Source organism: Canis lupus, chromosome 1 (genome assembly GCF_003254725.2).
Source record: "Canis lupus dingo isolate Sandy chromosome 1, ASM325472v2, whole genome shotgun sequence".
In the NCBI taxonomy this organism is placed as follows: Eukaryota; Metazoa; Chordata; class Mammalia; order Carnivora; family Canidae; genus Canis; species Canis lupus.
This window is the reverse complement of record NC_064243.1, coordinates 119771214-119843302: the sequence shown is the minus strand read 5'-3', so window position 1 is coordinate 119843302 and position 72089 is coordinate 119771214. Positions and strand designations below refer to the sequence as shown.

General features: G+C 49.7%; 1 long non-coding RNA gene across 1 annotated transcript; it reads right to left on the bottom strand.

Moving 5' to 3' along the window:
• Window positions 1-12673: 12673 nt before the first annotated feature.
• On the bottom strand, window positions 12674-70528 carry LOC112645595 (uncharacterized). Its single transcript, XR_003127139.3, has 4 exons — window positions 70441-70528; window positions 55439-55531; window positions 20787-20994; window positions 12674-12965 (listed from the first exon to the last, which is right to left on the bottom strand). It is a non-coding gene; the product is annotated as an uncharacterized LOC112645595 (long non-coding RNA).
• Window positions 70529-72089: the final 1561 nt, after the last annotated feature.

Below are 72089 nucleotides of genomic sequence, written 5' to 3'. Positions count from 1 at the left end.
TTCTCTCCCTTTGGGGTCAGGTTTTAAAGGCTGTCCTCACTATTACATCAACATTTGCCTTTTTCCTGTTCTGTGGTGGTTTCATTTTTGCAAATTGAATCTTTAATACTTCTGTGACTATCTAGTTTTATGGTAAGGTTCTATCTTTATTTTTTTCAAATGATTAAATGATGGTCCCAATACCATTTCTACTTTTCCCATTTATTTCCATTTAATGCCCCAAGAAATATTATAATACATCCTTACAGTAAAAAAAAAAAAAAATCAAACAATCCAGACAAAGCAAAAATTTTCCTTGACCAGACATTCAATCTCCAGCTGCATTCTTTCATCAGAAGTAACTGTTACTATCAGTTTGACATGTAGAAATCCAGATATTTTTTCCATAATAAAAGTAGCTAACACTTATGAGTGCTTACCACATGCCAGGCAGTGCTCTGTTCTTCCCATGTATTAATTTATATAATTTTCCCAACAGCCTACAACATATGCACCACTGCTATCTCCATCTTACATTTTACCAAAACAAAACAAAATAAAGCAGAAACAGAGAAAAACCTGACACCAGGCTGTCTCACAATGTGCCTATATGCACATCAGTAAAAATAAATAAATAAATAAATAAATAAATAAATAAATAAATAAATAAATAAAATTTTTTTAAAAATCACAGCATTATTTTCTTTTTAAAAAGGGTTTGGGGCTTTCCTATCATATGATACATATTAAGCTGCAACCTATTTTTTTTTCAAATGTCAATATATTCTGGTTGTTTTTCCACATAATCCATATAAATCAACCTCAAGTTTTTAAAAACTGTGATACAGTATGATTTCCCACAGTTTATTTAACTCTTCTATCAATGTATATTTTGGTGGTTTCCAGCCTTTCATCATTGACAAGACTGCAAAAAATATCTCTAATACAATTTCCTACACATTTTTGTGAGTTTCTCTTGGTTTTTCTCAGTCACGTGGTCTGTGCATTCTTAATTTCAACGGATATTACCAAATCGCCCTTCAAAATATCTGGACCAATTTACACTGAAGAAAGCATGAGAATATTTGGCTCTTCATATTATCACCACAGTTGATAATGCAATTCTTTTTTCAATATAATAGGTGAAAAGTAATATCTCCTTGGAATTATTTTGGATGTGCCTCATTACTAGTGAAACCGAGTAACTTTTTATAGTCTCCTTTTCAGTTCCCCTTCTATGAATTATCTATTGGTATTTTTTTTATATTTTTCCTTTTGGTTTAATGGTTTTTACTTATTGAATTGTAAATTTTTACATTTATTTTGGGTATTAATCCTTTGTCTATTATAAATGTTGCCAATATTTTCCACCAGCATATGCTTTTTTTCATTTATTTATGATGACTTTTATCATATAGGAGCCTTTAATTTTATCTGTACAGACTTGCAAAATTTTCCTTTGTATATTATGTGCTTTTTAAATCTCAGTACTTTTCTACATTTCGTTTTTATATAACCTTTAGCTCTTTAATATACCTGGCATTTATTTCAGTGAATAGGGTAATGTTAAAAATGTGACTTTATTTTTTCCAAGTAGTATCTCATTTTTTCCCCACAATTTATTAAATGTTGGGACACCTGGGTGGCTCAGGGGTTGAGTGTCTGCCTCCGGCTCAGGGTGTGATCCTGGGGTCCCGGGATCGAGTCCTGCACCAGGCTCCCCATAGGGAGCCTAATTCTCCCTCTCCCTGTGTCTCTGCCTCTCACTCTCTTTATATCTTATGAATAAATAAATAAAATCTTTTAACAAAACAATTTATCAAAAGTCTATCTTTCCCCTCACTATTATGAAATGCCAATTTTTCCACAAATGAATACCTGTATACCAGGGATCTGTTGCTGGACTCTTATTCCACTCTTCTAGCTAAATCTTTGGCACTGATCTCACTGCATTTTTTAAAAGATTTTATTTATCTGAGAAAAAAGAAAGTATGTGTGGAGGCGCAGAGGGAAAGGGAGAAGCAGACTCTCCACTGAGCAGGGAGCCTGACACAGGCTTGATCCCGGAGATTGTGACCTGAGCTGAAAGAAGAGGATGCCTAACCGACTGAGCCACCCAGGTGCCCCAGATCTCATTGCATTTTAATTAGTATGGCTTTACAGTATGTCTTGATATTTAACAAGGCAAGTACACCTGTTATATTTTTTCTACATTATCTTGGCTTTTCTCACACATTTAGTCTTTCAAATGAATTTTATAATCAGCTTGGCAAGTTCCATAAAAATGTTGGGCATTGAATCTATAGATTAATTTGGGGACAATAAATGCCTTTACAATATTAAGCATTCTCATCCAAAAAAATAATATACATGTTTCTATTTATTCACTTCCATTATTCACCTTAATAATCTGGTATATATTTCTATATTTTATAGTTTTCCCTGCTATGAGAATTGGGTAAATTTTTCTATTACTTTGTTATACTAGTGTATAAAAGCAATTGGTTTTTATCTTTTTACTTTGTATTAGACCATTCTGTAATACTTTATTAGTTCTAATGGTTTCCCAACTGCTTATCTTGTACTTCCTGGAGAACTTGGCTGCAAAAACCCAAAATGACACTATTATCTCTTCTTTTCTGATATTCACATGTTTTTTAAATTTTTTCTTATTATATAGCATTGGCTAGGACCTCCAACATAATATTGAATATGGAAGTGTTAGAAATCCTTCTTTTTCTCATGTTTTAAACAGAAGTATTTCTGACAATTTCACCATAGCTGTAGATTTGTGGAAAATGTCTTTACCTTGACGGTGGAAGTTTTCTTACACTTATCGCACACAGGAATATTGGGAGATGGCTGCTTGTTTATCATAAAGAATTTTTTAAATACACTGACCTCTGTTAGAATTTTAATATCAAAGATACATTAGACTTATAAAATTAGTTTAGTATCTTCCCAATTTGTAACATAGGAATTATCTACTTCTTGAACATATGGTAGAACTAAAGAGTAAAATCTTCTGTGTTTGATGTTCTCTGTAAATAGTATATCTTTAACTAGCTTTCAAATCTTTTCAATAGAAATTAGCATATTTAGATTTTCTATGACTTCTTGAGCTAATGTTGGTACTTTATTTTTTATAAATTTATGCATTTCATCTACTTATCCAAAGTTATTAATATAAAGTATCTTATAAAATTTAATTCCCTGTATCCATAATTAAATCTCCTTATCTCATTCATGATGCTGTTTATTTATACTCTTTTTCTTAATAAAATTTGAAGGAGATTTTATTGATCAATACTAATGGCTTTTTGTTCTTGTTTATTTTATTAATGTCAGTTTTTATCTTTATTATTTCCTTCTACTTTCTGGAGATTTTATTTTTTTTGTTCTTTTTCTAGGATTCTGAATATTATGCTTGGTCCATTTGGTTTCAATTTCCCTCATTTTCTAATTTATGCATTTAAGTCCATAAATTTTCCTCTGATGGCTGCTTTGGCCACATCTCACAGGTTTTAATACTTAATGCTCCATTGCTTATATCTAAATAGTTGGTAATTTCCACTTTTTATTTCCTTATTAACATCGGACTTTTTAGAAGTGTTCTTATATTTATGAGTACAGAGACTTATTTCATCTCTCCCTTAGTTGTTATTCTCTCATTTGGTCAGAGAATAAAGCCTGTAAGAGCTCTACATTTTCTCATTTCCTGAGATTTCCTTTGTCATCCAATATATTATTAATTTGAGTGGTTTCTGTAAGTTTCTTGGTGCTAGGTGTTCATTCTGTCACCTAAATTCTGTGTGTTATTTTTTACTTGAAAGAATCATCTCTTTTAAAAAGTATGAACTTTGGGCAGCCCAAGTGGCTCAGCGGTTTAGTGCCACCTTTGGCCCGGGGCGTGATCCTGGAGAACCGGGATCGAGTCCCATGTTGGGCTCCCTGCATGGAGCCTGCTTCTCCCTCTGCCTGTGTCTCTGCCTCTCTCTATGTGTGTGTCTCTCATGAATAAATAAATAAAAATATTTTTTAAAAAAGTGTGAACCTTGTCCTACTTTAATTGCAGATTGTCATTTTATCCTTGTATTTCTATTTGTTTTTGTTTTATATTTTCTAATGCTACATTTAAGGGCACAAGGTGAACAACTGTTACATCATCTTAGATTTTTTTTCAATAATGTGAATTCCTCTGTGGACTCTTTAATGTGTCCCCTCTGGCTTAAATGGACCCTGGATCACATCACAAACTTTTAATACATATAGGCTTATTTCTTGACTCACTATTTCTCCCCATTTATCTAACTTATTATTTCGGAGTCAGCATCACACTTTTGTCCATTGTGGCTTTATACATTAATTTGCGATTAGATAGATAAATATTGGTTGCTTTAGCATATTAATTCATCCATATTAACTTCAGATTTTCTTTGTAAAATTCCCAAGAAAATGGAATTTAAAACTTGTTCTAGAATAGAATTATTTATAAATCAATTTGGGGAGAGCTCTGTATTTAAGTGATTTTACATAAGCCTCAGAAATTTTTTCTTTCTTTCATATATGTCTAGTCTACTTAAGTTGTAGACTACTATCTCTTTTAGATAATTTCAATTTGTGTCATCTGTATAAATAGACTATTTTTCTTTCCCTTTTATCTCTGTTATTATTGGCTTACTATACAAGACATCTAGTGATTTCTGTGTATCAGTTTTATACTTGGACATCTTACTGAATCCCTTTATATGGTATAAGAGTACTTTTAAATAATGTTCTTTATGTTCATTATTGTTTAATAATGTACTTTATGTTCACCATAAAATAGCAATAATTTTGATTTGACCATTCCAATATTTACTTTCCAATTATTTTTATTACTTTGATTATAATGACCTAATTACTTGACTTTGTTTTGTTACTATCATGAGAATTTCTCCAAGTTTTCCATTTAAATATAGTATAGGCTATATTTTTCATGTAACTAGGATTTCTCAATATTGGCACTACTGATATTTTGAACCATATAATCCTTTGTTGAGGGGGAAGGGGCCATCCTGTGCATTGTGGGATGTTTAATAGCATCCCTCACCTGTACCCACTAGATACTAATGGCACTACCCCCAAATCGCGATAGTCAAAAATGTGTCAAGACATTGCTAAGCATTTCCTGAGTGGGAAATTGTCTCTACTTAAAAAACATTAATGCAATGAATTATCCCTCTATTTCTATTTTAATCAAAACTTTTGACAGGATTGGCAGGATTTAGCAGGACATTGAACTTGAGCAAATATCATCTTGGCATATTATTACATATTTTTTCCATTGACCTACAGATGTGATAAATTTTTAATTAGATATATCCTAATTTGGTACCATCAATACAACATTGGAATAAAGACTTATTAGTCAAGGTATATTACTTTTTAATATAAGTTTAGTATTCTTCTTTCTCAAGATTGCTTTTGGCTATATAGGGTCCTTGGTGGTTCCATATGAATTTTAGGATTGTTTTTCTAATTCTCAAAAAAATGTCATTGGAATTTTTAAAGCAATTGCATTGTATCTACAGATGGCTTTGAGTAGTGTGGACATTTTAACAAAATTAATTCTTCCAATCCATGAACATAAGATGTCTTTCCATTTATTTATGGAAAATAAATGTTTTATTTCCTATCTGTTTTAATTCCTTTCATCAATATTTTACAGTTTTCAATGTATATCTTTCACCTCCTTAAATTTATTTCTAAGTATTTTGTCCTTTTGATGTTGCTGAAAAAGGAAGTGTCTTCTTAACTTCCTTTTTAGGTAATTCGTTTTTAGCATATAGTATTACAGCTAATTTTATGTTGATTTTTAATATATTAAAAATGCATATTAAAATATATATTATGCAATTTGCTGTATTTGTTTATTAGTTCTAACAGGTTTTTGTGGAGTCTTTAGGGTTTTCTATATGTAAGATCATATCATCTACATACAGGAACAATTTTAGTTCTTCTTTTCTGATTTAGATCGCTTTTATTTTTATTTTTCTTGTCTAATTGCTCTGGCTAGGATTTCCAGTACTATATTGGATAGTGATGACAAGAGTAGAAATCTTTGTCTTGTTCCAGATCTTACAGGAAAAGCTTTCAGTTTTTCATTAAGTGTCATGTAAGCTGTAGGCTTATCATATATGGCCTTTATTACATTGAAGTACATTCCTCATCCCTAATTTTTTAGTATTTTTTATTATGACATGGTAATGAATTTTGTCAAATGCTTTTTATGCATCTAGTGAAATGATGATAAATTTTTACCCTTAATTTTGTTAATGTGGTCTATCACATTGATTGATTTGCATATGTTGAACCATCCCACTTTCCAGGGACAAATCCCACTTGATCATGGTATGTGATGCTTTTACTGTGTTATCGAATTTGGTTTGCTAGAATTTTGTTGAGAAATTTTGCATCTATTTCATTATGGATATTGACCTGTAAATGCTGGAGGCATTACACTGCCTGACTTCAAAATATACTGCAAAGCTACAGTAATTAAAACAGTATGATACAGATATTACAACAGATATATAGACCAATGGAACAAAACAGAGAGCCCAGAAATAAACTCACACATATAGAGTCAACTGATCTTTGAGAAAGGTGCCGAGAATACACAATGGGGAAAGGAAGGTCTCTTCAACAAATAGTGCTGAGAAAAATTGGATGTTCACATGCACAAGAATGAAATGTGACCCCTTTCCTACCTCACACACAAAAAACAACTCAAAATGGATTAAAGACAAACATAAGATTTGAAACCATAAAACTTCTCAATGAAAACATAGGGGAAACATTTCTTGACATTGGTCTTGACAATGATTTCTTGGATTTGAAACCAAAGGCACAGACCACAAAAGTGAAAACAGACAAGTGGGACTACACCAAACTAAAAAGATTCTGCACATCTAAGGAAACCATCAACAAAATTAAAAGGTGGCCTGTAGAAAAGGAGAAAAAACTGCAAGCCATCTATCAGGTAAGAGTTTAATATCCAAAATATAGAAGAATCTACTACAGTTCAATAGCAAAACAAAAACCAAAACAAATAAACTAAAAATGGGCAAAGAAGTTGAATAAACATTTCTTCAAAGAATAAATAAAAATGGCCAACAGGTATTAGAGACAACATCGCTAATCATCAGGGGAATGTGGATCAAAATAACAATAACAGGGATCCCTGGGTGGCGCAGCGGTTTGGCGCCTGCCTTTGGCCCAGGGCGCGATCCTGGAGACCCAGGATCGAATCCCACGTCGGGCTCCCGGTGCATGGAGCCTGCTTCTCCCTCTGCCTGTGTCTCTGTCTCTCTCTCTCTCTCTCTCTCTGTCTCTCTGTGTGACTATCATAAATAAATAAAAATTAAAAAAAATAACAATAACATATCACCCCACATTTGTTAAGATGACTATTAGAAAAAGAAGAAGGAAGAAGAACAGCAACAACAACAAGAGAAGGAGGAGGAGGAGGAAAGAGTAAGAAGGAGGGAAAGGAGAAGGAGAAGAACAAGAAAACCTGTTGGCAAGGATGTGGAGAAATTGGAAATCTTTTACACTATTGGTGAGAATGTGGAATGGTGCGGCCACTATGGAAAACAGTATGGAGGGTTCTCAAAAAATTAAAAACTGAACTACCATATGATCTCACATATGGGTCTATGACCAAAATAATTGAAATGCAGATCTTGAAGACATACCTGCACCCCCATGTTCATGGTAGCATCATTCACAACTATTCCAAGATATGGAAACAACCCAACCGTTCATCAACAAATGAATGGAGAAAGAAAATATACATAAAATGGGATATTATTCAGCCCTTTAAAAAGAGAAACCTTGCCATTTACGACAACATGGATGAATGTAGAGGACATTATAGTGAAGCATGCCGGTCACAGGAAGACAAATACGACAAGGTTCCATTTCTATGAGGAATCTAAAATCGTCAAATTCACAGAAGCGGAAAATATAATCATGTTTGCCAGAGGCTAGGGGGAGGAGGAAACAAGGAACTGTCATTCAGTGGGTGTGAAATTTCAGTCATACAAGATGAGCAAGTTCTAGAGATCTGCTGAACAATATGGTACTTGTGGTTAACAGTACTGTATTGTGTATTTAAAGTTCATTAAGAGGATAGATGTCGCCTTAAGTGTTTTTACCACTAAATACACATGCCCAAAAGAACACTAGCAAACGTTTGGAGCTGATAGATAGTACTGATAGTACTCTGGTTGTGGTGATAGTGTCATGGGTATATGCATATGCCTAATCTCATCAAGATGTATATATCACATGTGTGTGGGTTTTTTTGCATATCAATTACACCTCAATAAAGCTGAGATACAGTAAGACATAGACATACAGATACAGGGTTAATTTTTACGACTTTTACACTTATGTTTACAAGAGGTTGACCTGTAGGCTCTGTTTGTTCACCACTTTTGTTAGGTTCAGTGTAAGATTATGCTTGCTTTATAAAGTAAATTGGGAAGCTTTCCGTCTATAATTATTGCATGATCATCCTTTCCCCTTAAGAGATTTAAATGAATTTCCTATTCAAGCATCTGTTTTAACACTTTTTCACTTCCTTCCTTTGTTATTCAACTATTCTACTATTAAAATTCATCACATAAAATTTCCTAGAAAATCATCCCTTTCAACATTTCTATGTTAATATATACTATATACTATATTTCCTACCATCTTTTAACTTTTTGGAATACATGAATATTTCTCTTTTATTTCTAATGCTGTCACATGTGTTTTCTCGCTCTGTTTCACTTGAATAACTTCTCAAATGTCTTTCTCCTATTCTCATTCTTTGACAATCTTCTGCGTTTTGGCTCACCCACATGTTTTGTCTTTATCAATATCTTTCTAGGTTTATCTCATTGTTGTCTTTCTAACTTATTGTGAGCTTAATGCTTAATTCACATATTTTTACTCTATGTTAATGAGTATCAGTAGTTAAGGCTATGTATTTTCCTCTGAGTGTAGCTTTGACCAAACACCATGAGTTCTGATTGATGGTATTCTCATTGTCCTTATTTCCTATTGGCCCCTAGATAAATCTTTGATTTCCTCTTTGAACTAAAAGTTATCTCAGAGAGGTTTTAATAATTTTTAAAAATTGCTAATTAAGATTTTAAGTTATGCTTTTTTGTTCCTTTTGTCATTTACACCTACTTAGAATTATTAGATTCTCTTTCTAGCCAATACAATGTTTTGTGACTATTTCGTGGGCTCTGATGTAATGTCTTATTTTAAGAAACATCCCAATTTAAGAAACAACTTTATTATTTGAAACCATCTAAACCCAAAGAGTCTTTGCCTACAAAATCTGCCAAATACCAAAAAGGATATCTTAAAGACTCCTGCTACGACTGTGAATCTTTCCACTTCTTCTACTCTTAACGATTTACTTACCATATTTCACTCTGGTGCCGCTTGACATATTAGGATCCATGACCAGTTCAGTCTACTAGACTGTAAGCCCAGTGGAGACAGGAACCATACCTGCCTTGCTTAGCACTGAATCCAGCCCTGGCTCAGTATTTATTGAACAAATCTAAGAAAAGAATTTACAAGTGACGGAGCATCGTTCATCACTCATGATGAATTATATACATCATCCACCAATAAAAAATAGTCTCTCTGCTCTAACATTTTTAGCTTCAATTCTATTTTGTCCGATGCCAATATTCTGTCCCTATATTCTCTTACTTTGTTTTGCCCAATGTTGTATATCTTGTTTTAGCCTTTTTTTTTGCCTTTTTGTTTCCTTTCCTGTCGTATCCTTGATCTATGAAATCTATTATCTTTGCATTCAATAAGCAGTGATCCAGTTTAGAATTCAAGTACTACATGGTTTTAAGGGTCTCGAAAGTATTATTTAATCTCTATATTTAACCCCCACATTGTCCTAATTTTTAAAGTCAGAAGAGAAACTGAATCTTTCAGTTCTCCTTTTTAATACATGGTAGCTAACACGTTTTTTTCTTTTCCTCCAGACCCCATGCGATTGTTTCTTCCCCAAATCCTCCTTAGACCATGATTAAATAATCTGAGATTATGTATTTGGATTTGTATTAATTTTTGCATGACATATATACTTGAAGACATCCTTTGTCTTCAAAAGTCATTTTTCAACATTTGAATTAAGTTTTTCAAATAACGTCTCAATTATTTAGACCAGCATTTCCTAAATCATAAATAATAGCTTGAAGTTTGTGCTGCCTCTCCCAGACAAGGAACTGAGCCTTCCTCCTCCTGCACAGTCCTTGGCCACAGGCCACTCTGGATACCAGTAGAAAGATGGAATTCCCTCCCATGTGGTGTCAGTTTTCCATTCAGGTCAAATGGCTCTAGCACCTCAACGGCACCCTTCTGAGAAAGCTCATGTGTGGGATTGCTAAGAACAAAGTACACAGAAGCTGGGAAAAGAAAGACAAGAGGGGTCTGGGTGGGTACACCGATGGTGTCAGCTACACCAACACCAATGCAAGCAGCAGGCAGGAGCGGGGGGGGGGGGGCCCAGGTCCTCCAGCATGACCAGGTGAAAGAACCAGCCATGCATGCAGCTGGCAACACCTGGACCCACCCTCCCCACCTGCCCTTGGGCCAGGTCTCAAGGAGAAAGCCAAGGCCAAGGCCACTGAAGAGTGCACTCCACTAACATCAGTGCCAAACTTTGCATCAATTTGCATTTGGGCGGAAGTTGCCATTAATGGGTTATCGTGCCACCTGCAAAACAGAGGAAAGCAGGGCACTTCTAAAATCCACACGTATAGACTGAGGGTGTCAGGTGCAGGATGTGCGAGCCCGGGGTGAGCACGGAGTTTACCACTTTATTAAAATTGTGATTGTTCACGTAAAGACTCAACCAGGTCACATATTAATAATTATCACTGACAATCTTTAACATCAGCCGAAGCCCACGAGTGAAGCAATATTACATCTCCCGGCCTCATTTATCTTACTGCTTATGGCCCCTCTGTGGTCAGCACGCCGCGAGCTTGGCGGACATTTAATTATGAGCACATCATAAATGTAGCTGACAACGCAGAGCCTGCCCGGGGATGCTCCTGGCAAGGGGGTCGCTGAGCAAAGTACTGACTTGACGCGCCCGACGACAGGGCGAGGCCAAGATCACTTGTCCACGCTGTCCCTCTGCCACTTCCTGCCGCCGGCTGCTGGTGACGGGCTCCTGGAGGGTGATGTTTGTGATGCTTGGTCCTCGGGGGGGCGGGGGGGTCTCTAACCTTAAGCTGCATGGGCCACATGGTCTTACAAACCCAGGGCCACGTGTTGTCTCCCATCCACGTAGCCCCAGGTAAGGACCTGGGCCCAAGAGGACCTGGGCCTAGCTCAGCCGTGGGTCTCCCACCGTTTGCCAGCCCATCGGGGGTAAACAGGGTGAAGGGGGCGAGCCTCCAGCCCCGACTGCAGGGGTCCAGGAGGCCCACACCAGCCCATCCACTGACCCCGGCACACTCCCACCCCCTGCAACTCAAAGCACTCAGCTCTAACGGGGGACAAAGGGCAGCGAAGGAGCCAGGGACACCCCCAGCTGCCCCCACTCAGGCAGCAAGCAGACTTCCACTCCACCGGAGGAGGATCCTGCACGGCCAGGGCCCAGCCGGCTTTGCATTTGCTTCCAATCAGCCGCAGGTCCCCAATGGGGTGGCCACGGCCTGGCCTCACCAGGCCACACCTCCCTGCGCCCGGGCTGGGGACGCAGCGGGTCCCGGCCACCACCCCGGCCTCCTGCCCTCGGAGGGGCCCCGGGCCGGTCCCTGCGCCGCCCCAGCAGCTCGCGGGGAAGACAAAGCGTATAATAAGGGGCACCGCAATGAAGGAGCTCTGAGAAGAACACTGAAAAGTAGCTATCATGTTGGCAGATAAATTCTACACACAATTATTCATTCCTAGCCTCTTGACATGTAGATTAATGAGTTTGATAACCCAGGCTTCTAAGGAGTAGATTCCACTGTGTTCGCCGGCTTTCTCCCCCTCTACCTACAAACAGCACACGGGTCTATGGAGGAAAAACAAATCGATACATTTGCAGTAGCCATCACTGCTTTTTGTGATTGGAGCCCTATGTCAAAAATATGATGTGTCTTCCCAAAGCTGCCTCTCCTTCCCGGCCTGGGAGAAGCCGGGGCGGCGGGGTGGACGCTGGAGGGGACCCCGGGCCGCAAACCTCGGCCTCCGCCGGCGTCCTGGGCCTTCCTCGGTGGGCAGGGGCGAGGGGGGACGCAGAGCACCTCCAAGTTCCACCTCCCCACACACAAGGGCAAGAGCCATTTGCTGAAACAGCGGCGACCCGCAGGCCACCCCTGGGGTTGGAGTCCTGCCGGACAAGGCCCTGCCCGTCCCCACTTGGCACCAGGACACGCAGGCCAAGCAAGCATCCCCGAGGGGATAAAACACACAGGAGGAGGCAGGCTGCCCTGTGGCCGCTCGGGGCATTCCAGGTAAGATGCACCTACCCTGGGACTTACTCCCTCCGACCCAAATGGAACGAGTCCAGATCCCGGCCAAGAGGACCGGGGTTCACGTGTGCGTTTATCATCATGGTTTGGTTGTTATGCCCTGATTGTTTTCCTCTGCCTCGTCCTGGAGTGGATAATGGTTTGGAGATACAGGGTTTTTTTTTTTTAAGATTTTATTTATTTATTCATGAAAGATGCACAGAGAGAGGCAGAGACAGAGGCAGAGGGAGGAGAAGCAGGCTCCATGCGGGGAGCCCAATGCAGGACTCGATCCTGGGACCCCGGGGTCACGCCCTGGGCTGAAGGCAGGTGCTCAACCACTGAGCCCCCCAGGCGGCCCTGGAGATACATTTTGAATGTCAAAGTCCGGATTTCCCTGGTGTCCTCATGACCCACTAGGATCCTAGTACATTGACTGTCCTCTTCCTCAGGGTTGGTGTTTCTGTTCTAAAAATAACAGACAGAAAAAAAATAATAATAAAATAAAATTAAAATAACAGACGGGTTTTGCCGCAAATTCAAAGACTATGGGAGGGAACGAAATAACAAAGGTAATAATTCTACAAGCACCCTCCCAGGCCACTCGCGGAAGACACCCAGGGCTGAGGAGCCAGCGTGCATCCCTTGGGACCTTTCCCTACACTCCAGCCTGCGCCCAGAGGGTGTCACGGGGGCTGAGGCCGGCACATACAGGAAGACGAGAGAGTTGAGAGGAAGGAGCCTCCCCTCCTCCTCTCCACCTGTGAGGAAGCCCCGCTCCCACCCTCCCCTGCCAGGCGTCCCCTGAGAAACAGCAGGCCTGAGCCTGGACGCTGCAGGGGGTGGGGGTGGGGGGAGGCGCAGATGCAGTGTCTATAGGATGTCTGCGGATCCTGGGGGAGAGCTGGGACGCACGGGGGGGGGGGGGGGGGGTAGTTAGCACCGGTGTCCTGCGTGGCCCCTTCCTTTATTCTACGGGGATAGGAATGGATGAAGCAGAAATTCAGCAGCTCACAAAAATCCAGTGAGATTTTCAATGAGCAACGTGGACGACTGCCTTAAGCATTTGGGGGGTGCAGGGGAGGGGGGGCAACCGGTGCCCAGCATAGCCGCCACCCTGCTTCCAAACAGACAGCTGTAAGCTCCGCAAAGAGGGTCAAGCCTTGGGCGGAGCCCACGTAGCTCAGGTGCACGGTCTCGGGGTTCGCACGGTTTAGCAAATAAAAGTTCAGGGATGCCTGGTGAAATTTCAATTTCAGATCAACAACAAATAAGTTCTCAGCATAGATAGGTCCCAAAGACGCACGGCACGCACTCATATATTTAAAGGACTGTTGGCAAATGCGAAAGTACCGTTAGTAAATACTAAAATATGCGGAAGGCGGGAGGGAAACATTCAGTGTTAGGAGGTCCCACGGGTGTCTGAAACACAAAAGGATGCGTTACCTGAAATTCAGATTTAACTGGATGCCCCAGAATTCATCCGGCGACCCCATCTACGGTGTTTCTGCGAAAGTGCTCTGCACAGAAGCCGGGCGTGACCAGGGAGAGAAGAGTAACCCGGGCCCTGCACTCAGGACCCCCACACGCAGGGGCCCCCCAGCGTCCTCCATCCGGCTCCCCTCACCCTCTGCTGCCCCCTGAGCTCACAGCCCAAATCACTGGAGTCGAGGAGGGTCCACATCTACATCAGAAGCTGGGGGTGTTCTCGGGCTGGATACCAAGGCCGGGTCGGGGGCCCCTTGCAAATCCCTTCCTGCTCCCAGAGCTTAGGACCTCAGCACCTCAGCACGGCCTGGCTGGGGCTTTTTCTAGAAGATGGTGCAAGTTTGGGGAGCCCTCCTCTCCCACCTGGCCTGGCGGCAATCCCGGAACAGAACAACATAATGCACTCGGTGGGGTGGGGGGGAGCCAGCCCTGCTTCCTTTTTCAAATCAATTATGGCCAGACTGACTCATCTTCTCCATAGACCAGAGAGTCTCGCATCTTGTTGCCTCTTAATCATATGGAAACCTAAATATAGACATGTCTGCAGAAGGACAAGCCTGGGGAACAGTCCTCGCTCTCCCCAGGGAAAGCCTGAGCCTCACTCTTCGCCTCTGAATTGGGAGCACGGGGCTGCCAGCAAGAGGAGGTTCGGGACTGGCCCCTGGGGGACAGGCCGGGCACCCATCGGAGCCACGGCAGTAGCTCACTCGGGGCCCGGGGTCCCACACACACCGCTCGGTCCCGTCAGGGCAGATCTCCAGCTCCCACCGCGACACGACAGGGCCGGAGTGGCTGCACCATGGCAGCGTGTCACTGGCACCTGCCCTTGGGGATGAGCCCCACGCTGCAGGGCCCCAGGGGAGCTTCCCCCAGCCCAGCACCCGGGAGCCCCCGGGCCCTGCACCTACTATTCTCCCACGATCTCCGCAGTGGTGCCTGGGAACAGCTCCAAAGACACCCTGTGCTGGGGAACAGCTCAGGACCCCCCAGGAGGGGTGGCTGGGCCCCAGGGCCCTGAAAGCCCAGGGTCAGGAGCAAACAGCTATGTGGCTGAGAAACAGAGGGTGGAGGAGGGGGAGACGGGCATCGACAGCGCCGGAAAAGCCCCCAAGTGTCCACGGGAAACATCTCCAGGACGGACCAAAGTCCCACAAGGCGACCCACTAAGTGCCTTTGCAAAGCATACCCCACAAGTGACGGGGTGAGAACAGTGAGACCAGGGCAAGGCAGCAGGGCCCCACGGGCCCCAGAGCCAGGTGAGCGGGGGCAGGACGACGGCCAACCCCCTCCGTCTCCCTGTCACTCTGTCACACACTCAACTCAGGACCCTCGACCACAGGCCCAAACCTAGCAGCTCCCGGCCCCTAACGCGGCCCACGGTCTTATCTCATTTGCACAGTGGTTTGAGAACATTTGAAATCATTGCCAATATTTAGAACAATCAGGAAATTTCACAGGAAAAATCCAGATCTCTAGTTTCTCTGCAAAAAATAATAATAATAATAATAAAATAAATAAATAAAATAGATAGATAGATAAATAAATAAATAAATAAATAAATAAATAAATAAATAAGAAAATAAAAAAATAAAAAAACAAACAGAGGATCCTCTGCATCCATCCAGCTGTTAGAGGAGCCAAGGAAGAGCCACCGACTCAGAGAGGGCACACGCTTGCCGGTGGGCTGTGGTCCCCAAACTGCCTCGGGTGTGATGCCTGCCCTGAGGGGCACCAGGGAGGCCCTGACCTTGGTCCCCAGGACCACAGCAGGAGCACAGGCAACTTCTGCCCTCCGTCAGAAGAACCGTGGTGCTAAACCATAATCCCAGGTTAGCTTCCCCTTTAGGTCCCCTGTGACCTGAGGTTTACCACCTACGGCCCTGCCGGCAGCGTCAGTTAATAAGACAAGCAACTCCAGAGTCTTGGAAAAACCATCTAGGAAATAACTGAAGCAAGAGAAACACTTTAGACAAAACTGGAACAAAGTTCCGCCCAAGGCCCAAGGTCACAGGGAGCTACATGCCCATTTCACAGACTGTGTAAACTGAGGCCACGGGCCCATTTCCCCCTGACTGTTTCTCGAAACTTCCCGGATAGATGGCCCACCAGCGGGGGTGGAGGGGAGGAAAGTTTCATCACTGGGTTAAGTGCTGAAGGGGGAAAAAGAAAGTTCTGATTGGCTGATTCAGGAATTGGGATTCTGGGCAGAGCTTTACAAAAGGATAATGTATCTTTAAGCCTAGGTGCCCTTCAGGGAATGTATTGGATAAATGTCTTCTGAAAAGCCTGTAAATATTCCATTCCCTCACTGTCATTACTACCATGAAATGATAATGAAGCATGAAAGAAATATAATTCCATATTCAGATGACAGCATTAGCCTCCATAAGCAAACTGAAATATTTATTAGTAAAATGTTCAGTATCTACGCCTGTAATCTAAAAAAAGGACAAAAATGTTTTATAATAAAAAAGAGATTGAATGCAGAGGTAAAATCTGGTTGGCTGATTTTATTGCTTATTATTAAATCCTGGCAAAACAATTATTTTTTTCTTTTCATTAGTAAGACACCCAAATTAAAACTATGCCCTCCGGCTGCAAGGTTTACAGTAGTGATTAAAAACAAGGGATTGTGATGCATGGGGCTTTTGACAATGGCATAATCAAATTCATTCATATTGTTCAATCTTTCACTGACAAATATTTTTACAGTGAAATACACCAAACAAAGAATCACATACAACAACTATCAATACAGAGAAATTAGGAAACCTTGTTATTATTTAAAGAGCGAAGTGATACAACGTTGCCATAATCTCGAATACAAACATTATAGTGTAGTTAATTAGGGTAATTATTGCCTAAATTGTGCTTAATTGTCTTATAGTGAATAGGATGTGTGAATGAAGCTTTTTGAGCCTTTTACAACACATAAGTGCCGCCAAACTATTTCGTTATAATTTAGTAAGTTTTGATAGCATTTCCTACAGGTCAGGAAATACGTCGCAATACAAGCTAAGAGATAAACACGAGCCATAGGCCTTGACCTCTGTTTCACCTTATTGAAAAAGAGGCGGCAGAGAATCATTTAGCAAACCAGCGTCAAAGAGCGCGCCCGGAACCCGGAGCACATTCCTTTAAGGAAAGGGGAGCGAGGAGGAAAAAAAAAAAAAAAAAAGAAAAAGAAAAAAGAAAAAAAAAAAACCAGGGTCTTTGAAGTGAATGAAAAATTAGAAATTCAAGTGACCACGATCAATTCTGAAACACTGCACAAAATTAATTACAGTTTTGCATCAGAAGCAAGAATGTAGATTTCAGACAGTCGGTGTCATTTATCTCAAGCTACACAATATACAAGGCGATTAAAAAGCCAAATCTGTCCCCACCTCCCAAGTCTGAGGCCTCTCAGAGGCTGTGAAGTACAAATGATTAACTCCAAATTATGCAAGGGATTGTGCGGACGCTCCGGCTTGAATGGAGTGTGTGGCAAGTCACAGAAGCTGGAGAGGGATAGATTTGCGGCTCTTTATCAAAATCCAGTCTGGCCACCACGGACGGAATCCAGATAAATTGCGCAGGGATCTGACGGTGGCTGCAGAAAGCTGGCTCTGCAAAATCCAAATCTCTAATTTCTATGTGTTTTTAATTGCTTGCCTTAAATTTGCATTTTTATACAATTGGTGTAAAGGATTTATTCGGGTCTCTAGGCCGCTCCGACCAGATTGCCTCCCGTTTCACGTGGACTTGCGGAACCCCGTCTCGGGAAGGCGGGGGTGGAGATTTGGCTTTTGCAATCACCTTGCACGGGGGGGAAGCTCAGCACCCAAAGGGAGGTCCCCCGCCTTCCCTGGCCCTGGTGCTCAGGACCAGCCCGAGGGGCCGTCGGAGTCCAGGTGGCCCACAGACTCCCAGAGCCTTTGTCCCCAGGAGCAGCTCCGGGAGCAAACACCCCAGAAGGAAACCCAGCCGCCCCCTCCCCACCCGCCCTCCTCCGGGGCCCCACACTCATTAGCCCCCCTTTGGAAAAGGCAGGACGTGCATGTGTTCAAAATACATCTTATTCTGTTGTCAAAACTAAGTCAGTATTAGAAAGGCTGACAGATTTTTCCCGACTCCAAGAAACCACACATGGTGTGTCACACACACACACACACACACACGCACACGCGCACAAGCTGGGTGCCTGCTTCATTTAACCCTGCATTTGTAACCGACTTATTAACACTAGAGATTGCCAAGTGAGAAACTGTCGTTTTAAGATCTGCAAATTTGAGCCTCACCTACTGAACTCTTGGGTTCCAAGCAATTGGCTCGAGGTCCCGGTGATGCCCCGGCTGCCCTCCAGCAGCTCGGCCTCACCGAGCCGGGCCTGACTTGGGCCAGGTCCTCACCGGCCTACCCCCCCAGCCCTCCTCCTGCTCCCCCAGCCCTCCCCCTGGAGGTTTCTCAAACACATCTGGAGATGTCGGCTTCTCCGGAAGCTTCTCCTCTCCCCAGTCTCGTCCGAGCAAGTCTGTTTCTCCCAATGGTCTCGGGTGCAAATGAGTGCTGGGCCCGGGAAGGTCGCAGAAGCAGAAAGACTGCTTAGGGAAAGACACCACCTCCTGCTCCCCCTTTGGGGAGGGACATGGAAACGGACTGTCCCTCCCTTCCTGTGGGAAAACGCGACCAACGCGAGGTCAGCATACACAGCAACTGACTCGGTTCCCCCATGTCAGGGGCGTTAGGGGGTGGTGGGGACTGTGGCTAACTTTAAACACCTGATCCCTTTGAGGGGGGCAGCTGTACGTCTGTTCAAGTAGACAGTACTGCAAAGAAAAGCGGCCCCATGTGGCCAGATAGTCTGACTTTTTATTATTATTATTCATGAGAGACACAGAGAGAGAGAGAGAGACAGGCAGAGGGAGAAGCAGGCCCCATGCAGGGAGCTCGACGTGGGACTCGATCCCAGGACCTCGGGGTCACACCCTGAGCCGAAGGCAGACGCTCAACCGCTGAGCCACCCAGGGGCCACCAAGTCGTCTAAATTTTTGATGAAAGCTGGAAATCTGGATCGTTTCTGAGAATATCTCCCTTTTTTAAATGTTGATTCTCATTTTTAAAGTAAACAAGTGAACCTCTCTGCTGGCGAGACAAAAAAAAAACACTCGCGGTGGCCAAATCCAGCCCAGCGCCCCCAGCTTGCGACTTCAAGCCCACACGCAGGATGGGTGTAAGCATTTTCATCACTGCACGGGTGTAAAGCACACATCTGAGGGCTCCAAAGGGCAGACCACCCCCTCGCCCCCTGACAGTCAGAGGGACACTGGACCAGGAGAGCCCGAATTCCTCCCTCCCTTGCACCGGCCACACCGCCCCCCCTCCCCCCCCCGCAGCCCAACAGAGTGACCTCGAGTGCTCATGACCTAGGAGGGTGGGCTTTGGCCCAGCTCAGGATCTAATCCCACACTGCTTGCAGGTTCTAGAACCACCTTCCTTTTGTCCTAATCCGACTTAAGGAGAAGTTAGATACGCTCCTAAAAGCTGTGAGTCTAAGATTTGCACTCAAGTGTGCAGGCCGTGACCACCCCCGTGCCGTGCTGCTCCGGGTGGGCACGACTCCATCGCGTGCAAGCCCGCCCTCCACACCTGCTCCTGCCAGCCGGCCGGGCCTCGCTCCCTCCCCAGACGGACTCGCCCGCAGCCCGCAGCAGCTCAGCGGCGTGTATTAGAGAGAAAGATGTGCTCAGCAACTGTGGGGTGCCCTCAAGCCGCCTCCTGCTGGTGCCCATCAGGAACCCTTCCAGAGGGAGGAGGGGCAGCGGGCGGGTGCCGAGCCGGGTCCTCAACCAAATGTCTCCCCAAAGCGACAGATAACTCACTGCTGATTGGGAGCCGTGCAAACACTCAGCTCCCACGCCCTGGCTGCTCCCCGTCCGGGCTCTCCCGACCCCCCCAGGTGGCCACGACAGCAGTCACCAGAACCCCTGAGTCTCTGAATGGCCCCTGTTCACGCCCCGAACCAGTGACGCTCCACCCTGGGCTGAGGACCTGAGGCCTGAATGTGGAACCAACAGCACACAGTCGCCGTAGCGCCTTGGGCAAGTCACGGGAGCTCGGGGCTACCGTTGGCAAGCTAGAAAGAAAGTTTACACCACCTGCCTGACAGGTGCTGGAGAATTCGGTCTGCTGTTCATTGATGTCCAATAACCATATAAATACCAAGGATGAGTCCTTTCTCTTTTGAGGCTTATGCGGCCCTTTGGACGGTGCACGGAGACTGGGGTCAGCAGCCTTGAGGCACAAACCTCCCGTCTCAGGACAACACAAGGCCCTTTTGCAGTGAAATTGGTCACCTGGGCGGGGGGGGGGCGGGGTGGGTAGTGCAGTCGGCTAAGCGTCCAGCTCTTGGTTTCGGCTCAGGTTGTGCTCTCGAGGTCCTGAGATCAAGTTCCACGTCGGGCTCCACGCTCAACGTGGAGCCTGCTTAAGATTCTCTCCCCCTTGGGGCACCTGGGGGGCTCAGTCGGTGAAGCATCTGCCTTCAGCTCAGCTCATGATCCCGGAGGTCCTGGGATGCAGCCCTCACGTCAGGCGCCCTGCTCAGCGGGGCGTCTGCTTCTCCCTCTGCCTCTGCCTCGTCCCCCTGCTCATGCTCGCTCGCTCTCTCTTTCTCAAATGAATAAATAAAATCTTAAAAAAAAAAACAAAAGAAAAGATTCTCCCTCTGTCCCTCCTAAATAAATAAATCTTTTTTAAAAAATAAAATCAATGAAAAATTTAAGAATAATAGCAATAATTAAAAAAAAGAAAGAAACTCACTCTGCAGGAGTCTCAAGATGCATTTCGTAGGCCCCGGTGGCGGAGGGGGAGGAGGAACCTGAGAAAATTCGAATGGCTGGTTCCTCCCCTCAGAAGCTTGTGGTCTTTGCAGTGTGGGGACGGCAGGGGGGATGCAGGGCCGCGAAGTCCAGGCACCCGCAAGGCCAGGCTCCCGGGCGAGGGCAGCGGGCCCTTCCTGCCCCAGCTCCTGGGAAAGAAACCCCAAAAGGAGGAGCTATTACTTTAGATGCTTCTGTCCTTTGAAGCTCCTGAAAATAAACCCACGACGAGGCAGGGAGAGGCCCGGGCGCAGGCCACTTCCAGCCCTGCCTCCCCAGGTGGCTGCGTGCAGAAGGGACCCCAGTGGCTTCGGGCTCCACGGCCCCAGGGCTGTTGCGCCCACCAAACGAGATGACATCTGAGGAAGGGCCTTGCAGATGATCACAGCCTTACCAACTATTCTGGTTTTGTCCTCATCTAGGGGATTATATCCTATAAAGCTCAGAGCACCAGAGAGAAAACAGAAGGAAGGGTTGGCTTTGGGAATCTATGAATCAGAGAGCTCAGGGTTTAACAACTTAAGAAATCATTTTTTATGATATCACAAGTTTGGGTGAGTTCAGGCAATATTTATCTACAGCATTTTTTTCACTCTGCATCATGGTTTAAGCTGCAAGAATTCACCATGTGAAATTAACAGAATGTCTGTCTTGCTGTGGATCCCACAAAATTGGAACCATCCGCATCCACGTTAATACCTCCAAACTACCACCCCTGACAGGCCAGGATGCTGCGAGCGAAGTCGAATATAAGCAAATTCTCCTTCAGGCAGGAAAAGACAATCTCTCTCCCCCGCTGCAGAAGAGAGCGGCACCCGGTTCGCCCTCTCGAGCGATAGTAGATTCAGAATCAGGGGGTGTGGGGCATCTGGGGGGCTCAGCGGTTGAGCATCTGCCTTGGGCCCGGGGCATGACCCTGGGGTCCCAGGATCGAGTCCCGTGTTGGGCTCCCTGCATGGAGCCTGCTTCTCCCTCTGCCTGTGTCTCTGCCTCTCTCTCTCTCTCTCTCTCTATCTCTCTCTCTCTCTGTGTCTCTCATGAATAAATACATAAAATCTTAAAAAAATAAAAAAAAGAATCAGGGTGTGGCTCTACAACGAGGACCCGAAGGATCAGAGAGGCGGAGTGATTTACAGGAAGTCTCACAGCAAGTTAGTGGCCAACCTGAGCCCAGAGTGCCCATCGAGGGCTTAGCCTCTGCTCCCCGCGGTGGAAGAGCCTCTCTATGCGACCTCGGACGAGGGACAGGTCAGCCGTCCTCAGGCCGGAGGGCAGTCCCCTGCCCGATGGCCCCCCCGGGCTCCCCGTGAGTTGGGCGTGTTGGAGGAACCCACACTCAGAGGCCCGCCGAGCCTGGGCTACAAGGGGACGCTCAAGCAGAAAGTTCTCAAGGCCTTCGGGAAACATGGGGGAAGCAAACCCCAACTTACAGGAGGCTGTGCCCCAGCATAGCTGTTTTAGAGGGTGCCTGTGCGGTCATTTCTGAAAAACTCCAGAAGAAGGAAGACCCCACTGAAATTAGAAAGGGATGCTCAGAGATCAAGTCCGCAGGGTGTTTTTATGGGCCCGTCCTTGGCAATGCACCTTAGGGAGCCTCTCGAAATGACAATGCAAATAGGGTGATTTTCATTTCAAATTAGCTATTGGAGCCCTCACAACCCGAGGCTTAGTCTTCTAGGAGGACATGTGTTGCCAGAAGCAATGCATCATGTTGTTCAAGAAGAGCCAAATCAGTTTCATTAGAAAAGGGAACGATCCAGGGGTCACAGTGGGCCACTCCTGATGATGAGTCAGGACTGAGAGGAAAAGTGGAAACAAGATCAGCCCTAGAGTCCAAGTCCCTGCTCAGCAACCAACCTTGGACAATCCTCTCTGCTGGTCTCCAGGTTTGGGGTTGGTTTTTTTTTTTTTTTCTTAAGATTTTATTTATTTATTCATGAAAGACGCAGAGAGAGAGGCAGAGACACAGGCAGAGGGAGAAGGAGGCTCCATGCAGGGAGCCTGACATGGGACTTGATCCCAGGACCCTGGGATCACACCCTGGGCCAAAGGCAGATGCTCCACGGCTGAGCCACCAGGTGCCCCTAGGTCTCCAGTTTTTCAGCCATAAGACGGGACTTAAATAGTATCCCCGCCCCCCACCGTCCTCTCAAGGTTGGTTTGGGTGCTCGACAGATAAAACCCCGATGACAGCACTTGGAAAGCCTGAGGCAGCGCACGGGCATCAAGAGTTCCTGCTGACACGCTGGGCTTGGGGACCAGCAGAATTACAGCGCTGATCCCTCGTACTGTGATTTTTGACACTTATTTTCGGAAGAAACTTAAGAATATTCACAGTGTACAATGTTTCCCTGTGTTCCTTCTTTTATCCTTTAAAATAGGAACCATGTGAATCACTGTGGTTTCGACCATCAGAATAGCTACTACTGACAGCACAGAGCTGTCCCCCAGCCCACACGCGGAGAGAGGCAGCTTCTGCAGGTCAGCGCGAATCACAGGGTCAGATCGGAGGACCGGCCACAGCACAAGTGGAGGAAGGGGAGGGCCGGTAGGCACCGTCTGGTCCGCCGCCCTCTAGGGCGCTGCTAGAGGAGAGCGCACCCGGGGGAGATGCGGGGCGTCCCTGCTGACGGCCCGACAATCCCCAGACATGCAGGCGAGGCCCCCCTAGACCGTGAGCTGCCTGGAGCCCTCCAGCTCCCTGCACGCGTGAGAGCAAGCACAGCAGAAACCGCCGGGCCAGCCTGGGAACCTCCAGAATGGCGGTTTCTTTAAGGCACAGGTTCGAGCTTGTTTGTTACGCAGCAGCAGCTGAGACACCAATCGAGCAGCCTCATCGTGCAGATGAAGACACGGGGCCAGAAAGCCTTCCCCTGCTCCCCTGAGCAGCTTCAGCCCCTCTCGCCCTCCCCCTTCCAAATGCAAACCTTGCCATGTCTCTTCCTCCTGGGGACCCTGCATGGCTCCTCGGCATCCCAGAATTGCCCAAACTCCTCCTCCCCTGGCAGCCCTGGGCCTGACCTTGCACCTCTGCCTTCCCAGATGAATTCTGCAGCAGGGGGCCCTGGGCACAGTCAGCGGTTCTCCAAGGATGGAGACCCCCATGCCCGGGGCTGACGGGAGCAAAGCTCCAGGAGACACCAAGGCCGCGGCCCCCACTCCGGGGTGGCCCCTGCCCTCTCCTCGGACTGAGATGCTGACCCTCCATGCCCCGCCCCCACCCCGCCCGGCTCCCCCTGCTCCCTGTGCTGTCACCCAGCCTCTGCTCGGTCACTGGAATTCAGTCCCCAGAGATCAGGGCCCCTTCCTCACCTTAGAACCACCCCACACAGCCTGGCGTGGGGTCTCAGGTTCCAGGAGCACTGGTGGGAGTCGGCTGTGGCTGCTGGTGATGATAACCCCACAGGTGTAACGCAGGGAGGGTGGGGAATGTGCAACGACATGGAAAGCACTGGGTTCAGGTCATGCTCCTTTGACTTGCTGCCCTGGGATCGAGGGGCAGGTTGCCTCCAAGCTCAGACTCCCCATTTCCTCGTTTGCAAAAGGGAGCTGACGCATCTTGCCTGATCCCCGGGGACACCGGGAGAGCTGGAAGTAACGGCAGGCTCGTCTATACCACAGCTAGCCTGGCCAGCCACCACTTAGCGTGCTCACTACAGCCCTCCTCAACCCGCCCAGAGCCTCCTCCTCCGCTGTCGCTGGGCAGCTCGCAAGGCAGGTATCCAGGTGCCGCCTGCCCCCATCCTCTCCCTCCTGCCCTCTTCCAGCGGGGAAAGGCCACCCCAGCATCTCTGGGGAGGGGAAGCCACTGTTGCTCTCTGCTTCTTTGATTCGACCTCAGAAACCTGCAGGAGGCAGCCTCCAGAATGGAGGCATCTTCTCCTCCACTCCACCCCAAAACATTTTGGGAAAATGCCCTCCTCCACCTCCTCCCCGCCTCCCCCCACCCCCCAAGCAGGGATCTGGGGCAATCAGATCCAACCTGACCCATTGCATGGATCTAAGCAATCCTTAAAACCGCCTCTCTGGTCATCAGGAACGTGCATCACAACCCTTAAAAAAGGAAGGCCTACCCTAGACCCAGGAGGCCGATCCGGGCGGCACAGGTGATGACAACACTCCCTAGAAGGCGGAGGTTCGAGGCTGACGCCCCAGCCCCGCCTGCACTGCGTTGCAGTACCATCTCCCCAGCTTCACGTCCTAGCCCTGCCACCACGTGCTCGGCGGTGTCACAGGAACTGTGAGGCCCTGCCTCGGAAAAAAAAAAAAAATGGAAATGCAATTGTCCAGCCAATAAAAAGCATTCCTGTATGTAATCCCTGTAATAGATTTTTAAATTCTCGGCGCTGACACACTGTTATGTGTGCATGGTTATTATCTGTCCACTTCCAAACCTTAAGAGGTTAGATTGTTTAAAGATTTGTTAGCTATGAACTGCTCAAAGAAGGCAAAGTCTAAACTCCTGGCTAATTGAAAAATAGCATTTTATCAGATTCTCCTCTGATATTATATTGTAATGGTCGTACTTAGAGCACTCTCGATACTTCAATAAGTGGGGAAATTAAAAAAATAACATCTTCAGGGCTTTGCAGAAAATGTGGCTGTTACCAATTTATACTGCTTTTTTAACCATTATTTCCGTATATTTCCCACAATGCCTCGGATCCGAAGCAAACAGAAACTGAGTGATTACCCCAAAGTGTGCTAGATGAACTGGAAAAAGTCTATTCAAACAAAGCTCATTAGTTCTGATACCTCCAGGGCTATGACAAATTAAGCGCTGGTGAGTGTGCTTGCAGACAAAAGGATGATGGCAAAAAAACTAGGGCTGAGCTAGGCACTGTGTCAATAAATTCCCCTGAAAAAGGTAAAAATTACAATTGGAGCTAAAATGGAATCCCTTTAAGGAGCATGTACAAAATAGATCATCCCTTCTTTCTTAAGTACATCTGTGAGCCCGCCTGTGATGAATTATTGCAGCCTGCAAGTGGCCACTCCAGAGGCGCTGCCTGGCCAGGTGCACCTCCCAGGCGCTGGTTGCTCGGCGGCAGCGGGAGGCTCTGCCCACACTTGGCCGGGCCCCGAGCACAGCCGGGAAAGCCGGGCCAGACCCCCGAGCGGAGCCAGGGCGAGCGGAGCCAGGGTGCATGCTGTCAAAGCCGCAGGCCGGGGCTCGGCGTGCCCGCTGGGCTCCAGGCCAGCGCCCCCCGCCCCCCGCCGCCGGAGCCCCCGTGGGTTGGTGCCACGGCCCTAAGGTTCCCCAGCCAGAAGGGGAGCGTGCAATACAACCATGGGCTTTTGCTCTCCTGGTCTGTGAGTCCATTTACATGAAGAACCTTGGAAAATTCTGAAAAGTGGATGTACTCGTGATGCATCGGGCACAAAGAGGCTTTAGAAATGATTTGCTGAGGAAATGGACGAGTGAGGGTAGAGCGTGGGACGGGGTGGGTCCAGGTGCCCAAGACCGTCGTTGGGTTTTCTGGAGGGTGTGGTGGCCATGCACGCCCAGACCGCGGAGGGCACCTCAGGGCGCACTCTGACCTCATTGGCGGGGTTTCTGCGCCACGGAGAATCACGGCCCCACCAACAAAGAGGGGAAAAGCCCCGGAGAGCACCTGGTCCCCAGGCCAAGAATTAGAGGAACAAGGGCCAAATCTGACCCACGGATTTTTTTTTTTTTTTTTTTTTTGGTCCCATACTGTGCTGTTCTTCTTTTATTTGAAATCTTTGCCACGTCAAGGTCAGAGATTTCTCCCCAATGTTCAAATTCCCAGCTTCGGGGATCCCTGGGCGGCTCAGCGGTTTGGCATCTGCCTTTGGCTCAGGGCATGATCCTGGAGTCCCGGGATCGAGTCCCACGTTGGGCTCCCGGCGTGGAACCTGCTTCTCACTCCTCCTGTGTCTCTGCCTCTCTCTCTCTCTCTGTCTATCATAAATAAATAAATAAATCTTTTAAAAACACACACACACAAATTCCCAGCTTCCCTGGAAAGTGGAAAGATCTGCCCCAACTAGGGCCCATACTGCCCCTTGGCACAGGAGGGGGTCAGGACGGGATTGCAGGTACCCCATTCGGGAGGGTGCTCGCTTGGGTTGACCGGCCCCTCCCGGCATGCTGCACCCAGATATTTTACCAACCTGGCCCCCCGGAGGCATCTGGGTCCACGGCCCCTGGTCTAGTCAATAGGAGACTCAGCAAAAATATGACCCAGGGACTGGGTCGAGGCTTCCGAGGCTCGAGGGGTATGCCCAGGGCCGTCCAGGGTCAGATGCCGCACCTGGACGTCCTCAGTGTCCCACTCCCTGGAACCATCTGCCACTCCACACCGTCCCTCCTTTGTCTGGACTTCCACGCCTTGTTCCCATTTCTCTCGACGTCCTACCAGCCACCCACTGGGACAGGCTACGTAAGCACCAGCCTTTGCGGCACATGCAGCCACCTATGTGGACACTGAGCCACCAAGGGCAGCAGGACTATAGAGACACCTCCATCTGCAGTGCTGGTGCACGGTATGTCCTCAGCAGAACCCCTGTGTCCCTTTCACCACCTGGCGTCACGGCATCCTCCGGGTTCTGGGCCTCAAATCTTGCTGGATGCATGTAGTGATGGAGCCCAAGCCCACTGCGAACACCAGTCTCTTCTTCGACCCTTGATGAATCACTCATCTCGAGACCCTCTTCTGATGCAACCCCCCGCCCCCGACTGAGGGTTTCCTTAGGTCCACTGAGGCTACCAGGAGCAACACCTGCTGACCCCAGAAGGTTCACCCAGGCAGGAAGGCAGGGAAACTACTTCCCTCTTTGTGATCCTTCTGCTTCGTGCACATGCTGCTTACCCTTCCAGACCCAAACTCACAGAGGGAGATTGTTCTCGACCCGACGCGTGCTCTCACCTGCACACGCACTTGCTGCTGCTCTTGGCAGCCCTGCCGTAGCAGGACGTGGCTGCGGCTTGGAGGCATGTGCTCACAGGGCCCGAGGACCACGGGGGAAGCCAGGAGCAGGAGCCGTGGCCACCCGTGACAGTGATGCACCAGCACCATGAGGTCCGGGCCTCATACCCCCTGCCAGGGCGCAGAAAGCTCGCTGCAATCCCTATTCCGCTAAAAACGAGAGCACAGTGGAGTCATGTTTTTTACTTTTGTCTTTCAAAAGGCGAGCAATAGGTGGGAGGAAAGGAGGAGTGACGTGCAATCCAGGTGTTCCCATCACCTAGTCCAAGCCGGTCTAAGGAAGAGGAAAGAGAGCGGACAAGTGTGCAGAGCACGTGGCCCACGTGGGTGTGTGAGCTCTCCAACACCCTGCAGAGCTCCCGGCGCCACCCGCCAAGGACAACGGGACAGAGACAGGCCTGTGGGGCTGAGGCTGGGAGGTCCCCTCCGGCCACCCGGCCCCCCAGCTCCGAGGCCCCCAGCGGCGGCACGGAAAAGACCAGCAACGCTGCCCACGCCCCTGGGCAGGGGGTGCAGTCAGCCAGGAGACAAAGCCCGCAGAGCCCGAGGCCCCGCTGCAGGATGAGGCGCTCGCGGGTGCGGGCACGTCGCAGACCAGCGGGAACTGCTGGGCAGCAGCACTGAAGGCCGGGCCCACGCCCGCGTGCTGGCGCCCCTCCGCCCGGGCACGAGGCTCACGGGAGCTGATGCGGCCCGCACAATGTCTACGGAAACACGAAGTTGCAACATGTCCCGCCTCCTCGGGTACTGTGACTCGGTGGGCCAAGAGCTCGTCCCACCACCCACCGCTCCGTCCACCTTCACTCTCCTGCCACCGCCGAGGACGCTGAACGGCATGTCTCCCAGGAGGTGACCCCGCGGCTGCCGGGGGAGTGCGTGGCCAGGACAGGGGGTGCCTTGAGGACAGGGCGGCAGCGGGGCACCCGCGGGAAGCAGGGAGAGCGGACTTTCCAGCTGCCCTACGGGTGAGGCAGACTCACCTGGCGGGGCTTCGGCCTGGGTGGTGGGCTGGTGCGCGGAGTCCCAGTGTCCCTTCCTCCCAGAAGGGCCAAGTCCACGTCCGCCCCGACCAGAGATCCCGGGGAGGACACCGGGCCTGCCGCCCCAGCAACCACTGTCTGGGGGCGCTCCCCTCGTGTCCCCCCAGTGCCACCGCAGGAGGACAAACCTGTCGCATGTGCGCTCTGCTGGGTGCAGCCCCGTGGGCCTCCCCAGAGCTGCTCCAGGCCGCAGGGAGGAGGAAGGCCCACGAACCACCCACTAGGGCCCCCCCTGTCCTTTTGTCCCCCCTCCAAGGCTCCCCCCAGCCCCTGGTCATCTCAGTGCGTCTTCCCTTTGGAGTTGCAGGCTCCCCTCTTCACCCCACCCCCCACCCCCCCGACAATCCCTTCCAGGCCCTCAAAACGGAAAAATCCCCCGAGAAGCTGACTGCAACCTTCCTAGCTTTCCTGCCTCTCCCGGGTGGCCTCACGTCCACACCTCCGTGAGAGCGGCCACCACATAGCCAAGTCCTGCCCAGCCTCCCACTCGCACCGGGCGGGGGGGGCACTCAGACTCAGGCATCCAGTTTCTCTACCTCCTCTCCCCACTCCCCCACGAGGCCCCTAGGACAGGTGAGAGCCAAGGTCAGCTGGACAGGAGGGGAGGCGCCTGTACCCGCAGCACCGTCAGCCTTCCTTGCGCACCTTGTCAGGGCGTTTTTGCAGCCTTCCCTTAACTTCTGCAGCATAGCCGCACCATTTCCACACAGGACCCTTAAAACCTTCATAGGGCTCGCTCAGGGAGAAAAGCCACCGCTCCCGGCCTGCAGCGTCCCACTCATCTCTCCCTTGTCACCCACCTGCTTAAATGCCACTCGCTCAGGGAAACCTGCCCTGGCCACCGGGACAGGTGAGTCTCCCTGCCATCCGTTCTCTTTCTTCGGGACGTTCATCACGATTCTGATCAATAAACATTCTGTGCGAGAATTGACCTAAGGTGTCCCTTCTCCCTTCAGGCTTCACAGCGGCAGTGAGCAGTAATCCCTAGTTTGCCTGGTGCCTGTATACCATAGGCACTCAATACATGCTTGCGTGAGACAGAGCCAGGCATGTGTATTCGCTCAAGCATTTATGTTGAAGCAATGTGAAAACTGGCCACATGCAAATTGGGATTTTTATTATATGTCCTTGTTTGTCTTGTACCAGGACCCCCTAGGCAGGCATCCAGCAGGCTCCACATAAGGGTTGGTATTTTCTAGAAAGACAGCCCCGCCCCTCCCCAAGGAATGCATTTAGCTCCTCCCCCTGACAGCCTCCATCCCCAGAGTAGAGCCCACCAGAGGCCAAACCTAATCCAATTTAAACCCTGGTCCTCGGAGCCCAGCACCAGCAACCCCCCCCCCCCCCCCCGAGCTTCAAAGATCCCGTGGGGTCCAGACAGTCGGCAGCGCGGCCCTGGAGCCCATCATGGGCCCCAGCGAGGCCACGGCGAGCCCCTCCTCAGAAGCTGCTTCCTTCTGTCTGCGCCTCCTGGACCCCTCGCACAGGTCATAGATGCTCGTCCTTGAGGCTTGTGCACAAAGGGATGAGCAAGAGCAACCACCCACGAGCCCTCCGGCCACCGGGCCACGCTGCTGTTGGCACTTTGGTTTGACCCCGCCACGCTCTCGTCGTCTGCGGCTCTTCACCGTCTCCTTCTCAGCAGGCTCCTGTGTGGGGGGTGCCTGGGGCTCAGTCCTCGGGCCTCATCCCCTCTCCAGCCACCCCCACCCCCCACACACACTCGAGGCCCCAGCTGTGTGCTGCGACGGCCCGCCTCGGCTCTGCCTCCCGCCCCAGCTGCAGGGACGGACCCCCACGGCCCAGCCGCCCCCCTTGGAGGCCCAGCCTGTCTCACACTCCGCCAACGCCCCTCCAGGCCTCCACGGGGGGACCCAGCCCTGCGCCGGCACCCTGCTCGCCTCACCTGAGTCCCCCACCCCTTCTGCTCTTGTCTTAATTCCCAGTTGCCACGTTCCCTTCACCAGGAGCCTTTGCATTAACCTTGACTTTGTACATACGGCGCTGAGATGTGACTTAGCCCGGTGACGCGGTTTGCTGGCACGGCCTTGAAGTCTGCACCTGAGATGAGGGCCTCCCTGGCCTGAGCCCGGGCTCTGAGCCCTCCCGCCTTGACCACCACCGCGGGGCCCACCGGCAGCCTCGCCACCCACCTCCCGTCCCTAGACTCCCTGAGCCCTTGTGGTTTGGCCAGAAAACCCTCACCTCGGGGGGAGGGGGGCACCGCGAGAAGCTGCCAGGGGGGCGGCCCAGAAGTCGCAATGCAGCCGCAAGGAGGAGACGCCACCCACGGGGTGAAGCGTGACCCGTGGGAAGCCGCGCGGGAGGGAGCCAGGCGCACAAGCTCCCTCTTCCCTCTCACCCACCGACGGCGCCGAGACAGGGTTTCTGCGCACAGCCCATCTGGAGAAGACCACCAGCCAAGCGCCGCCACCTGCTGAGCCACCTGCTGCGTCTCCTGGTCCAGCTCAGCGCGGCCTCCCTTCTCTCCCTGCCCCGCTCCCCTCGCCCCCACTCTCCCGGCCCACGGCTCGCCCCTCCCAAAGGCAGCGCCAGGCCTTCGAGCCCTGCCTCAGACTCTGTTTCCCAAAGAGTCTGGGCTGCGGCGCACGTCTGCTTCTGGATCTGTGTTTTGTTATCTCAAGCTGTTTTGCGGCTTCGAAAGGCATTTTAATACCTAATACAAGTTCTCCGCTCACGCTCTCCCCCACACACACCCCCAGCCAAATCTCCAAGCCTGTTGTCACTCATTTAATCACCCCAATGAACTTTCCCAAAAGTCAAATTCGGGGGGGTTGGGGGGGAAAGTCTACTTCTCAAATCATCTTCACATCTATCTTTTTCCCGAATCCCACACAAATATTTATTAACAGCTGGGATGTTGAAGCACAGTCCTGGGCTCCATGTGACTCCAAGGGAATGGACAAGAGTAGTTAACAACCTTTAAACAGGCCCCGGATCCCCCGTTTGCATGGAGCCAGATCCAGAAGCTCCACAGCCGAGAGGAGCGGCTGTGGGGACCCTCGATGGAAGCTAGAGCCCTGGTCCTCCCCCGGCCCCCAAGCCCCTCCTGCGTGCACCCAGCAGCCTGGAAGAGGAATGACCGCAGGGACAGGGAGCACCAGAGGGAGGGGGGAATGTCGGGAGATGCTTCTCGAAGAGCAGATAAGCTTCAAGGAAAGGAGAAAGTAAAAAAATAAAAAAATAATAAAAATAAATTTTAAAAAAAATTTAAATTTAAAAAAAAAAAGGAAAGGAGAAAGTAAAACATTGTCCCAAGAAGGAAAGACAACATCTGCGGAAGATTCCAAAAAACAACTGGAACTGGACTGCATGGAGGACCCTGAAGCATCCGCGCCCCAGTGGCAGGGGGAGCATACAGCAGGCACTCACAAGTGCGGGGCGACAGCTGGTGCTCAGCCCTGGCTCGCCCCTCCCATGAGTGCTTGCGTGTGTATCCCCCTGCCCCCCCACCGAGAATTTTGCTCTCGGCTTCCCCACGTGGCCTCGAGCAAGCCGAGCCCTCAGCTGGGCCCACACACTTTGTTCAGCGGCCTGTGTGTTCGGGCCAAAGGGCTCCAGGGAAATGGCCCCGCGCCGGGGCCGTGACGTCCCGCCCTTGTTTTTGCAGGGTTTTTAAATCATCTGCAAATGCTCCATTTTCATAAACTTCTCAAAACAAAATTTGCCTTGGAAGTAATACTTCTTCCCGTGGCAGTGGGCCGCGTGCTTTTTAAAAACTCTGCAAATGATGGGATGCCCCGGTGGCTCAGTGGTAGAGCGTCTGCCTTCGGCTCAGTTCATGATCCTGGGGTCACGAGATCGAGTCCCGCATCGGGGTCCCTGCGTGGAGCCTGCTTCTCCCTCTGCCTGTGTCTCTGCCTCTGTGTGTGTGTGTCTCATGAATAAATAAACAAAATCTAAATAAATAAATAAATAAATAAATAAATAATAAAATAAAATAAAATAAAATAAAATAAATAAAATAAAATAAAATAAATAAAATAAAATAAAAAACTCTAAAAATGAAAATCAGTGCGCACGACCGTGACATGTCATCATCTGGGTCCTGGGCACCAGGGTCCCCGTGGGTGCTGCCTTCCAGACACGCAGGACCCTTCTCCCCTGCTTGTGGGCAGCAGGCATGTCCTCCCTGCCTCCCCGGCTGTCATCACAGTCCATGCAACATCATGGATGCTTTTGTGAATGAATGAATGAATGAATGAATGAATGAATGAATGAATGAATATGGACAACCGAGCAGACTCTGAGAACCGCTAGAGGGGGCACCGGCCTCTCCATCCAGCCGCAGGGCAAAGTGACGACACAGTAAAATTGCTCAGAAGACAGATGTCACCTTGCGAGGTCGTGGGTAGGCAGGCGAACGGAGGGACACAGGCTCTGGCAACAGGACTTCCAGAACCATCTAGAAGATCCTGATTTGGATGTTTCAGGGAGTTGGGAAGGTTGCAAAGCGTAGGGCTAAGCCCCTGGCTGTGCTTGTAGCCCGCACAGCAGTCTCGTGTAAGTGGAGCCACTGGCCACACGGCGTGGGCCCCGAAGGGGTCGGGGGAGGTCGGGGGAGCCCCAGGGGGAGAGTGGACTCCCTACGCGCTGCAGCGGCGGGAGGCAGGCCTCCGAAGACCTTCTTCTGAGCGTCCCCACGCTCTCCCCCAAAAAATGGCTCAACCGCCAAACAGCGACGGAGCGCTTCCTGTGGGCCTGGCGCCGCAACAGTGAGCAGTGAGAGGAGCTCACGCTCCAACCGAAGGCCAAGCCTGCGGCCCACGAGTCCTTATAGCTCTCGTATGTATGCTGTGACCTGACGCAGCGACCCCAAGACCCACGGAAGCTGTGCCATCAGGAGTCCGAGACCCAGATGATGAAGGGCATTTTGCACACAAAGGGAACTGCAGATGCTAAGGCCCAACGGTAAGGAACCCAGAGGTCGGCGGCTCCTGGGCACCAGGGACAGTGACCTGGGGTAGAGTTCAGGCTGGCCCCGCACCACGGACGGCCTTGGGGGCTATGACGAGAAGTTAGGGGATTTTTTTTAAAGATTTTATTTATTTATTCATGAGAGACACAGAGAAAGAGAGGCAGAGACCCAGGCAGAGGGAGAAGCAGGCTCCCTGCAGGGAGCCCGATGTGGGACTCGAGCCTGGGACCCCGGGGTCACGCCCTGGGCCGAAGGCAGGCGCTATACCGCTGGGCCACCCGGGGGTTAGTTTAACACAATGGGGAACCGTTGGAAGGTTCTGGGCAGGAGCCAGTGAGACGGTGGCCGTCTGCAAGCCACGAGGAGGGCTCACAGCACGACCGCGTCATCTCAGCTTCCAGCCTCCGGAGCCGGCGTAAGCCACTCAGCCCGCGCGATCTGGTTACAGTGGCTCCAGCCCACGGAGACAGGGGTCGTCCCGCCGCGTCGCACTCTGCGCTGCCCTGCCTTCCTCTGAAGCACGGCCCCGGGCACCGGGGGCAGAGGGAAGTCAAACCGTAATAGAGCGTTAAACTCTGCAGAAGGCGACAGCCCTGGCGCACGGCCTGCACCCTGCAGAGGCGACCTCCTCACCCTGCCGGCTCCACGCCAGCTCGCGCGCGTTTCCTTATAATCCCCATCGACGCGGTCACAAAGGCTCCAAAGCTCCCACAAGCATCTTCTCCAAACAGAGAAAAGAGGAAGAAAATAAAACACTCGGGGATCCCCGAGGAAGCTAGCAGCCATCCCAGGTGCTCCGAACAAGCTCGGGCGGGGAGGCACCAAGACCGTCACGCCTGCAACTTTGCGTCCTCACATGATCCCGCCCGTGTGCAACATGCAGACCGCCGGGCTGTTGTTTGTGTCTCTTGACCCTCGCCATCCACCAACAACCCTACCCGTGTGTGCAAAGAGCCTCAAAGGAGAAAGACAACACAACCGTGGAGCAAAGCCAGTGTGCCCCAGCGCAAGGCTCTGAAAGGCGGTCCTACCTCGGGCCGGCCCACAGTTCCGGGGTAACACCCTGGAATTCCCTCACCGTGCAGAGCTTCCCCATATCCCGCTACTCGGGTCTCGGATAACCTTGTCCCAGCTGGGCACGTGGGGAGGCCGCAAGATGCATAAAGAGGAACAGGTGGCCAGCTGTCCCCGAGGAGCGACACCTCATCTGTCTCCCCCCACCACCCCCGGCCCCGAGTCCTCGCCGGCTCCCGAGAGCAAGAACCTCAGGTGACCCGGCCACTGCCTTGCCTCCGAGGAGGGCAGCTGTGTGAGAGGGGCAGGGGGCAAGATGAAAACATGAGCAAGAAGGGACCCAAAAGAAGAAAGACCCGCCTGGGGCACAAGAGCAAGAAGGCCTCTCGGAGGCGACCGCTCGCATGCTGGCTCTTGAAGACCAAGCATCTTCAAGACGCTTGAAGCGTCTCTGCAGGCAGAGAACTATCCTCTGTCCCTATTCGTGGCCCCGTTTCTTCCCTCACCGCCTGGACGGCTCCTGGGGTGCCCGACGGAGAGCGGCTGCGGCCTTCTGGATACTCGTCTCAGCGCCCATGCTCGGAGGTACCCGGGCCAGGCTCGCTCCACCAGGCACACCCAGAGGGCCCGGGGCGCCCCGTCTACGTGTGAGACTGTGGTCCGTCCCTCTGCTGTCCCGGGAGGAGACACGGCTGAGAGAGAGAGGGAGTGGGGACTGCAGGCTGCCCCCCAGGCCGACCGAGGGAGAGGACAGCGCTGGGCGGCCGGTGGACAGAAGTGGCCGTGGGCGACTCTGGGGTGGAGCGCTCAGGGTCCTAGAGCTCCGTGGTCCGGGAGCCTCTGGGAGGCAGGTGCGGCTGTATTTTCCCCATTTTGCCAGGAGAGAATCGTGGCTCAGAAGGACACCATAAATCCCCCAGAGGTCACACAGCTATCAGGTGTCCGAGTCTGTATTTGACCTCCTGCTCCCCCTGCTTTCAGGCATCCAGTGAGGAGGAGAGGCCAGACGGGCTCCGTAGGCAGAGGCTGACATTCATCCAGCACACGTGCCCTGGGCGCCCCCTCTTTCCCAGGGTGGGCGGGATGGGGGCACAGGCCTATCCCAGTCACACCCCTAAAGTTGGGGTGAGCAGAGGGCGCTGCAGGGGCACAAGGTCCTGGAACAGGAAGACGAGCTGCCCCACAGACCAGGGTCTCCAACAGCGGCACCTGCCACCAATTTCCCACCAGGTGGAAAGGTTATCGTGTGGGCCGCGGAGCCTGAGAGCCCAGCTCCAAACCCCAGCTCCGGGCAAGGTGCAGGCCAGCTTCCTCCCCCGGGAAGTGAGGGGCGTGGGGGCCCCCCACCCCTGGGTGATGAGAGCATCGACTTTAGCGAACAGGGCAAACTGGCGAGCGTGGTGGCTGGCACACTGCACGCTCAGCGTGGGCGCCGCTGGGATCGGAGGGGCCGCTAGGATTCCACGGGGGGCATGTTAGGAGCTCCACGCACACGTGTGCAGTGATGTCACAGAGTTGCCTCCGCTGGGGAAGCCTAGGCAGTGCACGACGCGCCGGCCAAGGGTGGCGGCCTCGTCCAGGGGCTCGCTCCTCACGCCCGACCACCCTCAACCCGGCCTGGATTTTACGCGCTGGCTGCCCAGGACGGGGAGCGGCCACCAGGGTCGCCAGGCCCGAGGGCATTCCCAGGATGTGGCCTCCCAAAGTGCCAGAACCAGGAAGGTCCTGAGCCAATGGGGACAAGACTGTCCGGGGCCCCAGTAGAGGAACAGCCCAGCCCCCGAACCCCGGGGGCCCGCAGGACGGAGCAGAGGAGACCTCCCGGTGGTGAGGGCCTGTCCACCCTCAGAGCCAAGCGCGCCCTGCAGAGCTGATTTCCAACCTCACGGGATTTCTCAGACTCCCTCAGGACGCCTTTCTTGCTGGAAAGGCACTCAAATGGGCAAAGGCTCACTTCCCAGAGGGAAACAGGCCACAGCAGCGGGGCGGCAGGCCTGTGCTGCCCACCGGGCTGGATTCCCACCCGCTCTGCTCCGAGTGTTCGGAGGACAGAAGCCACAGCTCCGAGGTCTCCAGGGAGGAAAGGCATGCGGGACCCCCAGGCCCGTCGGGGACACTGTTTGCTCTTGGAAACTCAAGCCCTGGCCATGAACAAAAGCCATTGACCCCATAGCCTGGGTGGGAAGGCTCCGGGATCCAGGTGGCTGTGCTGTCAAGGCCAAGGCCTGGCCTTCACTGGCAGGTGACCCACCTCCCGTCTCCCCAGACCACTCGCCCTCCAGACGGAATGGCTTTTCACGTGGGCCTGGTTTCCTCTATGGCCACGTTTCTGAGAATCAGAAAAGGTTCTCTGAAGAGATGACATTAAGGGCCCAGGAGAAGTCTTCCTCAGGGAGACAGGGGACCCTTCCAGGGTTTGACTCCATTTTCCAGCTGAGGACCCCGAAAGGTTGCATGATACGGGATATGCCCACGGTGGGCACCGAGGTAGGCAACCGAGGCCTGTCGGGGTTGGACGGTTACGCTCCAAAGACCCGCCTCTCCCCACCGAGGGCCGGAGCGGGCCCCCGAAACCAGGGCACCGTCATTCACCCCCCAGACAGGCCGTCGCGTTGCGTAACCCAACTCCGGAAACCCTCAGCAAAAAGAAGCCTCCGTAAGTCGAACAGCGAAAGTCCAGTCCGCCGCACGGCCAGGGGCCTTTCTGGAAAGCCACGAAGTCCATCAGCCAGACCCGAAGGAACATCCAAGCTGCGGCGACAGGAAGCCACGTTCCCACTACTACGGACGTTACCCTTGATGTAGCTCAACGGGGCACCGATCGTCCACCGCACGTCCAACTCCCAGGGCAGCGTTGTTGCAAGGCTGGTTGTTCCCCTGGCCGGACGCTGGGGCGGCTGCCCGCACCCCCTCCTTGCATTTGCCAGTTTTCTATCGATAAGAGAACTCACTAGAACGTCAAGCAAGTCACCATCTTTGGGGACCTGGGACTGTGCCCCGTAGAAAGCCGCGGAGACAAAGTGAACCAGTGGGAAGCACGGCCTTCTCCAAGGGCCCAAGGACGAGAAGCAGCCACGTGCGGGAGCCACCTGGGCGACCTGCAAACTTGACTCTGTCCCTCCACCCTTGGGTCTACGGGTGTCCCGGAGGACAGGGGGCGCCTCGTGGACGTCGCAGAGGCCGGCTCGGTGGAGCCTCCTCAGGGGAGGTCACGGGAGGCATCCCCGGCCTGCGGGCCTCCCTTCCCGAGGAGCCTCAGCAGCGGGGCCCTGCCGCCTCCTCCGCCCGGGCAGGGAGGGGGCCGCGGGCACAGGGCGGGCCGGACCCCAGGAGGCGGCCGCTGTGCGGGGCTGAGGCCTCATCCCTGCTGAGGGGCCCGGGGTGCCCGGTCACAAGCTGGTCGATCGTGGGCACAGAGGAGAACAACACGGTGCAGGGGGCGTGCTTTTCAGGGGTGAGGTCCTAAGGCGTCAGCAAGAGGGGCAGAGGGCAAATGGCAAGGCCCGTGTGCTCCTTCCTCCCGCCCGCAGCCCCGCTCCCCCACCCCGTCCCTCTGCCCACCGTGAGACTCGAGAAGCCGCCAGAAACCTCCAGCCCCGTACCCCGATCATTGGGATAAACCAAGGACATTCACAGAGCGTGAGGACAGAGGCGGGTATAGACAGCGCGGACACGTCCTCCCTCTCCACGCCCTTCATCACCCCCCAAGGCCGGCCCACCCATGAGAGCAAAACACCACAGGAAACTTCTACAGGAGGAGAAAAGAGGCAAAACACCGAAGGGGGGGCAGCCCGGGTGGCTCAGTGGTTTAGCCCCACCTTCGGCCCAGGGTGTGATCCCGGGGTCCTGGGATCGAGTCCCACATCGGGCTCCCTGCATGGAGCCTGCTTCTCCCTCTGCCTGGATCTCTGCCTCTCTCTGTGTGTCTCATGAATAAATAAATAAAATCTTAAAAAAAAAAAAAGCCTAAGGGGGCAGGCGGTGCCTGAAAGAGCGATGCCAGGCAGGTGTAAGAAGCACAAGCGGGCCATTGCACGTCTCGGGGCACAGCCACCACGCAGGGCTGGGGGCCCACGGTGCACTACAGAGCGCGGCCTTGCTTACAAGGAGCAGCCCTCGGGGCGCCTGAGGGGCTCAGTCAGTTAAGCCTCTGACTCTGGGTTTCAGCTCAGGTCACGATCTTGGGGTCGTGGGATCGAGCCCCACGTCAGGCTCTGTGCTCGGCCTGGAGTCCTGCCGGAGAGCATCTCCCTCTGCTCCTCCCCCTGCTCACACCGGCTCTCCCTCTCTCTCTCTCTCAAATTTGACAAATCTTTAAAAATGGGGTGGGGGCACATGGGTGGTTCAGCAGTTGAGCATCTGCCTTCAGCCCAGGGCGTGACCCTGGGGACCCGGGATCGAGTCCTGCATCGGGCTCCCTACATGGAGCCTGCTTCTCCCTCTGCCTGTCTCTGCCTCTCTCTCTCTCTCTCTGTGTCTCATGAATAAATAAATAAACATTAAAAAAAAAAAAAAAAAGGGAAGCAGCCCTACTCGACACCTCCATCATGGTCCAGATTTTTTCCAAAAGCAGCTAGAAATTTGGATATTTCTGTGTCATCTTCTGCTATTTACAGGCTGGCATCTAATTTAGGTTTAGTTAAAACAATGCATGACCCCCCAACACCCCCAAAAAGCTACTGGGCCTGAAGAGAGCCTATGGAACATGTGTCTGCCGCCTGCAGGGCTGAGGGACAGCTCTTAGCTGAAGGAGCCCCCGCGGGCCGAGGCCAGGGCCGACTGCGTCCGGGGGTCCGCCCTCGCAGGAGCCGGCCTGCCCAGTCCCCTACTTCTGCTCTGTAGCTGACACCCGGACCTGACCTTGGAGACCTGGAGAGCCCAGGGACAGAGGCCCGGTCCGGCGTGTGCCTGCCCAGGGCCCTTCCACGCGGCCTCCGGCGGCTCGCTGAGAACACGCTTCATGCAGTGACCCAGCCCCGTGCAGTGGCAGCAGGCCGGGGAGGGTGTGGGTCCCCTGGTCCTTGGTCCTGCTGTCACCCCAATCGTAAAAAGCGCTCGAACGAATTAAACTCCTCGAAAAAGTTCTGTCTCCCTGTCAAGTCAGCACCATTTCCGAGGGCCTATGATTGACACGACTCTTAATGTGCATTTTTAAACATGAGACCATTTTGTGTGCAAATATTGCAGGAATATGAATTCCTTGGTCCAGTGATCCCAAGGCTTCCTTCCCTGGTTAGACGCCCAAGGATGAAATTGCCCTTGAATGTTATCCTAGTCCTCTATTATTTTTATCTTGGGGTCCAGAGCATAAATGAAGCGTGTTGGGGAAACCCAATTCTGTAGCCGCTTCCAGAACCTGCCAACGTGCTTGCATCCAGCTGGTCCAGTGTCCTCCGCTGTGGCCCTGCCAGCCTGCCTGGCTACAGGGCAGGTGGGGTGACCCCATGTTGTCCCTAGGGGGACTCCAGGCTCCAACCTTGGCTCTTTTGTCTTTGACACTGGATAGGGACGGCTTCATGCACCTGCCACGTGCTCAGTGCTCAGATTCCCTCACTCAGAAGGACCCTGCCCTGGGCTTAAGGCTCTACTACTGTGTCTTGAAATTCTTTGCTCTAATTTTGTAACAAGTGGCCCTGTTTTTTCATTTGACCCTAGGCCCCACAAACCCTACAGCAGCCCTGCCCTCGAGGGCTCATACCCCAACAGCTACAGCATTGTGGCGCTCAACCTGTGAGAGAACTCTCCACCCAGGAGACACCAGGGGAAAGCTCACTGCCTAAACTTGAAGCCATAGTCACAGTCAAAGAAGCCTCCTCTAAAGCTGTTTACATGTGGCTGCAGGGTGCCCAGCCTGGCCAGGAGGCTGGTGGAAAGCCCAAGAGCCTGCAGGGAGGGAGGGAGGCACTCACATAGAACTATAAGAGCCTAGGATTGGTGTTGCTGGCTTCCTGGAGGCGGGGGCTCAGGGCTCGGCTGACCTCGAGGGGGAATCAGATGGGATTCAGGGTCTGAAGAAGCCGTGAGAATGGAAGGGGAATATGTGGAACACAGGAAGCTGAGGGGTCAGCAGGCTGGAGGGCCTTAAGTGGGAGGGTGGGGTCCTGGGGCCCCTTCCCTGGCCACCCCAGCCACCAGACAGCAACTTTTACACAGCCTCCCAGGGTCACGGTGCCTGCCAGCCCCCAGGCGCCCCCAGTCTCTCATCTCCCTGCACAAAGGCTGCTCTAATTCTCCTTGCAGCCCGGGTGAGAGGCAGTCAGGGAACAATGCTATCTGCGCGTGGTGGCGCCCAAAATACGACTGTCATTTATTTCGTTATATGAAATTAGAGCACGCCTTGTAGCCATAATGAATCATTCCCTTCTTGCCTCGGCCACGGTGTCAGGCAGGAGCTCGGCATCCCCCATTCAGGGCCTTTCACTTCATTGCAGGCTAATAATAACCCACGCGGGTGAGCCACATCTTCCCGACACAATGCAGGACCTGGACGGGCATCGTGGGCAGAAGAGCAGTGCCCATGGGAGAGGGGGGAGCAAGCCAGGTGGGGACCCGGATGGAGCATCATGCTAGGAGAAAGACAATGCCCATGGGGAGGACAGAGACAGTACCAGGATGGGGCCCAGGTGAGAACCTGGGTCGCCCAGGTCGCTGTTTCAGCTGTTCCACCTCATGGGAGCAGAAACTGGGCTCACTGCTCATCTCTCTACCAGGGTTTTTTTCCAATCAGTGCTCAGGTCTAGCTCAGAAACTTCCTTTTAAACGAAACCATATCCTCATCCCCTGCCACCACTGGTACCCTCACCCTCCATTCAAGGGTGAGCTTTCCAGGTACTGACTATTCCTACAGCCTCATCCCACCCTGGCCTAGAGCTGTCAAGAGCTGGCTCCACCTGTCTTATACTGCATCGCAGCGCAGGCTCTGTAGCAGCAGGAGCTCAGTAGATGAGCAAGTGCATCCTGAAGGAGCCAAGTGCTCAGGTGCCTCCCACCAGGGCTATGAGCAGGAGCCCTGTCTCATCCTGGGCAGGGAAGCCAGACCAAGGCCACACCCTACTGAGTCTCCTTCACCAGGACAATGCAAAGCCAGCTCAGGGGAGACTGTCTTTCCAGACCCTATGATTATTGTTGGTCTCTTCCACTAACCGTAACTCCAGGTCTTTAACTGCTGTATCCACAGGAGTAGGCACAAAACCAATTTTGTTGGATGAAAGAAGAAATGAATGAATAAATGAATGAGACCCAAAGGCCATGTGCTAAGCAGCATAGAAGAAACCCCAGGAAAAAGTGATCAGGGAAGGGAGGGTGTTCACTAGTCCCAGAGGAGGTAGAAAAAAAAAAAAAAAGGCAGACTGACTAAGACCTAAAATCTAAGAAATGACATAGCAGTCAGTTCCTCTGCTTTTCCTTCTGTTTCATATGTGCTAGATGTGGAACTGAGGAAACCAGAAATCTGGAAATGACAACAGTCACAGAAAACAAGCTCCCAGTGAAAGCCTGATCTCTCTAGCCAAAGGACAGGGAGAGGGGAAGCCAAGTAAGGCAGAAAACTTTTAGACAATAACTGCTCTCCTCCAGCCAAACACTACAGGAGGTTAAAAAGTGGTCCTATCCACATCCGCACCAGCAAAGGCCAGAAAGGAAGACTAGGCTTCCACTCTCGGGAGGCCATAACAAGGAACCCCAATATCCCCACTGGGGCAAGGGCTGTCTCTCCAAACTGTCAGTAGAGATCGTGAGGAGCCTAAGTTTCACCTCTCACTTGGAAGCAGCAAAACATGCCTCCAATCTCTGAGGGAGTCAGAGTAGGCATAGCTAAAGATCAAGACTTTCACCATCATCCAGCACAAACAAGACCACCCCCATCACCATGTCATGGCGCCTACATGGGGAGCTAGTACTCTTACCCACACCCAAAGTAGTAAGGATCCTACTCCCTCCAGTGTCAACAGAAGCAAGTGGGAAGCCTTGAGGTAAATTATATTTATATCAGATAAAAGAGACTTCAGAGCAAAGAAATTACCAGAGACAGGGAGGGACATTGTATAATAATAAGAGGGTTAATCCATCTAAAAGACATAATCCTAAATCTGTGTGCACCAAATAACACAGCTGCAAAATATCTAAAGCCAAAACTGTTGGCAGCCCACACTCCTCTACCAAAGTGATGACAAAACCATCCAAAACAAAAGTTTTAAGTAAGATTCAGAGGCTCAAAACACAAATTCCCAGGTATCATTTTAAAAAATCATCAGCATACACAGGAAACAAAGGTCTCAAAGTGAATAAAAAAGACAATCAGATGCCAACACCAATACTAGAGAAGTGTTATAATTATTTGACAAAGATTTTAAAGCACTTGTCGTTTAAAAAATGCTCCAGTGAGCAATTGCAAACACACTTTGAAATGAATGGGGGAAAAAAGAATCTCAACAAAGAAAAAAAAGGCATAAAGAAGAACCAAATGGAAATTTTGGAACTGAAAATCATAATAACCAAAGTAAGAAGCTAAGTTAGTGAGCCAAAGAGGAGAATGGAGGGGAAAGAGGAAAGAATCAGTGAACTGGAAGAGAGAACAAATGACATCAACCAGTCTGAACAACAGAGAGAAAAAATATACTCAAAAAAATAATAGAGCCTCAGAGACCTGTGAGATTATAACAAAAGGCCTAACAACATTCATTTCATCAGAGCCCTGGAAGGAGAGAAGAAAGAGGATGGTACTAGATAGTGCTCACAGGAAGAAATTTGATATAAGATTTGACAAAAGACATAAACCTACAGAGTCAAAGAGCTAAGTTTACCCAAACAGTATATATACAAAAACAAACAAACCAAAAAAACCACCATAATCAAACTTCTTAAAACTAAAGATAAAACAAAATCTTAAAAACAACTAGAAAAAAAAAACCTCATCTTAATATAGGGGTATAAGAATAATAGAATAATAGTAATTTCCCATCAGAAACCACAGAGGTCAGTAGAAGAGGCACAATGTTCTTCAAGTACTGAAAAGAAAATAACTGCCTACCCAGAATTCTATACCCAGCAAAAATACCCACCAGTAATTAAGGAGAAATTAAGACATTCTCCAGTGAGGGAAAACTTAGAATTTGTCCAGGGCAAACCAACCCTAAAAGAATAGCTAAGGTAAGTTCTTAGCTATAAGATACCCTAAAAGAAAGGATACCCTAAAAAAAATGTGTAACATCAAGAAGGAAGAGAGAATTCAATAAGCAAAAATCTAGGTAAAATAAATAGGCCTCCCTTCTCTTGAGTTTTCCAAATCATGTTTGATGGTTGAAGCAAAAATTATAACACTGTTTGATGTGATTCTAAATGTACATAGAGAAAATATTTGGGGGAAATGGTGTTATAACTGGGGAAGATAATGTTACTTAGAGGGAGATCATGTTTCTATGCTTCATTCAAACTAGTGAAGTAATGACACCAGTAGATATCTGGGGTTTTTTTTAGTGTATCTCTTAGTATGGCTTTTTCAGTGGCTGTTCTAGGTATTACATTCTTTATACATAACCATAACTCACTCAACATGAAAAAGATAATGTGAATAGCCCTATAATGATTAAGAAATTTGAATTTGTAATTTTTGAACTCCCAATAAGGAAATCTCTAGACCCAGATGGTGTCACTGGTGAATCCTATCAAATGTTTAAAGAAGAATTAACACCATTCCACATAATCTCTCCCAGAAAATAAATAGAAGAACACTTCCCAATTCATATTATGACACTTGTATTATCCTGATATGAAAACCAGACAAAGACTGTGGAAGCCAGGAAGGGAGGAGTGGAGGGAACCAGGGAAGGAAGGAAAGAGAGAGGGTGAGAGAGACTGAGGGAGGGAGAGATGGGGAAAAGGAGGAAGGGAGAGAAGAGAAAAGGAAACTACATGAATATAGATAAAAAAAAAACTTCACAAATATTGACAAATAGGATTCAGCAATATATAAAAAAATACTACACACAATTAACAAATGGCATGTGTTCCTCCAATGCAAGTCTGGTTCAATATCAGAAAATCAACCAATGCAATCCACCATAGTAACAGACTAAAATATAAAAACCATATGATGATATTAATTGATGCAGAAATATTCGATAAAGTGCCTCTACAAACAACTTACAGCTAACATTGCACCTAATGGTGAAAGACTAAATGATTTTCCCCTGAGTTTAGGCAAGGTGTCACCATCAACACATTTATTCAACATGTTGCTGGAAGTTTTAGCTGGTATGATACTTTTTTAAAGGAAATAAAAGACACACAAGTGAGAAGAGAAGAAATGAAATTGTTGCCATTTGCCCATGCCATGATTATCTATTTAGAAATCTATTTTTAAAACTTCCTAGGACTAAAAGCAAGTTCAGTAAGTTTTCAGGATACCAGGTAAACATGCAAAAATCAATTGTATCTCAATATACTACCAGTGAACACGTCAACACCAAGGTTTAAAATAGAGTGCATTTTTAAAAATATTTTTATTTACTTATTTATAAGAGACACATAGAGAGAGGCAGAGACACAGGCAGAGGAGGTAGCAGGCTCCCTGCGGGGAGCCCGATGTGGGACTTGATCCCAGGACCCTGGGATCATGCACCCTGAGCTGTAGGCTGATGTTCAACCACTGAGTCACCCAGGTGTCCCTATCTTTGATTTCTTTAATCATCGTGTGTAGCTGTCTGTATATGTCTTGCACATGTTTTGTAGGGTTTATACCTTAGTATTTTTTTTTTCTGAACAATTATAAGTGTACTCTATTTTGGGACACCTGGATGGCTCAGCAGTTGAGCATCTGCCTTTGGCTCAGGGCGTGGTCCCAGGACCCCGGGATCAAGTCCTGCATCAGGCTCCTGGTAGGGAGCCTGCTTCTCCCTCTGCCTGTATCTCTGCCTCTCTCTCTGTGTCTCTCATGAATAAATAAATAAAATCTTTTTTTAAAAAAAGATCTAAATAAACAAGGACACATACTATGTTCATGGATAAGAAGACTCAATGTGCTAAGGATTACTTCTCCTCAAAATGACATACAGGTTTAGTGCAATTTCTATCAAAATCCCAGGAATGAATATAAGATGTATATATTACACTGAGTGAAAAAACCAGTCCCCAAAGATATAATTCCATTTATATAACATTCTTGAAATGACACAAGTATAGAAACAGATTAGTGGTTGCTAGGAATTAAAGAGTGGTTGGGAAGCAGAAGGAAATAAAACAAGGATGACATGCGGTGTTCTTATGGGGATGGAACTGCTTTGTATGTCGCCTACATCAATGTCAATATCCTGATTGTGATAGAGCACCATAGTTTTACAGAACAGTATGATTAGGGAAACTCGGCAAAGAGTTCATGGGATCGCTCTGTATGATTTCTTATAACTGCATGTGAATTTATAGTTATCTCAAAATAAAAGGTTTCATTTTTTTAAATACCTAAAAATAAAGATGACCAAATAGTTGATGATAGGTACTTCTCCTTATAAAAGTATTCCAGCTAATGAATTAAGAAGATGTGAGAGAAAACAGAACATAACCATTTTTGCAGGCTTAAAATATTGGAAGATGTCAGCTTCTGGGGTCATTGGCCCCTCTGGTCGGAGAGTGTGCACCCCTTCTCAGAAAAATGAAATCTAATAAAATATATATGTTATAAACTATTGAAATACAGTCATCAAAATGTTTTATTAAAAGAAAGCAAACCTGTGGCATAATAATATGTGTGCATCTTCATTTATGTATCAAATAATAAGGTCTAGTGGCAGGTCCAATCATTTCAAAGTGGAAATGAGCATAAGTTGTATTTTGAGACACAGATATCTGCAATAGATATAATTCTATAATTTCTACTGGGGAGGAAGTCACAGGATATACAAGAGACATAGGAACACGTTAAGTGACATGAAAACAGAGCAACCAGCAAAATCAAGTCCAGGGGGAACAGTATGGATCATCCAGTTCCTTGAATAAATTCCAAAGGGAAGAGAGAGAAAGTGTGAGAAAAGGTGAGGCATGCCGCCCAATCGCAATGGATGGACCTTATCTGATTCAAACAAAGAAATTGTTTCAAAGAAGAAGTCAGGTTCTGAGACAAGCAGAGGAAACTGACCATCGACTGGATATTTGACAATATGGAGGAATTCGGGTAATAAAGTGAGATAAAGGTGTCACACTTTAGGCTTTTTTGAGAAGTCCTTATCTTTTAGAGATGCATTCTGAAGTAGTGATGGGTGAAATAACATGGTATCTGGGATTTGCTTCAATAAACCAGGGCACAGGAAGGAGCCCGGGAGTTGGATCTGGGCAACAGGTACCCGGGGTTCTGTTTCTCTGAACTCATGTTCCTTTTGCACATTTGCTACGTTTTCTATCGTGAAAAGTCAAAATTAAAGCTGCAACGGATGTCATCGTACATGATTCTTTGTTTTCATCTAGGATTATTCCCTGCAATTTCTAAAAGTGGAATTTAGGAGTTGAGGGGTGTGCACGCTGTAAGGTTTCTGCTGGAGTGAAGTAGAGGGACAGGAAGAAACCAGGACCGCTCCTGGTGGGGGACGGGAACATTTTCAGAGGTAGGGCTCGCCCTCTTCCACGCTGCCTCTCCTCCTCCTGGCCCGGATGAGCCCTTCCTCTAGGAAAGAATCCAAATGTTAGCAAGCACTCAAACTCTGCTTCTCATAGTTCAAACTTGCCTGGCTCTTGCACCCAACTGTAACTGTAAGATGGTTTCTTCACCTAATCTCGGTGGGCGGGTATAGGTGCTCGGTCTCTTTCTTTTATGCAAGATGCTGTAGCAACACGCTTGTGGTATATTACTGTGTCCTCAAGATAAATTCTTAGAGGAGCCTCCCTCAGTCACAAGGAGAGGGATTTTGCCCTCCTGGAATCAGTCCCCTTTACTCCCACCTGCAGCCAGCAGTACTCTGGTTCCTTGCCTCTGGCTAGATACCCTCAAATCTGCAAACAAACACTGAAGGATTTACTGGGTTAATATTAGGCCACTCCCTATGAACAGCCGCATCTTTTATTACTGGGAGGTTGAACATTCTAATGTGGTAAACTCAGATGCACAGGAGAAAGTTTAGTTCCTTGGGCTCCCTAGGAATATAAGGTCTAGCGTTTTACCTTAGGAGAATGAGTTTTCAGTTGCCAAGCCCTTCACTGCCCAAGCTCGCATCATCCAAGAGCCATGATTCCCAGTGTGGCGCCCCAGACTCCTGCAGGGGAACCACCTGGAGTGAAGGTCCCAGGGACACCCTCTAGAAGCAGCCTCTGGGAGTGAAGACTGGGCATCACTGTGAAACCCTTATGATGACCCAGACCTAGAAACAACTGTCCCAGCCCCTCTCCCTTAAAAACTGGGCTGGGGTACAGCTGGAGCTCTTGCCCAAGAGGCAACCATAAGTACCAAGCTCCTGAATGAGCCACCACTGAATCGAGGATAAAAGGAAGGAAGTGCTTAATTAACTGACCAATAAATTCATTAATGAACAAATGAGTCAATTCATTAACAAATGAGGAAATAAGGGGCGCCTGGGTGGCTCAGTCAGTTGAGAGTCCAACTCTTGGTTTTGGCTCAGGTCATGATCTTGGGGTCATAGGATCAAGCCCCGAACTGGGCTCCACGCTCAGCAAGGAGTCTGCTGGAGATTCTCTCTCTCTCCCTCTGCCCCTCCCCCTGTTCTCTCTCTCTCTCTCTCTCAATAAATAAATCGTTCTTTAAAACAATGGAATGAGTAAGTGGATTGCTTAATAAATAAATAGCTAAGAGGGGCGCCTGGGTGGTTCAGTCAGTTAAGCATCTGCCTTTGGCTCAAGTCATGATTCTGGTATCCTGGGATCGAGCCCCACATTGGCCTCCTTGCTCAGTGGAGAGCCTGCTTCTCCCTCTCCCTCTCCCTCTGCTGCTCCCCCTGCTTGTGTGCTCCCTCGCACTCTCTCTCTGTCAAATAAATAAATAAAATCTTTAAAATAAATAAATACATAGCTAAGACAACTAGAATGAATAATACTGAAATGTGTACGGAAAGACAAAAGACCCCAAATATCCAAAGCAGACTTGAGAAAGAACAAAGCTGGGGGTATCACGAGCCCAGATTTCAAGATATATCACAAAGCTGTGGTCATCAAAAGAGTATGGTGCTGGCACAGAAACAGACACGGGGGTCAACAAAACAGGGTAGAGAGCCCAGAAGTCAACCCATGCTTTTATGGTCAATTAATCTACACGAAAGGAAGCAAGAATATCCAAGGGGGGAAAGACAGTCTCTTCAACAAATGATGTTGGGAAAAATGGACGGCCACATGTGAAAGAATGAAATTGGACCACTTTCTTACACCCCACACAAAAATAAACCCAAAATAGATTAAAGACCTAATTGCGAGACCTGAAAAAAAAAATTCCTAAAAGAGAACGTAAGCAGTAATTTTTCTGACATGGATCCTAGAAATATTTTCCTAGATATGTCTCCTCAGACAAGAGAAACAAAAGCAAAATTAAGTGGCTGGGAGTACACCAAAATAAAAATGCTTTTGCATAGTGAAGGAAGCTATCAAGGAAACAAAAACAACAACCTACTGAAGGAGAGAATATATTTGCAAATGATATATCTGATAAGGAGCTAATATCCAAAAAATATAAAGAATTTATATTATTTATGCAACTCAACACTAAACATACTCACATGCACACACACACACACACACACACACACACACACATTTAAAAATGGGCAGAGGACCTGAATAGACATTTTCCAAAGAAGCCATACAAACGGCAAACAGCCGTGTGAAAAGATGCTCAACATCACTAATCATCACGGAAATGCAAACCAAAACCACGATAGGATCTCTCCTTACACCTGTCAGAATGGCTAAAATCAAAAAGACACAAAATAACAAGTGTTGGCAAGGATGTGGGGGGGGGTGAAGGGTCTCTCGTGCGCCATTGGTGGGAAGGCAGTTTGTGCAGTCACCGTGGAAGACCGAACGGAGGTGCCTCAAAAAATTAAAAATAGAAACTCCATAAGATCTGATCATTCCACTACTGGGCGTCTCCCCAAAGAAAATGAAAACCCTAGTTTGAAAAGATATGCTCACCCCTACGTTTACTGCAGCTTTATTTGCAAAAGCCACGATATGGAAGCAGCAGCCCAAGTGTCCATCAGTAGATGAGTGGATAAGGAAGACGGCGTGTGTGTGTGTGTGTGTGTGTGTGTGTGTGTGTGTGTGTGTGAAGGAATATTACTCAGCCATAAAAAAAGCAAAACTTTGCCATTCGCACCGACGTGAATGGACCTAGGGGACATAATGCCAAGTGAAACAAGAGAACGACAAACACTGTATGATTTAATGCTTATGTGGAATTTAAGAAACAAATGAACAAACACACACACACACAAAAAAAAAAACCACAAAAAAAAACCCAGGCTGTTAAATACAGAGAACAAATGGACGGTTGCCAGGGGTGTGGAACAGAGAAAGGGGATCAAGAGCACACTTAGGGTGGCGAGCGCCGCGTATTGCACAGAGCTGTTGAGTCGCTGTACTGTACGCCTGAAACTGACAGAACAGTTTGTGAAGTTCACTCCCATAAAAAATAATTTTTAAAAGTCCAAGAATAGATAAATAAATACGTGCCTAGGAGAAGGAAAGGAGCGTTCGTCCCAAGCGGGGAGTCTGAGGACAGGGCAGGTGCGGAAGCCCACCGGGTTGCCCACCTCCCCGCTGCTGGAGGAGGGGATGGGTCTCGTACTCAGCCCGGTGGCCCGGACACTGCTGGCTGGGGCGCCCCGGGGACCGGAGAGCTCAACAGCACCCACGATGCTTGCAGGCCCAAAATAACTGTGTTTTATGTTCTCTACGCATTTTTCGAAGACTGTTTATACGAGTCCCCTGCTACAAATCAAATAATTGTGGGGGCTGGGAGCATTCGCAACATCTGAAATAAGGTAACACACGCTGCCCGGTAACTGAGCACCCACGTTCTGAGTTAGCAGTGATGATTTCCCAAATTCCCATCAGTAAACAGAAATCTGGGTAGCTGAGGACCAAAAAAGCTCCTTTCTCCCTTCCGGCCTCCGCTTGCCTCGTCCTTCCACCTTTTCCTGTTGGTCTTCCTAAGAAGGGTTAGGGTCCTGAGCCGCACTGTAGCCCCCACGGCCCCGGGCGGCCAATCCTTGCCCGGCGGTCGCAGGAGCAGGTGCATGCCCAGCTCTCCGAGCAGCTGCCCCAGGACCGTGGTTCGGACGTCTGTGCCGTCCAGCTCGGAAGCCGTGCTCTCACCTGGGCCTCGGCCTCAGTGCCACGGGCAGCCGGGGGTGGGCAGCGGGGGACAAGACTCCAGACTCCGGAGTCAGCGCCCAGTTACTGGAGAGCGTGCATGTCCCCGAGTGGAGTATGAGCCACAGGCCACAGGCCACAGGCCGGCAGGGGACACGTAGCTGCTCAAGACTGGCGCTTCCTCTTCCCAGCAGCCCCTGGCTACAGACCCTCCTCTCCATAAAAAACCCAGGAATTGCTCATTTGCAGGACTCATTTCTTTAAAAAAACAATGTTCATAGAAATTAGGGACCCTCAAAACTCATGCGAGTTTTCTCAAGGGGTTTCTTTAGCTCCTCTGCCCTGACTGCCTTCTAGAATTCTCTTCCCATCCGACCAAAGCAGCCAGGGCCTCTGAACCCTGGCGGAGCAAGAATTGCTCATTTCTATTTTAATAGTCTGAATACCACCACCCCTGGGGTGCATCATTTTCTAGTTCTATAGCAAAGAGATGGCTCTGGCTACACCCTCCCCTGTCCCCACCGGGGGACGCCAGCCCAGGGGGCAAAGCCGAGGACCTGGCCCTCCGCCCCCAGGCTGCTCAGTGTCATCCAGGTGAGTCGCACCTGTGCCTTTCCCGCCAGCCGGGCCTGCTCCCTCACGTCTAGGGGACCCGTCCGGGCACCCTGCTCTTCACCACTGTGACTTCAACTTCTCGTCATAAAACGAAATGATTCTGCTGTTTATGCTGTTAGCTACATTTATCTTTAAGAGCAAGATGTTGAGTTTAGTTTTAATGATGAAAAAAGCCTTTCAAAGGATAACTCATTGGAACTCATTATGTACTATAAAGGCCACTATTTAAAGATTCAGTAATTCCAGTGATGATCTTTTTAAAGCAGATTTATAGCAGAAAATAGTTAGATTCTTTGACTTCGGTTATAATTTTCCATTTTGTAATTTAATACTCCTTTAGTTTATATTTGCACATTAAAAATATAGCATCTAAAAGTCCATCATTAAATACTTTTAATAAGTGCAATAAATAAGTTTTACAGTGTGCATAAATCTAAAAACAAAACCCAACATAAATTGTTAATCTTACACTTTTTCTCATTAATTGCAATACATAAACATATGTTTTATACAAAGATATTTGCTACAAAATAAGTATAATAAATACAGTTTACCACATGTATTAATCTTAATAGTTACAAGCTGTTAATCTTATATATTAGGTAATAATTTGCAATAAATAATTGTTTATTATCTTGATGTTTGCTTGTCTTGGGTTTTAGCAATATGCAATAAAGAAATGCAATTTTGAATAATTTGATTGTAAGACTGCTGGGGAAATACTGTATGTTATAATTAGCTGAGAGAGGTTTCTGTTCACAAGAAGAACCACAGAGACGGGGAGAAATCACCAACCCATACGTTAGCGAGTCCGTAAATAATTTCAAAAGTTGAGTTTGGTTTCAAATAAAACACATTTTTAAACTTAAAGGCAAAAGCAATTAGTGCGACACGTCCCGTCCTTGAGTGCCTTCATCCTCACACAGTCAAAGGAGACAAAGAGAGCGGGAAGGCCGTGGAACCTGCCCAGGTCTTGGGATGGGAATGGCTGCCCACGAGGTGGGAGGAGTGGACAGCCTGCCCCACCGGCCGGGGCCTCCCCTCGGCCCGCAACCGCACCCTCCGCAACCCGCAGCAGGAGCGTGGGCGCACACACAGCACCCTCCGCACCCGACCCCCGGCCGACACCCGCTCCATTCCACCGGAGCCCCGCGTGCTATTTTTCAGGGAGGGGTTGTCACCTTTACTGAACTTAATAAAAACTGTTAATCTTATATGTAAAGGTAATAATTTGTCATAAATAATTGTTCATTATCTGGGTATTTGCTTGTCTTGGAGTTTAGCAATATGCAATAAAGCAGTGCAATTTTGAGTAATTTGATTGTAAGACTGCTGGGGAAATGCGGTGGATTGTAATGAGCTGAGGAAGGGTCCTGTGGGCGAGAGACACTGAGATGGAACCAGACCACCGGCTTCGGGCCAATGTCAAGCCGGCGACCTCGCTGCTGACGACACGGGGTCTTCAAATATTCACTCCAAGACAGAAAGCTCACCAGCTCCCTGTCCTCAGGAACCCCGCCCTGGCTGAATTAGGACTTGGTCCCTGAGTGATGCTGAGGTGGTCCCCAGGGTCCTACAGTGGGCGTGGGAAATGCAGGTGTGGAGGCCGGGGGGGGGGGGGTTCCTGGCCGAGGCTCCACGAGGCCCCTAGGCCGGCCGCTGGCGTCAGAGAGCGAGCACCCTGTGCGCTTTGTCTTTGTGAGATCCCAAGGGCACAGTCACTTTAGGAAAACCTGCCCCAGCCAAGGAAAGAAAGGAAGGAGCGAGGGGGCAAGAAAGAGGGGAAGGCGGGGGGAGGAAGAGAGGGTGGGAGAAGGAAGGAGGGAAAGGAGAGAGGGAGGGAGAGAGAGAAGAGAAAGAGAAAGAGAAAAGAAAAGGAAAGAAAGACAAAGAAAAAGACAAAGAAAAAGAAAGAAAGAAAGAAAGAAAGAGAAGAAAGAAAGAGAAGAAAGAAAGAAAGAAAGAAGAAAGAAAGAAAGAAAGAAAGAAAGAAAGAAAGAAAGAAAGAAAGAAGAAAGAAGAAAGAAAGAAAGAAAGAAAGAAAGAAAGAAAGAAAGAAAGGAAAGAAAGAAAGAAAGAAAGAAAGAAAGAAAGAAAGAAAGAAAGAAAGAAAGAAGAGGAAAGGAAAAGAAAAGAAAAGAAAGAAAGAAAAGAAAGAAAAGAAAAGAAAAGAAAAGAAAAGAAAAGAAAGAAAAGAAAAGAAAAGAAAAAAGGAAAGCCAAGAAGGAACCAGGACAGCCGCGGGGATCCGTGATCCCCCGACCACTCCTCCCACCGCACCTGCTCCCACCGCACCTGCTCCGGCCCCACACGCTGCCGAGCGTCAAGTGATAGTAAGGTGCCTGCACGGAGGCGCCCTGGCCATGTGCTCCCGGGGCTTTAGCATCTCCCACTTCCCCGCTTCCGGCGCTGGGGCCGCTCACACAGCCAGCCCGCCCCCCCCCCCCCCCCCCCCCCCCCCCGTCTCACATGCAGCTCTGCAGCCTCCCCTGCCATGGGAGCCTCTGGCACCTCCCTGCCCCGCGCACACCCTGGGAGGGCGCCCTTCACGGGGGCAACGGAACAGCTCAGCACATGGCCACTCCCACCGAGGGGCCGGCTTCAGGCAGAGCTGGTTCCAGGTTCCCGGGAGCAGGTTCCATGAGCCCAAGGTCCCAGGGGTCTGAAGACAGCAAGGGCCCAGGGGTCACAGTGAGCAGCTCCCCTCCCAACACCCTGCTCCCTGCCAGGCTGGACAGGGACGGAAGCCATCACACACGCGTGTGCACACACACACACACACGCACACACACACACACGCCCTGAGGCAGGCATCTCCATCAAAGCCCTCTGCCCAGGCTCACCAACCCCCCAACCCTGAATGTGAGACAATAGGACACTAGGTCTCAGGACGCTGCTAGGCCCCAGGAGGAGGCACCAGCCGGAGCCCCCCGGCGCCCCCCTCCCAAACCCTGATATTGAGGAGGCCTCCCGGAGTTCACCAGGGGCCAGCAGAGCCCCGCCCCAACTCATCCAGGGTAAGAAATTTTAGGACATCGCCAGATTCTCCGGGAACCCTGGCTAATCCAGGCTTGGGGTGAGGGGTCCAGCGGGAAAGGGGGACTGCTCTCATGCGAGAGCCCCAAAGTGGGGGGGACCGCACGCTCTTGTCAGGCTCAAGGCGAAGGGGACGACGGCTGCAGAAAGTCTGCAACTGCCACAAAAAAAAAAAAAAAAAAAAAAGCAGCGGCAGGAATGAGGAACACTGTAGAGCCACGCGGGCAGACGGCAGCGCGCCCTGGGCCCGGCCCGGAGATGCGAACAGCAAGCAGGGTCCCTGGGCGGCGAGGGGCAACTGCGGAAATCTCGCAGCCAGATGAAGCTCATAAATTTCCCCTATGAACAATTGTTTTCATTTCCCTCCCATGCCACTAGATATTATAAGTGGAAAGCAAAACACAAGTAAATATGTTCATTCCACTCTCGTGATCAGTGATAAACGGGAGACTGCAGAGGCTGGCAAAGGTCAGCGGGCCGCGGGCGGCGGGTCTGCGAGCGGACACTGCCACCCTCCGGCCGCGCGCGGGACTGCACCGCCCGGCACCGCCCGGCCCGCAGGCCCACCTCCCGCCGGGCCCAGGTCCAGGGCATCCCCACACTCAACCTGCGGGAAGGCCAGAAACTGCAGGAGGAAGCCTCAAATTTCAAAGCACCATCCCCCATCACCCCCCTTGCTGAGTGTAACCACTCCTACCTACAATCGAGCGCATCTTTCCGGGCTCATCCTCTGAGCTGCATCTTTCCGGGCTCATCCTCTGCGCTCTCTACCAGGCGTACAGAGCTATGCCTGCCAAAAAAAGGAAAAAAAAAAAAAAAAAAAAGATAAAACTGTCCGTGCAACACGTTCACTCGCGATTTTCCACGCGGCGTTCAAGCTGAGCTGATTTCCAGGAGTATCTTTTTAAGGGCTGCCTAATAGTTCAGCTTGTGGGTGTCTCGGAAGTTATTTATCCACCACCCTCTTGCCCCCACCCCCCAACCCCCTGTAACTGTTCATTTTAAGTGTTTCTAACGTTTGGACCGTTCCAGGTTCAACGTTGTAGCTGAAATCTTTTACGCACAAACTCGTGTTCACGTTGTTTAGGCCACTAGAGGTGGAATTACTAAGAAAACAGTTTTAAGGCTCTTGATGACATTACTCTTTTCTAGGCGTGTAATGCCCATATGAAGAATATTACAGGAAATGACGGGTGGACATAAAACAGTTCAAACGAATAACGGAAGCAGATGCACTGGTTCTCGGGCAGGAAGGCTCTGCACCGTCAACATGTCAGTCTTCTCCCATCTAATCTTTCAACCAAATGCAACTCCAAAAAAAAAAAAAATTCCTTCAAAGCTTTGTTCATGTTTTGTTAGACTGAATGCAAATTCTACTTGAAAGTATATATATGTTTTTTATTTTTTATTTTATTTTTTTTAATAATAAATTTATTTTTTATTAGATAAATATGTTTTTTCAAAAAATAGCCAAGGAATATTTTCATTGAAAAAGGAAAAGAGAGGAAAATGCGATTTGTTCAACCAGATATTAAAACATATTGCAGGGCAGCCCGGCTGGCTCAGCGGTTTAGCACCGCCTTCGGCCTAGGGCGTGATCCTGGAGACCTGGGATCGAGTCCCGCATCGGGCTCCCTGCATGGAGCCTGCTTCTCCCTCTGCCTGTGTCTCTGCCTCTCTCTCTCTGTCTCTCATGAATAAATAAATAAATAAATAAATAAATAAATAAATAAACTATATATATATATTTTTTTTTTTAAATGAGTGGTTAAGCATGCAACTCTTGATCTCAGTCCAGGTCTTGATCTCAGGGTTCAAGCCCCATGCTGGGCTCCATACTGGGTGTGGAGCCTACATTAAAAAAAAAAAAAAAAAAGTGAAGCACAAAATAAAGAGTGCAGAAAGACCCAAATACGCATACATACCTATTTTTAACGCAAAGGCATTTCATAACAATGAGGGAAGGATGGCTAACCGATACTAATACAAGTACAATCTGCCACTCATCTGGAATATAAAATTAGTGCCCTGCTTGATGCCACATATTAAAGCAAATCTTACAGGAATTAAAGATTTGTCATTTTAAGTGAAATTTAAAAAGTAGCACCTACGTAAATTGTAATGGGGAAGCTTTTCCTAAATCCAATTCCAAGGGCAGGATCTAGAGAGGGGAAAAAGATAGCTAAATTTGAATTGTACAAATTTAAAATATCCACACGCGAAAAATACGATTTTGCAACTGAGAGGTAAACCAAAACCAGGGGGAGAATTTAATACATATAATAGGAGGTTAATTCCCCTACTGTAAAAAAGCTTTCTAGCAAACGAATAACGAAAATCTATCTTAACAGGAAAAACTGTTACTGAGGACCTGACCAGCAATTCACAAGAGAATAGAATATTTTTTTAAAGATTTATTTTTATTTATTTATGATAGACACAGAGAGAGAGAGAGAGAGAGGCAGAGACACAGGCAGAGGGAGAAGCAGGCTCCACGCAGGGAGCCCGACACGGGACTCGATCCCAGGACTCCAGGATCGCGCCGCTGAGCCACCCAGGGATCCCCAATTCACAAAAGAATAAATACAAATAACAAATAAGCCTATAAAAGATGCCCGACCTTATTAGTCATCAAAGACATGCAAATTTAAACAAAAATGAGATCATTTGGGTGCCTGTATTGGTAAAGATAGAAACGATGATAATAGAGAGTGTTGTCAAGGGTGATGAAATGAACCCCTTTGACACCCCCGGTGACAGGGTAAGTTGGGTAACCTTTATGCGGGGTAATTTGGTAATAGTATCAAAATCCTTAAAAATGCATGACCCAAAGATTCTAGTTCCAAAGGAATCACTCACGGATGTGTATAAAGATTTAGCTCAGGTTGTTCATTGCTTTTGGAAACAAATCCTATGTCCAACAATAGAAAAGTGAACAGAGTAGATGTGCATGTATATCCATAAAAATTCTCCATCCAACAGAGTCCTCAAGAGTAATGCTACAGAAACGTACTTATTAACATTTAAGGATTTATCATAATACACTGTTAAGTAGTAAAAAAGGCAAATTACAAACAACGTAACTGTGTTTTCCGCCTGCACAGGAAAAAAAAGCGCAAGGGTACACCTCCAAATAATAATAGCGTGCGAGGTTATAAGTAATCCTTAATATTCTTTTTGCTGATTGGTATTTTCCAACTTTCTACATTTAATGATTTCTTATCAATTGTTAATGAGAAAATTCGTTTTTAGTGGTTTCCTAGAAATGTGCTGATTATCATTCCCGCCAGCAGCGCATGATGTGTTTGTGGGTATATTCGTGGAATATGCTCGGAACACATACTCAGGCGAGGGCACATTCTAGAAGCTAAGCCACACGCATAAACGCCCATGGAGCTCTAGGTTGGAGAGACGGAGAACAGGGCGAGGAAGCAGGGCTGGGATGACACACGGGCCCGGTCCTTCTCCCCAGCGGAGAAGGAGAGCCGGGGGAGGGATGCGGGGAGGGCCGCTCTGAGGAGATGAGCAAAGGAGAGAAACCTGAGTGGGCTGAGGGACGCTGAGCTCGGGGCATGAGTGGAAGCAGCCGGAGAACCTTCTGGGCCATGGTAGACAGTTTGGATTTTCCCCTGGGTATAATTGTGACGGGACCAGTGGAGGATTTTGTGCAGAAGGATACGATCCGATTTCGTTTCCCCAGACCCCGCGACTCTGGGTAGGGTCCGGAGGTCGCTGCAGATGCTGGGCCTGAACTGGGGTGGCCTTGGAGTGGCCTCGCTCCTGAGAAGCTGGCAGGATAGGCCATTACACTTGCTAATTGTGTAAGCAACCATGAGAGCACCTTGGGGTTGGATTTTGTGTTTCTCCTCGGGGCCCCTCGACAACAAGGACGCTCGGGCAGTTGGTCCCTCCATAGATCTGGACATTTCTGAAGAGAACCAGGCCAAGGGGGTTGACCAAAGCTACATCATCCACCACCCCTCCCCAGGCCAGAAATCATCCTATAAATGGGCCTTGGGCTCCACCTAAATGTTGACCAAGAAAGGAGGACATGAATTGTTGACCCATTGAATCATCTACCCCCTACTTTGTGTCCATCGCCCACCACACGGGCCAGCATAGAAATCACACTTTCCCCGAAATACGAATCAAAAGTTTTCCTGCATCCAATGCCTCATGTGATGGAAGGAGGAATATATGTGCTCTTACGCCTCTTTTCGGGGTTCGGAGATCCCTAATGGATTGCCGTGACTTCTTTCCTCCTGAGCTCCGGTGTGAGCCCACTGTATTCGTATGAGGGAAGGGATTCTGTGGTTTCCCTGGTAAATATTTTAAAAGTCATTATCATCACTTGTAGGATAAGAATGCATCGAAATTTTTGCTCAAAATTATTCTTCTAAATCGAGGTGCGTGTTCTCGACCTTCCCCAGTTGGAGGAGGCCGCTGCCTCTCCCGGTGCCATGTTCCCATTTTCTCTGCGTGCTGCTTCCCCGGGCCCTGAAGAGCTCTGTGCTACCTCGCTTGGGAAAGCTGTTCTTTTGTACCCAGAAAGTCCCCTTGGGGTGTTGGAGGATAGGAGAACCGCGAGCTGGGGCCTGGGGCCGCTGTGAGGTCAGTCCTGGGCTTTCCTAGGGGTCAGACACAAGGATCCATCACCTCCGCGCAAATAGATCAGAGATGAATTCGTGATTTCCACCGTCCTCGCCCAAAGCTAGGCCCGGCTGCTCATCGGGTCCCTGGAGGACCATGCACTCGGGATGGGGGGATAGAGGGGTTCTTCTGTGCGAGACAGCTCGGGAGCTCAGTTGGCCTCCAAAATGCCCAGGGACAACCTGGTTTAGTTGATGTGACGGCAGCAGAGAGGAGGTACCTGTGTGGCTGCAGGGACGAGGACTCCAGGGTGCGGCCCTCTCAGCCTACGGAGCCTCCATCGGTCCCAAGTAAGATGCGTGATAAGAAAAGGGAGCCCCCAAAAGAGTCCTCTGGGCACAGCACCTCCGTCAAAGCTCCCCAGGGACCCTCCGGGAGGCCTCCACGTCCGCCTGCCTGCTTCAGCGAAGGGAGGAGCGAGCAGACCCCCGCGGCCGCCTCCCTCTACGCAGGCCGCACTGGGCCGCCACCGGCCGCCACCTGACCACGCGGGAGCATGGGCGACAGGGAGCGGGATGACGCAGAGTCTCAACCCACTGGCTTCTCCACGGTTGCGGGGTTTTGGATGCTCTTTTGGACAGCAAGTGAGAGAGCAGAGGCAGGCTCCCCGCGGAGCAGGGAGTCCCAGGCGGGGTGCAACCCCAGAACCCCGGGATTGCCACCCAAAGCCAGAGGCGGACGCCTCACCCCTCAAGTGCCCATGGCCCCCCAGGTTGGACCCCAAGGCAGCGCGGCCCTTCCAGGGCCCTCAGTCTCACCATTGGGGAGCAGGAGTCACCTTCCAGAAGACACGCGACCACTGTCTTTGCAGCGGGATGGCAGGGGACACCGTGACCCACTGGGCTGTGGGGTGACCCCGCCGAAGCCGGGGCTCTGTCTGCCTGCCTGGGAGCTGGTGGCTTGTCCCAGGGCTCCAATGACAGGAGCCCAGAAGTGGCTCCCAAACCAGGGGGGCACAGGGGAGGTGGGGGGAGTCCCGTGTCAGCCTCACCCCTGAGGCCGGATCGTGAGCCCTGGGCCTCCCCCGCTCCCCAGGGACCCCAGAACCAGCCGCCGGAGCTCGGGCAGGGTGCGGCCCCTGGGGCCCCTGGAGGAAGCACAAGGGAAGGCGGCCTGCAGGTATCTGTGCCCCGGAGCACCTTCATGCCCCCAGGGGGCACCCCCACACCCATCTCAAAAATGGCTAAGAGATGACAGGTGACATAAACTAGGAAACAGATAAACACACCGAATAAACATGGAGACTTTTTTTTTTAGCCCAACATTAGATTCTTAAACAGACCCTCAGCCATGCTCGCTCCACAAGATTAGTGGAGAACATACTGGAAACAAAAGGATCAGGATGCCTGGGGGGCTCAGCGGTTGAGCATCTGCCTTTGGCCCAGGGCGTGATCCTGGAGACCTGGGATCGAGTCCCGCATCGGGTTCCCCGCAGGGAGCCTGCTTCTCCCTCTGCCTGGGTCTCCGCCTCTCTCTCTCTCTCTCTCTCTCTCTCTCTCTCTCTCCCCCTGTGTGTCTCTCTCATGAATAAGTCAATAAAATCTTTTTAAAAAATTAAAATAAAATAAATAAATAAATGACCAAAAGGATCGTTTGCACGGATCCTGTTCCTTTTCCCCACCGGGCCCCGTGCTCTGGGAACGGTCTGCGTCACGCTGTTTCCATGACCAGGGAAGGGTCCCCAGGCTGGAGAGGGAAGGACGAGACCCTGCGCCACCACCGAGTTCCCCCCCCCCACCCCATAGGCAGAGCTCTAGGCATTTGGAGCCACTTGAACACCCCCGAGGTGCTGGGGGTGGGCCCATCCCCTTCAGTGACCTTCACCATCCTCAGGCTCCCCGAGACACACGACGTGTTTTAGCCCAGAATGCTGTGCCACGAGGGGACCCGAGGGCACATCCGGCCCGCGGGAGACGGCAGGTGTGTCCTGCAAGCCCGGCGCACTCCGCGGGTGTGGGCCTGAGACGCGGGAGAGGCGCTTGGGGCAGGGGTGCGGGGGACCGGGAGGGCGGGCACGGTGACAGTGGCCTGGGCCACGTGCCCCACAGCGCCCAGCAGAGCCCAGGCCCTCACAGGCCCGGCAGGCAGGCGCCCGGCCCGGGGTAGGGGGGAGCAGGCCCTGCATTTCTGCCTCTTTACCCCGCGGGGGTCCGATTCAAGAGCGGCCTTAGAGACACGGGCTCGTTGCAGACTCGCTGACCCGGACGGTGCCTAACGGCCCAGGGGAGCTGGCTTGGCGCCCCCAGGTCGCTCCTCGGTAATAAAGAGCTTGAGAAGCACGGAGCCGGGCCTCCTTGGGGGCCGGAGCCGCCCTGGGGGTGCAGCCCTCTGACCCGGCGGTACCCGCCGCCCGCCGCCTTCTGTCTCCCGCCTCTGAAGACCAGGGCTCGCAGCAGGCCGCACACGGAAGTGACAGGCCATCCTGCTGGGGGGGGGTCACTAGGTCTGGGGGTTCACCTCCCCACCCACACGGCTCCCGCCTCACATGGAACACACCAGTCCCTCCTCCTGATCGACGACTGGGCGAGCGCCGTCCCCTCTCTCCAGAAATTTCTCCCTGGTTGTAGTCATGCCCTGGGTTGCGGATCGTCACCCGCCCCCCCTTCCTCAGGGGCACCTCTTCCACCCCGCTGCCCCCAGACCCTAGTCTCCCTCCTCACAGGGACAGGTCCAGGGTGGGGAAACTGAGGCACTCACCCCGAAATTTGAGGCACCCAAAAATACTCAACAGTCAAGGGAAATAGAATATTTTTAAAAGTCACAATGGATGGGGAAAAAGATTCATCTGCGCAAGAAATCTCAAAGTTTTCAATAAAGACAGGGTCTGAGCCGGCGCAGCACACCCCTGCACCTGCTGCCTCCCCACCCCACCCGCCCCTTCACACAGCCCGGCATCCCCATGGCACTCACCACGGCTGTGACCGCTTATTCGCTGGGGTGGTGGCCGCATTAGTCCCTGTCCCCGCAAGGGCAAGGGCAAGTGCTTCTCCAGCCCTCGCGCGCCCGGCGTCGGGGAAGAGGTGCCCAGGAACCCCGGAACGAGCATCGCAGGTGGGGCGTGGCCCTGGAAGCTGTGCCTGGAGGCCCGAGGCTCCCCAGCCTGTCCCCCCGCCCCCGGTCCCGCCGCCGGACCAGCCACTGCGGCCCAGCAAGCCCCCTCTCCTCAAAGGCAGGAGCCCTTGGCTGTCATTTGCTCAACAATATCCTAAACACAGAGCTGATGGGATGGATGAAGCGAAGGCTCGGAAAGCAATCAGGCAAATCCAGGGAAAATGCGTGACGGATGTCCCGTGGGTCCTGAGCCTTTTCTCCACCTTTCCCGAGGACCACCGCCACCGCATGGCCGTGGGAGGGTGCGTCCTGCCGCTGGGGAGCCAGGCTGGGCCCTCCCAAGGCACTCCCCCTCTGTCCGCGTCTTCACAGACAACGTTTCTATTTTGACCAAGGGCCATTTGAGGCTGGCCTGGAATCACAGTGCATAGGTTTGCCTGAAACAGGCTAACATCCAGCCAACTGCTAAATAAAAAATCCCCAAATAACCATGCTCTATTTTTGCATTTTTACAAGTTTCTTTGAAAGGAAAAAGGGGGATAAAGGAAAAGAGAGATTAAGAAACACAGACTTTTTCCGTGTTCCTACCTGACGTCCCAGGTGCAAGAGACACAGGAGGCGGGGGAGGAGGGGGGCAAGGGGGAGTCCCACCCGGGCAGCCTGGGAAGGCCAGCGCCCCGGCCCACTGACACTGCTGCTCTGCAGGTGGCCGCTGCCACCCAGCCGGCCGCATGCACCTGCCTCTGCCCCTGGTCCACAGGAGCGGCTGTGCTTTTCTGCCTCGGAGGATGGAAAAGGGGAGAAGCACCTCAATTTTCACCATCCGCACACCCCTGGCTCCTGGAAAGATGCCCAGCTAGAGAGGTGCCCATGTGCAGCCCCTGATGCCAGCAGCCCGGCCCTGCTGGCTTCTGGGGACCCAAGCCAAGCCGGAAACCAGCCTGGTTCATTGTTGAGCGGGGGACGGATGCAGGAGGGAGAAGCAACAACGCTGTTGTGCTGTTGTGATTCTTTGTTGAAGACTCACAAGCCCTGCCAAAGGGTCAGTCTCCCTTTCAGAAAGGACGCTAGGTACGATTTTCCTCCTGGAAGCCTCATAAATCCCCACGTCTCCTCGATATACAATTCAAAAAAGGCCTCAAAATTGCCATCGCTGTCATGCTAAGCACTGGAAAGTTCTGCTTGACCTTTTATTAACATTTTTCTAAACCAATATGTTTTTTTTTTTTTTGCTACAAGCACCCTGAGGAATTATGAAAAATACTTTTTTCTGTAGTTTATCCCATATGCACTTAATAGGCTCACAAATATAATACCATTATAAAAAAGAAAAACTGCCAACTCTGCTAAAAAAATTGTCATAACACTAAATTATTATATAAATATAAAAGGAGTGTGTCTGTAAAATATTCACTCAATGAACATCCCAAGGTGATGGTTTTGCTATGTTGTTTTTATTCCTGAGAGATCCATAATGCATTTGGATATGCCACATGTCACCACATGAATCAGGCAGTTAATGCATGTGCTTTTTAGAAGCAGGGATGTCTTCCCAATAGAATGTGCTATAAAAAAATGTAGAGATCCGGCTGCTTTGTCTGATAGGCATAATTTAATGTCTTGCTTATAATACTGCATCTTAAGGAAAAATACACACTGTCCTATGTAGTTATTTACAATATATTGCTAAGTCTATGCAAATATGTTTCCCCGAGCCTGGGATTATATAACAAAGGTCAACAATGTTTGAAATATTTTGAAGCGTATTCCCAATATGCTTAGTGTATGGTGCTAATGTCCAATATATGCACATATATCTTAATATATTTCCAGATATTTCTGTTCATTGTTCTCTCCATAGCTTCCCACAGAATACTATTAGAGGAATGTTTTCTTCTGAAGAGAGCCAAACATTGCCTATCCATCTTGGGAAAATTTATTAAGGTGGCTAATTATGAGGTCCTTAATACTGCATCAGTATGGGGGTTGCTCAGCGCCACGGCAGAAGAGGGAGAGACGGAAGCCGGGTCGGTAACACCGAAACCAGAGACCCAACATACGCAAGCAGCCAACGCACACCACACCTATGTGATCTTATTTTTCTGTCTCAGGTTTCCGAGGCAGGCAGTTAAACTCAGGCATTACACACGTGCCTACGCGCACACACGCAAGCACGCGCACGCACGCAGGCACACACACACGGGTCTGTGATTGGCACGCAGAAAAACAAAGATGACGAGCCACACATTTTACTCCTCACTTGCAAATACTGCCAATCCTGTCCTTATTTTTCTGAGGGCACTTTTGTGATCACATTTCACTCAGGTCACTTTCTCAGGGAAAGAAGGTTTGGCTGGTTACACGGGATGAAGGGAAAAGGGTCATAAACACCAGATTCTCCAGCATCCAAGCCTGCCCGGAAGAGAATGGAAAAGAGCCACCGTTGATATCAAAGGGATCTGAGATCCGTGGCCTCAACGTCATCTTTTATTCCAAATCGCTCTGTTCCCTTATCGTTCTCTAGTTATTGGGTTGGATCAAATTAAAGGAGACTACACAGTCCACCCAGATGCCGAAACAAGCAGCTGATGCCATTAAAGAAGAGGGCCCTTCTAGAAAGAGATGCTCATCCGCAGCGTGTGGACCAAGTCGGACTGGCCAGCCCGCTCTCCATTTCTGCGCTGTTGCGACACTGCGTTGCCATCACCGGCTCTGGGCCGTATCACTCCAGAGGTCACTCTGCCAGCTTCAGGCCCCACTGGTCTTTAGGGTCCTCAAAAACCCCAAGGCAATACCCTTCCCATCAATCCACTTTTAAGACACCAGAAATACCACCCACTTTCAAGGACTATGCACTTTGTCTAGATATCTAGATCAGCATCTTTTTTTTTAAGAGAGGGAGGTGGGGAGAGAGGTAGGAGAGGGAGAGAGAGAATCTTAGGCAGGCTCCATGCCCAACGCCCAACACCCAACACAGAGCCTGATGCAGGGCTCGATCTCGACCCTGAGGATCGTGACCTGAGCCAAAATCAAGGGTCAGACACTTAATGGACTGAGCCACCCCCGTGTCCCTAGGTCAGCACCTTTGATTAGAGTCTTTTCTATATTATCAATCCAGCCAATCACATGGCACATCTGATGAGGCCTCTGAAAAAAAAAAAGGGCCAAAGCTGTGAAATCAGCTTTTTTTTTTTTTTTTTTTTTTTTTTTTTGTCAACCAATGCTTTGCATCCCCATTGCCAGAAGAAATGACTTCTCCAGAGCCACCCTAAATACAGACTTCTCATAGGAGAGCAGCCAAAGACACAGGATGCAGGTGTCCTCATGAAAAGGCACACTCTCTTTTTTCTCCAGAAGGGAACTTCATTACCAGCCTTATTTCAAATGCCTTTCTTGTTTGACTGTCTGTGGGGTCTCCTGAACCCCAGTGGACCCCACATGTGTGGGGAAGTCAGGAAGGCAGGACAACACGCCTACACGTGTGGACTCAAGGCAGCCCCTCTTCCCCGCTAAACCACACTCTCGCTCGCTTTCACGGAGCATTCCAGAAGGTTTTTTCACGAAGGCAGGCCCAGAGAGCCATGAGCATCTTTGTTCTCACACTGGAAATTCGACTGTATATAAGGAAGAGCAAATGTTAAATCATTTAAAGAGAGCTATTTTTCATAGTTTCCAGTACATAAATGGGTTTCAGTACATGTTATTGTAAAATAGTGTTTCTACTTACGTTCTTATACATCTGTTGTTGTGTTTACTCATCTTCTAGTTCTGACTTTTAGAAATAGCAATAAATCTATTTTTTAATCCCCTCTCCTGATGACTGATTATTCATCGCTAAAAGGGATGGAGGGAGGTCCACGTGAGGAGTGACCCACTCTCTAGAGCAAGCTCCACTCTCACAAGATAAACAGGGTCCAGGGAGATTCCTCTTCTGTCCCGGGTAGTTTATGCAAACTAAATAAGAGTTGGTGGCAGCTCAAATAAATATAAATTACCCTCCAGTGGAAAACCCAACCACTTGTTACAGTCAATTTCAGCAAGGAGGAGCCAATGGTGACATCTACACAAACAATACAATTCATTTTTATACCACATCCCTAATATGAAGATCACAAATGGCTTCGTGGAGTCAGTCATCACTGAGCTAAACCCAAGAGGATGGGAAGTCAACCAGGTAGACGGAGGAGGAAGAGGAGCCTCCACTTCTGGGCCCTGGAAAGAGGGGAGAAGTTGCCAACGCAAGTCCCTGGAGGGAGGTGTAAGCCAGGATAGGATGGGTTTGTGCTCCTCTAACAAACAATCCCAGAATCTCAGTGGCTTAACAACAACTGGGTTTTCCTGCTCTCCACTGAGAGTCTGGGAGGCTCCTAGGACAGCTGCATTACATTCCACGTGACTCAGTGGTCCAGGCTGTATTGATCTTGTGGCTCCTGCAGCCCAGCATGAGGCCTGTATGAGCAGAGGAAGCCAGAGAGCGAGAGGGCCATAGTGAGCCACACACAGGCTCTTCTATGCTTTCACGGGGAAACAGCCCTCCGGCCAAGCAGGAGATGCGCCCTCTGGGTTTGCAAGGACGCTGGGAAATTTGGGAGAACAGAAGGGAATATTTGGTGGACGTCGGTATCTCTACCACCGCTAGCAAACGATTTCACAGAGAATCAATCATCGTAGAAGGAAGACAGTTCCTAAGCAGAACATATCATGAAGGACATTCCAAGCACTTTTTCTAAAAAATCTGTTTTTTCCCTTTGTCTCCGACTAAACTGTGCTTTGTTTAGCTGGATTCCTTGGGCCGAGAGATTCCTTATTTATAAAATGGGTGTAACGATGCCAGTCTAATAGGCTATTCTAAAGATCTATGACTTCATAAATGTTTTTAATTTTATTTATTTATTTGAGAGAGAGAAAGAGTACAAACAGGGGGAGGGGCAGAGGGAGAAGCAGGCTCCCTGCTGAGCGCAGAGGGGGCACCACGGGGTTTGATCCCAGGACCCCGAGATCATGGCCTGAGCTGAGCTGACGTCAGGCGCTTAACTGACTGAGCCACCCAGGGACCCCTAAGACCTCATGAATTCTAAATTATGCACTGTGAGTGCACACATACAGGTTAGTAGAAATAACATCCGTAGCCCTTTGGTGAGCGTTTTAGCATGTCGGGCCATGCCCTGGTTCGATGACTAGAACCAAGGCACCCAGAGTGGTCACCGAATGGTGATACACAGTCAGTTCTATCTGCTGGTTAGCTGGTTGCTCTGGAAACCACATTGCTTTTAATGCCCTCTGTATTCCCATTTGCTTTCACACCTCCTCCCCCGGTCTTCTATATACAATTCCTACTGAAATTCAGAAATTCTGGGTTCCATATACTTGACCCCATAGCAGAATGCCTAGACTGCTGGCCAAAATTTTGTATTTTTTAATGAGTTCCAACACTTTCCCAGGATACCTTGCAGCTCAGATCCCCCGTTGGGTTCTTAGATTTGCCCTTAGCACATGGTTAATTTTGTTCGTTTTTCTCACACTGGCCAAGTTAATTCTAATGGGTATGTGAGAAGGACACGGGGCCCAGATATTTTTCCAAGAGTCCAATGTTGACTTTCTCAATGAGTTTTTTTGGGAGTTTGTTTTTTGGTTAGCCATGAATTACAAACTATTTCTCCTACAAGTTTCTTGACACCATATCCTCTCTAGGTCACATCAGAAATGACCAATTGCAAACAAAACTACCTTGAGACTCAACGCAAGGAAAACGATGACATAGAACCTCTCTCACTGGTTCAGTGGAGACGGCACCGCATGGCACAGTGGAAGAATCTTGGCTTCGACCTTGGGGTCCAATCTTAACTCCACCATTTGCTAACTTGGTCTTGAGCAAATGGCGCCCTTTCTTTGGCCTCTCCTGGCAGGGGAGGATGGACAATATGGGGAGGGTTCCATGGACAACATGCCAAAGACGATGGCTTGGTGTGTTTGGAGTGCTCAGTGAAATCCGGTTCTCTTCCTCAAAATTCTGGTGACACACTCACCCCTGGACATCCAAAGTGCATAATGCCCCCGTGTGTCACGGGCACGCTGGTTCAGGGCGTACGTGTGAATCGTCCCCTCTTTATACCCCTCTGCTGGTGAAATGGAGCCACTTCCAGAAACATGCCCTCGTGGCTTGAACTCTGACCCCAGCAGCACCCAACAGGCCCACCCCATCCAACCATGGGTTTTCCTGCCCAACACTCACAGTCGGAGTCTTGCCTTTGCTATTGTTGCCTCCTCCAACATCGCAGATCAGATTTTTATTGAAATCTGAATGGACCAGGATCCCTGGGTGGCTCACGGGTTGAGCACCTGCCCTCAGCCCAGGGTATGATCCTGGGGTCCTAGAATTGAGTCCCGTATCAGGCTCCCTGCATGGAGCCTGCTTCTCCCTCTGCCTCTCTGTGTCTCTGCCTCTCTCTCTCTCTCTCTCTCTCTCTCTCTCTCTGTCTCTGTCTCTTATGAATAAATAAATAAAATCTTTAAAAAAAAAAAAAAAAAGAAAGAAATCTGAATGGACCAACCTGCGCCCAGTTCAGCTCTCTTAACCAGTCTATCGGTCATTCCGATACACAAATTACAAAGACACAACGATAAAATAATTAGGAATGCTAATTTGTCACTGCAGATCTGGCAAGCAGGGCCTATATTTTGCAAGCAGTTTAAATATTATACTTTTGTGCTTTCCTAAACTAATTTAGCCTACTAATTTTCTATAATTACCTGAATGCGCTCAGCTTCCTCTGGTCAGATGAGTTCTGAGATACTTATATAACTAGCATTAAAAAGATGCATTTAGCAGCTCGGATTGTTAAAGTAACAAAGCCTATAGAATCCAGAGGTTATTGTATTCTCCCAAAAGTACTTAAATAATAGCCTAAAATCTGAAGAATTACTTTAATACTTCAATAAAAATAAGCCAATTCAAAACATTTTCAAGGAAACAGAGTTCTTTGCTCTAGGCTACCGAGTAATGGCTGAGAGAAAGTATATAGCCTGTCACTTCTGATTAGAGAACTGTGCCTCTGTGCTTTGAATGAGGGGCATGTCTGGTAATAGGAAGTGCAGATATTAAAGTTAATAAAATAATGTGGAATACGATATATATGAAACTTGACCAAGTATAGCACAGAATATAACATACATTACCCTGTTCAGTCAACTCCTGTGGCCCGGCATCTAATGACAAGCTTAATTTCTGTTTCCAATGAGGGTACAGCTAAAAATACAATTTCCAGATTAGACAAATATTTTATCCGACTCCCTAACAAATGTAACCAGGAATGGCTGACATGTCTACACAGATGCCCAGCGACCATGAGCGGGAATTACTGGGATTGCAAACTGCTCAGCCTGAAAAGTCCATGAAACCTCATCATCTTTGAGGTCATTATAAATAATTAGTTGCAAACACGGCAGTGTGGCAGCTTCACCACTGGCGAAGGGACAGGGGCGCCTCCATTTCTCTCCCGCCCTAGAGGCTCTCGGCTCCCTCTCGACACAATTAGGTCTCCCCAAACAACTGGGCATCAAGACCCCTGCACACCCGTGATTGCATCTTTAATCTAAAACCCCAACGCCAACCGTAATGGTCTTGTTTTTCGATACATTAACCTTCAACTTGTATTTTCACTATTAAATAACCAGCCTGAGAACCTCCTAGAATTTTTTTTTTCTTCCCCAGTCACCTACATGAAACCATACGGTACCCATGATGTGACCCTCTTAAGGGATTTAAAAGCAATTCAATGAGCTAATCTCAGTAAACCCAGAATTAAAGTTCTTGTTTCCATATTTCACTTTCAAAATATTTAGAACTTTGACAGATATGACATTATGTTTTCATTAAAACAGCTGATTTCAAAATGCTGCACTGTGCAGAAACGCCATAAACAGTTTATGATGAACTGCCACGCTCTTAATTAAAACAATAAATCCAGCACACAATATTTGCGCAGCCTCCGGTCTGACCTTTGCCTCTTGCTATCCACCACCAAGCCGCGGCTGCGTTCCCAACGCCAGGCGTGGAAGGTTTTAAAACATGATCTGAAAGGCACTAAAGATAAAATAAGAGAAAACGTACCATTAGTCTTCGCAGTTATGATTAATTCAGTTCATATTTTACAATCTGGTTATGGAGTAAAACTGCAGACTTTACATCAAGTATTTGCCATTCACTATACCTAATGTATAAAAATGCTTGATATTTTAGAAAATGGCACTGAGCTAATTCACCGCAACCCCATGGAAGGACAGGAATTGAAATCATAAACAGGGAGAGTGATGAGCTCTCCGTCGGAAGGGACGACCAGAACTCAGGCGTTGGATGGTCAGCCCCGGACCATAAATACGTCGGCTGCAGCCCCGGCCACCACGCCACTCTCGTGCCCGTGCTGCTAAGATTTCAGATTAAAATATTCCCTTAAATCTCTCACCTCCGCTGCTGGAACAGGCAGCCAGGGCGCTACCTACCACGCGGGACTAAGGGCCGGTCTGTGGTACTGGCCCGGAGCCGCCAAGGTGAGCGCAGGCCCAGCGGCTCCAAGGCCGGACACCGCTCTGCACCGGGACACGGAGCCCCCCACGGTGAGGGGCAGAGGGTGGCCGGGGGGACCCCATTCTGCAGCTCTGGCTCAATGCACATACACCCCGCCAGCAGCTTGGCTCCGCAAGCAAAGAGGCGCAGCCACAGGAGGAGCAGAGAGTCCCCGCACGAAGGGGACAGCACGTCCGGGCTCCTCCGAGATCACAGAGACGAGGCGCACGGTGCCCGCTGCAGGCTGGTCCCCAGACGCCACCCGGGCACAGGCGTGCAGCCCCTTCCTCCGGGCCTTCCCGCCCCCGCCCCCACCCCGTGCCTGTTTACATATGACAAACTGCCTGGGCCACGCGGACGTGCTCAGAGCTCGGTACAGCAAAGCCTCAGAGGGGGGCACCCAGAGGGTGGCAATGAGCTGGACATTGCCCCCCACCCCCACCCCATGTAGGTCCTTGTTGGAGCCAGGGAGAGCCCGCCAGAGTTCTAGAAAGATGGAAAAGGAAGCCGGACTGGTCGAGGAGGCCATGCACGTTCTCAATCCAGGACCTACATATCTATTCAAAAGGGGTGGCTACCAGGTGACCCACGTCCTATTGCGAGGGCAAGAGCCCCCCACCTTACCCAGCTGGCTCTGGCCTGCCTTCTCCCCTCTCCAGACACCTGACTTCCCACCAAGGGCCCCCCTCCAGCCCTGCCTGTGTCCCATCGCTGGAGGGGACCAAAGCCACCTACCCTTGCTTATGGGGTCTCCTCCTGGGAGACAAGCCTAGCCACTCCCAGAACCTTCTTCGGCCCTTTCTTGGTTGGGGAATTCTGTCCCAGGTGTCCTAGCAGGGGAAGGGCCCTGCAGAAAAGCTGGGCTCTGGGCAGGGGAGGGGGTGGTCTCTGAGTACCATGCAGGACTCCCGTGCCCTCTCTAGCCCTGCCTCAGGACCAGCTCGCCCTCTGCAGGAGCCATCCCTCAGTGCCGTGGCCCTTTGAGTCAAACATCACAGTTGGGGTGGGTTCGGTCCATCCCTCCCTTTTTACCAAAGAGGGTGCCCCAATGGCGCTGTGTCTCCAGCACCCCCAGCTCCCCAAA